Source organism: Neltuma alba, unplaced genomic scaffold, assembly GCF_004799145.2.
Source record: "Neltuma alba isolate B1F8T4 unplaced genomic scaffold, ASM479914v2 tig00013393_pilon, whole genome shotgun sequence".
Classification (NCBI taxonomy): domain Eukaryota; kingdom Viridiplantae; phylum Streptophyta; class Magnoliopsida; order Fabales; family Fabaceae; genus Neltuma; species Neltuma alba.
In genome coordinates, this window is record NW_021637653.1 from 535 (window position 1) to 71,554 (window position 71,020).

The 71,020-nt window shown below is 34.3% G+C and overlaps 10 protein-coding genes, 1 long non-coding RNA gene and 2 pseudogenes across 14 annotated transcripts; 6 read left to right on the forward strand and 7 right to left on the reverse strand.

The window, feature by feature from the left end:
• The first annotated feature begins 4,619 nt into the window (after positions 1–4,619).
• Positions 4,620–5,530, forward strand: LOC114736975 (ethylene-responsive transcription factor 1B-like; annotated as a pseudogene).
• Positions 5,531–15,961: 10,431 nt separating this feature from the next.
• On the reverse strand, positions 15,962–16,285 carry LOC114736970 (proline-rich 33 kDa extensin-related protein-like). Its single transcript, XM_028924852.1, has one exon. It carries the CDS (start codon positions 16,283–16,285, stop codon positions 15,962–15,964), a length of 324 nt encoding a protein of 107 aa, XP_028780685.1.
• Positions 16,286–20,273: 3,988 nt separating this feature from the next.
• On the reverse strand, positions 20,274–21,077 carry LOC114736971 (repetitive proline-rich cell wall protein 2-like). Its single transcript, XM_028924853.1, has one exon. It carries the CDS (start codon positions 21,051–21,053, stop codon positions 20,487–20,489), a length of 567 nt encoding a protein of 188 aa, XP_028780686.1. The 5' UTR covers positions 21,054–21,077; the 3' UTR covers positions 20,274–20,486.
• A 3,041-nt stretch (positions 21,078–24,118) lies between these two features.
• LOC114736972 (repetitive proline-rich cell wall protein 2) lies at positions 24,119–24,639 on the reverse strand (the record flags this gene model as incomplete). Its single annotated transcript, XM_028924854.1, has 1 exon — positions 24,119–24,639. A coding segment is annotated over one exon (303 nt), but the record flags the coding sequence as incomplete, so codon positions are not given.
• A 1-nt stretch (position 24,640) lies between these two features.
• LOC114736973 (repetitive proline-rich cell wall protein 2-like) lies at positions 24,641–25,058 on the reverse strand (the record flags this gene model as incomplete). Its single annotated transcript, XM_028924855.1, has 1 exon — positions 24,641–25,058. A coding segment is annotated over exon 1 (387 nt), but the record flags the coding sequence as incomplete, so codon positions are not given.
• Positions 25,059–31,122: 6,064 nt separating this feature from the next.
• On the reverse strand, positions 31,123–32,570 carry LOC114736963 (early nodulin-75-like). Its single transcript, XM_028924844.1, has one exon. The coding sequence runs from the start codon at positions 32,543–32,545 to the stop codon at positions 31,316–31,318; it is 1,230 nt and encodes a 409-aa protein (XP_028780677.1). The 5' UTR covers positions 32,546–32,570; the 3' UTR covers positions 31,123–31,315.
• Positions 32,571–38,738: 6,168 nt separating this feature from the next.
• Positions 38,739–40,223, reverse strand: LOC114736965 (early nodulin-75-like). 2 transcript variants are annotated; one of them, XM_028924848.1, is made up of 2 exons: positions 39,961–40,223; positions 38,739–39,565 (listed from the first exon to the last, which is right to left on the reverse strand). In XM_028924848.1, exons 1-2 carry the CDS (start codon positions 40,194–40,196, stop codon positions 38,941–38,943), a joined length of 861 nt encoding a protein of 286 aa, XP_028780681.1. In that variant the 5' UTR covers positions 40,197–40,223; the 3' UTR covers positions 38,739–38,940. The 2 variants fall into 2 exon arrangements, with proteins under 2 accessions (XP_028780681.1, XP_028780680.1); XM_028924847.1 differs by having other exon boundaries at positions 38,739–39,562; positions 39,958–40,223.
• Positions 39,094–39,715, forward strand: LOC114736969 (uncharacterized). Its single transcript, XR_003739379.1, has 2 exons — positions 39,094–39,158; positions 39,357–39,715. It is a non-coding gene; the product is annotated as an uncharacterized LOC114736969 (long non-coding RNA).
• Positions 40,224–47,100: 6,877 nt separating the features above from the next.
• LOC114736968 (early nodulin-75-like) lies at positions 47,101–48,090 on the reverse strand. Of its 2 annotated transcripts, none has more exons than XM_028924851.1 (2): positions 47,518–48,090; positions 47,101–47,430 (listed from the first exon to the last, which is right to left on the reverse strand). In XM_028924851.1, the coding sequence occupies exons 1-2, from the start codon at positions 48,063–48,065 to the stop codon at positions 47,373–47,375; spliced, it is 606 nt and encodes a 201-aa protein (XP_028780684.1). In that variant the 5' UTR covers positions 48,066–48,090; the 3' UTR covers positions 47,101–47,372. The 2 variants fall into 2 exon arrangements, with proteins under 2 accessions (XP_028780684.1, XP_028780683.1); XM_028924850.1 differs by having other exon boundaries at positions 47,101–47,426; positions 47,514–48,090.
• A 6,163-nt stretch (positions 48,091–54,253) lies between these two features.
• Positions 54,254–57,496, forward strand: LOC114736964 (serine/threonine-protein phosphatase PP1 isozyme 3). Of its 2 annotated transcripts, XM_028924846.1 has the most exons (4): positions 54,255–54,852; positions 55,843–56,402; positions 56,485–56,703; positions 57,060–57,496. In XM_028924846.1, the coding sequence occupies exons 1-4, from the start codon at positions 54,678–54,680 to the stop codon at positions 57,075–57,077; spliced, it is 972 nt and encodes a 323-aa protein (XP_028780679.1). In that variant the 5' UTR covers positions 54,255–54,677; the 3' UTR covers positions 57,078–57,496. The 2 variants fall into 2 exon arrangements, with proteins under 2 accessions (XP_028780678.1, XP_028780679.1); XM_028924845.1 differs by lacking the exon at positions 57,060–57,496 and having other exon boundaries at positions 54,254–54,852; positions 56,485–56,872.
• Positions 57,497–64,086: 6,590 nt separating this feature from the next.
• On the forward strand, positions 64,087–65,915 carry LOC114736966 (probable inorganic phosphate transporter 1-5). Its single transcript, XM_028924849.1, has one exon. The coding sequence runs from the start codon at positions 64,111–64,113 to the stop codon at positions 64,915–64,917; it is 807 nt and encodes a 268-aa protein (XP_028780682.1). The 5' UTR covers positions 64,087–64,110; the 3' UTR covers positions 64,918–65,915.
• LOC114736974 (inorganic phosphate transporter 1-4-like) lies at positions 65,116–65,730 on the forward strand. The gene has a single exon (XM_028924857.1). The coding sequence runs from the start codon at positions 65,116–65,118 to the stop codon at positions 65,728–65,730; it is 615 nt and encodes a 204-aa protein (XP_028780690.1).
• A 4,874-nt stretch (positions 65,916–70,789) lies between the features above and the next one.
• The window catches only part of LOC114736976 (probable inorganic phosphate transporter 1-3), a 3,080-nt pseudogene continuing 2,849 nt past the window's right edge, over positions 70,790–71,020 (forward strand).

Here is a 71,020-nt window from a genome sequence, read left to right on the forward strand (position 1 = left end):
ACTTCTCAATATTATCCTTAACCGATATTAATAACTACTCCACAGTAAAGTGTGTCTAGAATTGAAACTAAAAGCATGACAACAATTTGGTACTATAACTAAAGAGTGGTTTCTGGTCAAAAATAATTAAAGAGGGGTAATTAAAAAAATGAATTTAGTTATCACATCTTTAACTTATATCTACGATAAATAAGACTTTATTTTTTGGCCAACGATAGAATAAGGCTTTGATTAACTAAAACTTTTTCCTATAACAAGAACCGAAAGGAGTGTGTTTTACCTAGATTGTCCCTCTTCCAAATTTTAGGAGCAGATTTAATTACGAAAAAGTTTATTTATTTACTCATTTCATACTTTAAAATGGGAAGATTTTTTAAAAATAATTACGGAAAAATTAAGGAGAAATTAATAACCAGATCATAAGGATGTGACTTAATTATCCTAAATCTATTGACAAGTAAAGAGTAAATAACGAGAAGTTTCAAAATTGATAGTCATTTGTCATTAGGGCTTTTTTAATAATTAAATTTTTTTTTGAAACTTTTGATAATTCTCCCTAAAATTAATGATCTAGCGAACTCTTTAATTTGATTCAAGTAAAATAATTAATGATAACTCGTATACACCAAACCAGGGGCAGCAATAAAGTCTCGTCACAGGAAAGCAAACTTTTCCAGTGACAACCTCAGCTAATTGCCTAATTACTCTTAATGCTAAAAAGCTCGCACTTCATAGTGGAAAAAGTTACTCATATCATTGAATGAATCACAAGCCTTATACTGTCCTTTGAAAAAGAAAAAAACGTAAATTTGAAGTTGTTTGAAAAAAAAATGGTTAAATTAATTCTGTAAGTGATTTATTGGAGTAGAACTAAGGAAAATAGTCTTAGTAATTGACGAAGGACCGCAAAGCTAAGGTGGCTAAATTTGAAAGGCAATTTTGTGAGAGTAAGATGGTTTAGCAATACCATAAAATAAGAATATGGGTCCCAAAGATGGGATTTCCGGGAAGCTACACAGAAAGGAGAAACTTGAATTTCAAAGATGCCAAAAGGAAAGTCATTATCAGATAAGTAATTAACAGTATCCATCCTTTTGGGAGGACTTTAAAAACCCCTTAGCCAAAAATGCCATCGCAGTTTTCTGATGACCTGTGATCTTCACAGTTCCTTCAAGGGGGCCTGTACCTGGACCATTCAATGCACCATTTTTTCCAAACTCTACCTCTATACATCTCTAGCCTTTTATTTATATATTTAATTCTAGCCATAATCATTATTTCATCCCCTAGGAAATCATCAGATAATTAAAGGGTCATTTTCAATTTTGGTAATTCAGTGCATGGTTTCATCCGTTCGCAGCAATCTATGATTATACTTTAACCCTTTTCACATGCTTCAGGCACATTATCGGTCTCTGTGAAGAGCACTTCAATTAACAGACGCCTATTTTGCTCAGGAACCCTCCTATCTACTTCTTGTTTTGCAATTCGATATATTTATATATATATATATGTATATATTGTCAATCTACTTTGATTACATCAAATCTAAAGAGTGTTTTTCCCCGCTATTGACCGAATAATCTTTATTTCCGCTAGCATGCGGCAGTGAAAAGAAGGAGAATTTGAATTAGAAGTTAAGCGAGAGAGGATTTTTAAATATTTTTTTTATAAAAAATAAGTTATAATCGGACACAGTGTTGTTGAAAATCAATTTTTGTACGTGTCATGCTTAGGCAGGCCATACAGGCCAACCTCTTTTCACTGTTCAAATGATCCTAAAATTCACGTCTTTGTCCATATGAATTGTGGCTAGCAGCAGCACCCACCCTAAGCCTGTCACTTCCATGAGTCCGGACAGCCAAAGTTACATCATTTCTCTATATGTATATCGACAGATTCTAATTAAATATTTTCTCTTTGTCTGGTTACATTAAAATTAAAATTATCTCCGGTTTTTAATGTAAAAATTAATTAATTAATTTAAATAATTAAAAAATTAATTGTTAAATTATTTTTTGTAATAAATATATGTTGTATTTTTATAATATCTTTGCAAATCAAATGTATTGTTAAAATTATTATTATTATAAAAATTATATTAAAAATAGATAATATAAGAGAAAAACTGGAAGTAGTATATATACCCACACACATGATTCTTACACATTTCTTATGCATTCAATTTATCATCTTGCTTCATCTATCTTCACCAAGATGCGACATTAATTTTGGCGCTTTCGTAATCGGTTAAAACAATTATTTAACTGCATGCACTAATAAAAGGGGGGAAAAAAGAAGAAGAATTCAAGATCGCAACAAGCGACAGGTTCTGTGTGTGTTCTTCCAAGTTATAACTACTGTACCGGTAATTGAGTGATGGAAGATGCGATTCTTTGTTTGGAATTTATTTTCAACTTGTTTACATTAATAGTCTCCGAAAAGGGATTAGATCTGGAAAGTGAATATATGAAGAGGTGAAATAATGTTTGAGGGGATCCAACCAATCAACATTTTGAAGGAGGATGAAATAACTGTAGTATATGCTTCCATTATGTTAAGAAAAAAACAGTTTAAACCATGTTCTTTTCACACGATTGAAATCGCATCTGGGAGTGTGATTAAAGTGAGGCCTAAACAGGGAGCATCTAGGAAGGTGTATATTATTTTCTCCGTCTATAATTATTGATCATTCTTGATGCAATGTATTGAAAGGTCAAAGTGAAAATGTACACTCAAAATTATTCACGTCAACCTCTCACAGCTCAGGCTTGGAATGATTTTCATTGAAATGGGTGTAGTATAATTCATAAAGAAAGCACTCTTTAATTACTTCTGATAAAAACGATTAATTCTAAGGGAGATTCTGCATATTTTTAGATTTTTATATATCGGCGATTAAAGAACGCAAACGCCAGCGACAATAATGAATGGTTATTTTTAATATATGATTGTAAATCATAAATCACAACAAATGTGGATCTTAATCAAGATAGAGTAATCCATGTTTTTCGAGTTAAAAGGGGAAATGGTTTGCGGATAAAGAGCAGAAATAGAATGAAGAGTCCAAGTGGGCTGGCCCGCCTGGTCCAATAGAAAAGCCTACTTTCTGTGTGTTGAGGGGAGTGGGTGGGATAAATTATTAATAATTAATGGGATGGCCAGTGAGAAGAGAGATCCCCAAACAAGACAACAAAAATAAAAATAATAGGAGGAAAATGGTGTCATCCAGTGATGTCAGCCTTGACTAGGCCGCCATCCGATTGACCCACGTGTTCCTATTTTCTCCCTCCCCTATCCCCTTCCCTTCCCTTCTTTTCTGTTATTTCCTGCCTCCCTGTTGACCCTTTTCTGTCGATAAACTTGAAATTCAGTTCCATGGAGCTTATTTTATAAGCAGAATCGTGGGTGTAGTGCGGTTTATAATTTCACCCGCCAATAAAAAAAATCTTAAAATGTATCAACTTTCTTTTAAAATATATAATTTTTTTAACTTTGCTCATATTTAATATATATACTTTTTAAAAGAGATAATTACTTACACTATAATAAATGAAAGACACACTGAAAATTTAATAAAATGACTTATAAATAAAATAAATTTTTTTCTCTTTATCTTATAAATAGGATCAGACGAATAAGTAGAATCGTGGGTTAGTGTGGTTTATAATTTAATGTATTAGTGTTTGTCTCTTGTCGAGAAAATTTTACCCTTATATATAAGAAATTTACATTAAAATTTTTTTTCTTTTAATTAAACTTAATACGACATTCTGTCTTTAATATAAGAACTAGTCTTATATTCAATTTAGTTTTGATATAAGAGCTACTTGATTTGATAAATAATGTATAGCACAGCTAATTAAAAGATGCATGTCACTTGCCTTCCCTATCACAAGCTATGGTTGCCCTTGACGTGTTGTGTATTTGTACGCTATAGATGCAATTTTGTATTTAAAGTATTTAAATGATGGCAGTATTGGAGTAAGAGAAAGTCATGACAGATTATGTAGATCCCATGCGGAATTAAAACAATGCATGAAAAGACAATATAGGAACCGGACAAAAGGAATTAGCCAACACAAACCATAATATTCAGAAATTGCAAGCCATTTTTTATTAGATAGATCATATAACATCTGATATGCGATTGAGCTTTTGGTTTGTAATCTTCGTCACCTTAATATTAGATAAATGCAAATGAATAAAAATACATTTATATTACATATATTTAAAATAAAGCATAGAACATGTAGTATGTAATCTATCAATCAACTGTATAACTTCGTTATTTAAACCTTGCGCAACTGAATGAGTGAATGAATATTATTTATACTGAATTTAAATTATATTCACCAAAATAAGAAATTCAATATTCTGTTTATTTTTACATAAATATTTTTTTTGACCAGATTTTTAATTTTTTTACAAAATATTTTACTTTAAGTAAAAACAATTTGTTCCATGTCAAAAGGTAACGGATGAATATCTATCTCGAGCGGCGACTCGACTTTTTACCGTTTCACCCCTACCAAACGGGTATATAAAGCCCCGCCACTTCCATTCCTTCTGATACCATCAGCCAGCCAGCCAGCCAGCCGCTCGCTGCATTACCGAAAAAAGAGCAACCTCCCTACTCACCCTGTTCTTCCCACCTCACTCTCCTCATCATCACCCTCTTCCATGGACTCCTCTTTCTCAATCTTCCACTCCCCAACCTCCGACTTCTCCTCCGACTCCTCCTTCGCGTCCTCGGATTCCTTCTTCTCCTCCAACTTCCATAACTCTTACCTCCCCTTCAACGAGAATGACCCCGACGAGATGCTTCTCTACGGCATGATTTCCAACGCCAACCACAATCACGGCTCCGATGAATCTTTCAGTTCTGTCAAGGAGGAGGAGGTCAGCTCCGATGCCACTGCTTCGGGCGGTGCTGCCACTCCCAAGGAGAAGACATACAGAGGCGTACGGCGGCGCCCTTGGGGGAAATTCGCGGCAGAGATAAGGGATTCCACCAGACACAACGCATAAGGGTGTGGCTGGGGACCTTCGATAGTGCAGAGGAGGCGGCTTTAGCTTACGATCAAGCCGCGTTTTCCATGAGGGGATCGGCGGCGATACTGAACTTCCCCGTGGAGAGGGTGAGGGAGTCTCTAAAAGAGATGAACCACGGATCAGAAGAAGGTTGCTCGCCGGTGGTGGCTCTGAAGAGAAAGCACTCGTTGAGAAGAAAAGTGAATAGTAACAAGAAGAAGAACAAGGTGGATGACAGAGATATGAGAATAGACAATGTGGTGGTGCTGGAAGATCTCGGCTCAGATTACTTGGAACAACTCTTGATGTCCTCGGAGAGTCCTAGACCTTCAGGATCCCATTGCCTCAATGTTCATTAATTCTTTTTTTTTCCCCTCCCTTTCTTTCCCTTCTTGTAATCTTACACAAGTATTCTCTATTATGAGAATGATCGTATTTGGAGATCATTCGAGTATGTATGTTTTCCTCTGTTAATGTAAGGGAAATATTTACTTGCCTTGCCCTTTTCGGGTGTTTGGGGGCGATGTAAAGTTGAGAGGACAAGGGACCGGGAGTCCTGTGAGGCCTGTGCTATGTCTTAATTTAATTCGAGGAGGCTAAGCTATCAGATTAATTTGTCAACGCACATGGTCGAGTCTTGTGCGGGGAAAGGCACGCGTGGAGGCACACCAAGGCTTTACTTACCCGTATTAGCAACCATTCCTTGTCTTCAAGTCCTTTAAATTTTCATGATTTAATATCACTGCGGCAAGCCGATTATTACAAATAATAATCAAAACAGGGGAAAGCAGTTCTAGCTTTGGATGTCATGTGAATAAAAGACAATCTAAAAGTTTGATTAAAGGAAGCAAGATCAGGGCCCATTTTGGCAGCAGTCGTACGTCTAACATGGAATCTGACAAGGGATATGCTCTGTTTTCTGTTTAAAACTGAAAGTGACCATAATTAATCAAAGTCTGTTCATATGGTTTGTGTTCATTACAAGCGGCCGAGCTACTCTGCCTCCATGTAGATTAAGCTAGAAATCTATTATCTGAAGTGTTATCATTCATCATGTAATTACGGGGGAAAAATAGAAAGATGAAAAACTCAGAGTTCCTTTGAGCCAAGATTGTCTTTCTCGTCATAGTATTATGCAATTGAATGTGTTTATGTATGTAAAAGATTCTAACTTTTTAAGCTCAAATTCTCTACTGAGCATAATAATTCATACCCACGTACCGAACGAAAAGGTGATAGCGGGTTGCTATAACAAACTTTACTTGTCCAAGAGGTTAAAAACTAATTATGTTGTACAAGAGAAAAAGACTTTCTCCTCTATATTTGGTTTTTCTTTTTGGGCATAGATATTACATAGGAAAGCACCAGGAAGGAGGGAGGTTAAGTTGGTGGTTTTCTTCGTTTCCTAAATTGCCATGAAAACTATTGGTGCAGACGATATCAGAACATGACAATTTTATTAATGGCGTCCAATATCACCTGTCCAAAAAGAAACTTCTTGTGGAAGGTTTGGTCTAAGTTGAAGCGGTTGGAAACTTGGACCAAAACATCTTTTAATTTGCAGAATTTATGACTTGATCAAGGTATTTATATCTTTTATATATATATATATTTATATTTTCACGTGGGATTTCATTAATAAATTCCTTTTTGATGTTTCTAGTCCTTGTAACTTCTCAATATGGAAGTGGAATTCGACTCTGTTTGGCTCAGAGGAAGCTTCTTGGATCCATCCCAGAAGTGTTGAGAAAGTGGATTTCCTCTCCTTCAAGACTCACTGTGCTTGTCTCGTCTTTCAATATCAAATGGCTTTAGGCATTATAGAACATTAATTTCTCCACACCTCACCCACCCCTCTTCAAAGAGTCACAAACCAAATTTGATTGAGATACGCTGAATTCACTAATATTAAAAAGAAATAGTGCATCCTCTTGCATTTCATATTGATTAGTGGGAAAATTTGGGAAAAATCTCTCATCAAAATTTTACAAGTGAGAATGGCCTCAATCGGAATAATTATACTCTGTACGAATGCATGATATTAATATTTTTCGTGTATAAAAATTTACCACATCATTTTCTTCATTAAAATTTTTAATATAGAACATTTTTTTTTCAATTTTCTCTTGATAAACTAAGTAAAAAAAAAAAAGGGTATGATGGTGTAAGTAGCCATATACGGACAATTTGTGTGTTAGTAGGAATTTACTCTCGTGGTGAATATTCCATTTAGAGAAGAACCGCCAACATATGTGCATATAATTAATATATGAGTGTCACGTGATTGATGGTCTATTAAATTAATGGTCAAGGTCTGGTGGATGAAGGGTCAAGCCAGAGAAAGATGAGTCCAAGCCATGGGATTAACAGACTGATTCAAAGTGAGGCTGGTAATTTTGGGATTAATCTTAGTGGGAAATCGATGGTTTTAGGTTTTAACATTGATTGGATGCCACACTGCCCCAGTTAAGTGAACTTGGCCATCTCGAGAAAAGGATGAATACTATTACTCACATAACTCTCATTATTACAAATAATTTTTTTTAATACTAATCAAACTTTGTTCAGAGAGAGAGAATTAGGTATATGAAGTCTAAGTAAGCTATTCAACTTGACTGAACCGAATATTTAATTTCATGGTTGCTGCGTTCCCTTTCATACTATCTGCTACTGCCAAATCCATCCTCATCCATAAAGCAATGACATAATTAAAAAAAAAGTAAACAATGTAAGTGCACCACCAATTGACCAGATATAATAATCCTCGTTGATTATTGTACCACCGACTCATAAAAAGCGGAAACAATAAAAAGTGAACTTATAGGTTAATTAGTGTATAAGATTATAGACGTTTTAAGTAATATAATTTAGGATTTTGTTGGAGTTAAAATTTGCGATCAATATTAACTTGTATAAATGATTACAGGGTTAGGGGTAATTTTTGCCCTGCAAATAATTGCGAATGAGTTGTGGGTATTTCAAAGTTTAATATAAAAAAACTTGCAAATACCTATAATTACATTAAGCAGGACGGATCAATATTTACAGAATACAAAGGGGAAAGGGCTATTAAGGAGATAATCGATTAACCATTTTTTTATGAGGGTTACATACAAAATATGTCTAAATGTTATAACCTTCACTACATAACAGAATCTATTGGGAGTTTTATATTATTACAAAAGATATAAGTTCATTTATCTTCGAGCAAAAAAAATATGTTCAGTTTGATGATGGAAATTTATTCAATTTGTAAGAAAGCAACTTATGTGCATAAAAATATATCAATTTAAATATCATTGTTAATATAATATAAATATCTCGCTAGTAAGCAGTATATAAATATATATATAAACCCTTTTTGAGGGGGGAGGTATAATATTTTGACTTAAATAATCTTATCACTGGGTTAATCTAAACCTTCTTAATAAAAGAAAATATATTTAATTTAATTTTATTTTATAACTTCAAAATGTGTACGCCTTGGGTTTTGAAGTCCCGCCGAAATGAATAGGACTTCTTAATATAAAGGAGCTTACAAATTGACGTCAGCACAAAAAAAACAGAGGCATATGATGAGTTCAGAACGAACTGGATAAAACGGGCTAAGCATTTCTCCAATGGCAGGCTTCGTTGACGAATCAAGCACGGGAGGGCTGGTGGCTTTCGTCAAAAGTAAGTCTCCTCCAATTAAAGACTTCGTAAGGATATGTATGTACACAGCTCTTGAGGCAACGTGCTTTATTGGATTTTATATATTTGGGATGAGACGACAAGTTTACATATGGTATATTAGGGTTGCATCCATGCCTGCTGTACATTCGTTGCAACTGGTAAATAAAAAAAAAACCACACGAAAAAGGGCTTAATTTCAATTTCGTCACCAAATCAAATTAGGCACTTCCGAGTTTTTGACCGGACCAGGTATTCGATTGCTTCACCGTCTCATTGAACTTATCCTTTTAATATAAAATTAGAGATGTACCTGCGCATGACATGTTCATTCTCACTCTAGTATATACAGGTTATTATACTACTTCTGGTCTTTAATATAAGATCCTGTTTGATTTTTATTTTGATATTAAATATAAGACCCCAATTCATTTTATCTCTCATATTTATACTTTTTTTTTAAAGAGTCATTCTAACAATGATAGTTCTAATCAATACACTTGATTAGTAAGGATATTTTAGAAAAGACAGTACAAATTTATGACAAATAACTAATTCAACTTACTTCTTTAATCTCCTCAAATTAATTAACTGGCTCTTATAATTAAGACCGGAGGTAGTATTATGATTTCTTTCTCTCCTCTTGATCGTACAATAGAGCGAATAAATATTTTGTTGCGCTTTGCACGCATGACACTGACACCTTAACACAATTTTCAGTCCGATTTTAAAGACTACTTCTGATGGAATCACAAATTAAGAAAATAGTTTAAATATTACATTCTTATAAGTAATAAACTTAGCTGGAAGCGGATGCAGAATGTGCCGTCTTTCCGGTCATATAAAGTTGATTTTAGTAAGATGTACTCCCTTTCGTTTTTAATTATCAAGGAACAAAAAAATAAACCGAATACTAAACCGATTGAGACAGTAGTTCAAAATTCAGTTGGTTAGATTGGAGTTAATTTGGAATCAAGTCGGTCATATTAAATTAATAATTTAATTAAAAATAACAAAATATAACATTAATGATTACTAAAACAAAACAAAAGAAAATATTACAATAGTTTGATTGTAATAATAATACATTACAACAACACGAAGAATTTTGATCTATAAGATTCGTCAATAACTAAAATTAATAATAATTGATATCAAAATTACCATTAAAATTTATTTAAATTTATAGTGACTGAGAAAAAATAGAAACAATAGCAACATAATCATTCAAACCGGTTCATCACTAATTTTTACTGGTTTTCATTTGTTTACCGTCGCTTTAATTGGTTCAATACTGATTCAATTTTTAACTGGTTCAATACCCAAACCAAATCAGATGACTGAACGGTTTTCAGGTTGAACCGGCCAGTTTGGTTCTATTTTTATTTTTATTTCTTACTAAATATAGAAACTCATAAGTAGCTTTATTTTGGTACTACTAAATATAAGATTTTAATTTACTTTATATTTTAAATTTAAAGTTTTTAAAATAATTTATATTAATTACATATATGAAGGTGATTTCTATTAAGAGGTAATTCTGATCTAAATGATTAAAAAATATTTTAGAAAAATCAATATACTTTTTTAATAAATAAATAAATGGACTATAATTTTTTTAATATTTACAAATTAGTTATCTAATTTTTATATGGAGAGGCACGAGGGAGTATATTAGCAGAAGAAACTATAAACATGATCGATATAATATTCAGTGTTTTGAAACTATCACTGCTATCAGGCTTCTCACATAAAAAAATATATCTAGCTCGTCATCATCAGAAAAACATCATCTCGAATTCTAACTCCCAAGACAATTTAACAATGATTTAAAAATAGGTGGGACGAAGGAAAGGCAAAAGATTGTTTATTGCGGTCAACTAAATCATCAAGTTTTCTTGAGGTTACCTTTTTTTCCGGATAATTGGAAAATAAAATTGTGTGCGGTTCCACGCAAACCAGATAAGATAAACAAAAAAAAAATCTATAAAATTGATTATATACATAAAAGTCGTGCATGCGTATGAATTTTATTTTTTCTTAAAATTTGAAAGAGAGAAGACGGGTATTAAAAACAGAGAATCACTTGAATTTCGCCATGAGGATGAACTTAATTAAAAGTTTGTTGAGGGAAAAGTGAGGCTTTGAATTGAAGATAAAAAGGCGAAGTTGAACAAGTTTTAGGTCGTATTGAGCACCAGTGGGCACTATCCAGTGGGCCTGCTAAACCAGTTCAACACAGTGATACAGGGTCAGCCCATCCCAATGGTGAGATGGGTCCTTGAAGTCACTGGACGGGTATGGATTTCGGGTTGATCCCGTGGTCGCGCTCACGGACCGTTTGGTTTCGTATAGCCCTCCGCGTTGCGTCTCACGTGCAAACAAGGTGATCTTTCGGACTCGTTTTTTTTTTTTTTCTTTCTCTTTTTTGGCTAAGCACATGTATCTTTCTATTGAACTCAATACTCTTGGTACTTTTCTTCCATTTTACCTCACCAGTTCAATGGTTTTCCTCCAGGGGATAGCTTAGCCTCACCTAACCCAGCCTTAATTTTTCTTGGGTTGGGTTTCATAGGGGCCTATGATAGGGCCAGCTGCATGGATCAAAGGAGACAAACCTGCCTTGGGCATATGATCAAGTTGGAAACTCCATTTCCTTCAGGAATGGGGACTGTATTACGTAGCTCAAGCAATAATGCAATATCCTTGGAACGACTCGGGGAAACAAGAATTTAAGGGTTCGTTTGGTATGAAAGAAAATAAGAGAAGGGGACAGGAGAAAATTTTTTAATAAGCTCAGTTTTAAAAATTAAAAAGGACAGTTAAAGGTTTTTAATTAATTTTTATTACTCTTTTATATTACTTCTTCTTTTTATTAAAATTTCAAAACCCCACGTTTCTGATTTTTTAAATAAAACTCATTAATATTTTCCTTCCTTTTCCTTTCCCTCCATTTCCCTCGTATCAAACGGTACCTAATATATTAGTTTATTTTACCAGTTAGGGCTGTGTGATCCAGATATAGTTTCGGGTCGCAACAAGTCGTAGATTCCTTCGGGTCAACATCAGCTACCGCAGATTTGCTTCTGCTAGCTAAGAACTGCCAGACTTGACGAAAGAAACTGAAATTCAATTAGTTTGCTTTAATTGCAATTTGCCAGCTTCGCCCTGTAACATCTTTCATAATAAAACTGAAATCCTTTAGTTTTCTTTAAACAATCTGAATACTTCCAGTGTAATATCGAAAGGTATTCTTAAAATTAATAAAGTACCAGTCCATACATATGGCTGGCCGGCTTCGTACAAAAGAGTCACATATGTGCGAGAATAACATGAGATCCTTGCACACATCTATGAAACCTTATACATAAAGAGAGCACAATCTATATAACTAATCTCTACGCAAGTATAGAATATATATGTATATATAGATATATATAAGCTGCTTTTATTTTCGGTCGCACATAGATATGAAGGCTTGTTCTTCTTGGTGGAGGAAGAGTAAGGTTTGGCTATGGTTGTGGCTTCCCAAACTTAGGAGGCTTGTGATCACCTTCTCCTTTCTTGGTCTCTGGCTCATATTGCTGTTTGCAGTTGATGAGTGATCGACATGGCTTTTCCAAATGAGGAGGCTTCTTCTCCATAAATGGCTTCTGATCTGCAACACATAGGTTGGTGGCACACAAAAAGCAAAGGAACAACACTACCAGCAAGGATGAGGAGGAAGACATCTTCATTATGGTTTGTCTGATGATTTGCTCTCAACAAACCCAAACAAGGTAGCTAATTAACTTGCTATTTATAATGATCTCAGACCTCTGCTGGCCGTTCATTCCCCATCCGACGGTGGATGCATCCAGAGGTGGTATAAAGATCAAGGCTATTCTGAGAAAAGAGTTACCGTACTTTCGAGTAGTATAGCATGCCTTCTCTATATCTTTTTATGTAGCTACAGTATCATCTCATTGGTCCCAAAAAAAGAGTATCAAGTCATAAGGATAAAAGGTTTTCCATAACTTATGTTCGTTTTAATGGTACGTATATGTATGTGTCAATATTTTGGAGTTATTATTATTTTTTTAAAAAAAAAACTTGACCAATCAATCAATGGTGTTGTCGATTATCCCTTGTCATGAGTAGTAGGGGGTTGGTGAGTCCGTGAGTGAGTCGGTAATAACATCTACAACAGTTCATTGAGTGGGAGTGGAAGAAATTTTATATATCGAATTAATAAGACAGTATCTATATGAAAAAATTATTATTAAATTGTATAAATTTTTTTGCCAACTATTTAAGTGTATAAATTGTATTTTATTAAAACTGGATGAAAAATTATTAAAACTTGATAGCAAATATCTCCAAACTTAATATTTAACAATAGCTTTAATTTATTTAATTCTCTAACAAACGAATTTTTTTCTCAAGTCATCGGGATGTCCTGACTCCTGAGTAATAGCAGGTGAGGGCGATATCATTGCGAAAGGGAAAAAAAAACAAAGTCCACCGCTGAAAAAATCAAAGAAGTTTAGAGTGTACATGTAAACTACACTTTTTTTTTTGAAAAAAAAGCTTTTAATACAGCTGATCATGTAGCCAAATAAAGGTAGGTTCAAGGTGCGAAAAGTGGTGGATTCCGTCAGCGTCAAATGTCAAATAATCGGTTCCTGACCACCGTAGATTTTTCTTCAAAGAACAACTTTCTTTGGCACTCAGTACGGTTCTGAGTTGATAATTGATTTTGATATGTATTGAAATATTTGAATATTTTTTAAAGAATATTATAATTTTAATTCTCATAATTGATTAGGAGAGCCATCCAAACATGCTAAAATGGCCTTGTAACACCTTTCATTATTAAAAAAAAAATCATTTAGTTTTTTTCTTTAAAACAATTTGAATATAATAATTCCCATGTAATATATAGGGAGATTATATTATATTGGTTATATACTACCTCCAGTCCTAATTATAAGAACCAGTTGACTAATTTGAGGAAATTAAGGAAAAAAGCTAAGTTAGTTATTTGTAATAAATAGGTATTGTCTCTCTAAAATATCCTTACTAATCAAGTATATTGGCTAAAACTATAACTATTAGAAGGACTATCTTGAAAAAATTGAGTAAATGTGAGAGACAAAATGGATTGAGGTCTTATATGTAGGACCAACATAAAAGTTAAATGGGGTCTTATTAAGGACTGGAGGTAGTATTATTTTCTATACTAAGATATCATAAAATGTCATAATTCCACGCATTGACACGAACATCCTTGCACGCACTATTACTTGTATATTAAGATAAAGCACAATGCGTGACGAATTTAATTTCTTGGCAAGCACATATATATGTAAGGTGCTTTTATTGATCAGACAGAAAGAAGGTTCTTCATCTTGATGGATGGAAGAAGAGTAAGGTTCGGCTATGGTGGGGGCTTGTAATTAAGCAGCTCCCGTGGTCTTGGTCTCTGGCTCATGGTGCTGCTTACGGTGGAAAGCCTGACATGGCGCTGGCTTTTCCAAACGAGAAGGCTTCTTCTCCAGAAATGATTTATAGTTGGGAACTTTCCATTTATAGCAGCTTAAGACTTGAGACTATTGCGGCCCTTCAACTAGTTTGTTTATTCAATTTTGGTCTCATCATCCAAAATTGAATATTGTGGACTAGCCGCCTATAAAGACCAAAGCTAGTATTTGGATATTAGTTAACTAACTACACTTGACCGTCTAAAGTGAGTATTACTACTCCACAAATAAATGTAATTTGTCATGTATTTAATATGATATTTATATACTGGGGATTCTTCACGAATAAAAGAACTAGTTTGTTATCAGCACATCATCAATGTTAATATACTCCTCCGGTCCTAATTATAAGACCCAATTGACTTATTTGAGGAGATTAAGGAAGTAAGTTAAGTTGGTTATTTATAATAAATAAGTGTTGTCATTCCTAAAATATCATTGCTAATTAAGTATATTGGCTAAAACTATTATTATTAGAAGGATTATCTTGGAAAAAAATGCATAAATATAAGAGACAAAATGGACTGGGTCTTATAATTAGGACCAAATAAAAAATTAAATTGGGCCTTATAATAATGACCGGAGGAGTATAATTATTATAATGACTTGTTGTAATCATAATTTGTTTTGGATAGGTGGGTGTGCCGAACAAGTCAAAGAAGGGAGTACTGACATTGCCGTCTCTTTATTAATTTGGTCTTACTCGGCACCAAATTTTGACTTCTCCGGCGCGATAGGGGACACTTCATCCAATTTGCTGGCTGTCTCTTTCTTTTACCCTTTGATTATATTGGCTCATTCCACAATTATTGATACGTAGCTGCCTTCCATCAACGACTTTTATTTGCAAAGTTCCAAGAGCGTTCTTAAAATTGCCAGTCACATGTGGCTAGTTGGAAACATAAATCTCAATGTATAAATCTTCAGTATTTTGATGTCAAACCGATCCAAAAATTTGTGATAAGTACGTGAATATACAGTAACTACGGGGATATACAGAAACATAAGTCAAGGTTCAACTTTTTATTGAATTACCTGATAAAAATGTAATATGTGAAAAAATTCAGAGAAATCAATCACGTAATATGGATTCAAAAAAAATTATATCAAAATATGAAAGTCTTATCTTGCTTGTAGTCATTAATTTTGTGTTAATGTGCTGTTTAACTATTTCAACTTAATTTATATATAAATAAAAAGCTTTAGAAATGGCAAAAAGAACGCGAGCTTCGTAGCAAGTGTTTTCCAGGAAGGAAAAAAACAAACAAACAACCAACGAAGAAGGAGAAGCAAAACAAACCACATTTGTTAAAGCATTGGCAAGACTGAGTAAAGCCTGCTTAATAAGCCCGATCGAACACGCTGGCCTGTTGTGGGTAAACTGATGGCCCAAGACATCTTATAATTACGTGATTCTGATCATTGATGAGGTTCTGTTTTTGCTGGAAATATAATTATATCTTGGATGTAATTAAGGATCAATGAAAGTGGAGTTAGGGTAAGAGACATGTTACAGTAGATCATCGATATATCACAAAGACATCAGAGAGGAGGACGTGTTTGCATCCATGCCCATACACACTAAAGCACCAAGTCACGGAAAGGTTACAAAAAGAGGGAAAAAAGACACTGGAAGTTGTAATACAACGCTACTAGGTGACAAACAGAGGTCATAGACTTCATGTTCATAACGATACTGAGACACGCTTCAAATCATGGGTCACTCAGATTGCTCATGGAGGGTACTTGGTATAATTGATGAGCATAAGGTGTTTTTTCCCGGACATCTTGTACACGGGCGGCTTTTTGACTGGAGGCCTGTGAGTGGGAGACTTCTCAACTGATGGTTCTTTGGAAGTGGGAGGCTTTTGATGAATATGCGGGTTGTAAAGGATTTTTCCAGATGGAGGCTTATGAATAGGTGGTTTTTGAAGAGGTGGCCTGTGAACGGGCGATTTTTGGAAGGGAGGCATGTGTATAGGTGGCTTGTCGGGAAAGCCAGAGGTGGTGAGAAACAACGCCACTCCACACAGGAACACTAAGGGAATGGGTGACATTGTCAACAAATGATGTAAAACGAAGAGCGCATAAACCTTTGAATTTATAGTACAAGAGAAATGGCGCAGCATCTACAATATTTTGCCCATTGATTGATTGATGTTCTTCACAGATCGCCAGTTATCGCTTTCCTCCAACGAAATGCTGCCTCTTTGTGTTCGGCCTGTAAAATCACAGACGATCTGAATGATTCAGTGGTTTCAAAAATGGGCAACCCTTTCATTTACATTTACTATTGCAATTAGCCACCACCGAAGCAGCTGAAGGGGCACGTAGGAACGCAAGTACCAATAAAGCTAATTGTGACTTTTCAATCACCCAAAAATCGACCATGCTTCGATTTGATTCGTTTTTTTTTTTCCATAGTCACTGCCCTCGTTTTGGGAGTGGTAAATATCACTATATATCACGTATGTATGATTAAACCAGGCCTGTAGATGGCAAGTATTTTCTAGAAAATAAGGGGAAATATAAACAAGGTTCTCAAGGCCTAACGGCAAATGGGTTGTCCACTATTTCTCGGGGGCCAGAGTTGTAAAAGCGTGGTAGACTGAGTAAGGCTTATTTAAAGAGTCAAAACAGGCCCGGCCCGTTCTAAGAATCATCCTGTTCTTTTATAAATTTTTTTTTCCGTTATCTGTCAGGAAAAGTTAGTCCAATTAATAAAGAATTAGTTCATAACATACAAGATCATAAGTTTGAATCTTATTATCAATATGAGGACTTTATCGATAAACAATATGTAAGTACATCTGCAAATACTTTTTAAACTTAAACGTATGACTTTACTTTAATAAACCCAAATATCCAACTCATTTAAATTTTTTATAAAAAAATTCTCCCTTTTGTTATCTATTACCTCCTGTCTTAATTACAATACCTTATTTATAATTATTGTAATTAAGAGCAGAGATAGGATAATTTTTATTTCGATGATACATGATATGAGTGGTGATGGGGAGACGCACGTAGGAAGACCGACAGGAGAGGGCATACAGACACGTCGGGGGATGGCAGTGGCAAAGAAGTCGCAGAATGATTTTTATTTATAAATAATATTATCTGCTCAATTATTCAGCGGCGGCAAAGTTGGACTACACCAAATGCATAATACAGACGCTGATTTTTATTATATATTTTCTTTGGCCTGAATTTTTATTATATTATTTGGAGTACCAGAAGCAACTTGTACTGACTTGCAAACAGACAGTGCCATTTCTTATACACGTGAATGCATTAATTTTTATTTTAAATTAAACATATTTGTCAAATCAATATTTTCTTAAGAATGTTGGCCAAAAACTTTTTTCTTGAAAATAAATTTGCCTTAATAAATTAAAAATCCATTATAATCTAAGAAAGGAAAAATATTTAAAATAATTATTTTCTTTCATTTTTTCATCAAGAGTCTTGCGATGTGCAGTAGAAAGTTTGACATGTTTATATTTGAGGGAGACGAGAATTTTTTAATCATGTGAAGAAAATTTTTTAGAATGAAATAGAAGTTAAGTGTGAGCTTTTTTTTTTTGGGTGGGGAAGCAGTCCGTTAAAATGCTTTTAATTTAATAATATTTTGACCCCGGTATCGGGTTACGACCCGTCTTCAATTTTTTTTCTTCCTCCACCCCCCATAAAAAAAAAACCCTTTCTTTTCCTGGCGAAAACCCAATAAAAATGATATTTCACACTACATCAACAAGTGGTTCTCTCCATTATAAGTTTAGACAGATTATTAAATTTAGCACAGTTATATTTTAAATATATTATACAATTCCTAACTATAAATATACAAAAACCTAAAAATGAAAAAAAAATGTTACACACGCTTATTAATGCATATAAATATATATTCTTAATTGTGATTGTTGGGCGTTGGCTATACATCTACTGAATTTGTCATCAGGTGATGATATATGCACCGAACGCCTTCTTTAATCTTCAATTTAATTTATTGAACGAGATAATCCAATTTTTCGTGCGGACATATATGACCCGGTAATCTTTGTTTATAACAACTTTGTAAGTAGAGGGAAGTAAATTGAGCTCGTGAATAACCAAGTATCGTCCGGAGTTCACTGGTGAATAGCTGGCTTTCGAATTCATTAAGTTCAGAAATGGACCACTTAAAACCCCTTACGAATTTATAGTAACGTTGAATTTTGAGTTATTTTCCGTAGCATCTTGAAGTTGTGGATGTTTCATTTCAAAAGGAAAAGAATTAAGCCATTATATGAATTAAATATACAGTATTAATCCGAGCTTATCCACTACGCATAAATTAACCTATGATGTCTTGCAATCACGATTACTAGAAGTTGGCGAGAATGATCAGTGATTAGATTCTCAGAAAGACATATAGTAAATATATATCCAATGAATTATTTCGTATTTTTTCTTGGTAAAAAAAAAATCATTACAAAATTCAGCTTCCTGTTAAACATTTAGAGAGAGAGACTAGCATAGTATAGCCTGGACGTCTATTGAAATTCTGATCATACTTAATTACAACGACGGAGGAGCCGAGGAGGTATGAGGGCGTTGTCGGACGAGGGATAACGGTGCGTCTATAATATTTTATGAACATTAAAAGTTAAAAATAAAAAACAAGTCCAGGCGGATAGGTGTGTGATCTCGGAATAATATAAACAAAGAAAAGAAATTCAGATATCTAAACTTAACTCGATTATCAATTGTTGACTGGTAGATTTGCCGTTATAATACTAATACTAATTCAGAACTATTCTAAACAAGTTTTTGGCCAATTATAAAGGGAAATAGACTCATTCCCCCAAACATGAAAGCTCGACTCAAGCGTCTCCAATCCATTGCTTGGCTGATCTGAGAAAAAACCCTACGATTCTCAAAGAGCTAAGGTTTTACTATCCCCGGTCTTTAATATAAGAGTTAGTTGACTAATTTTAGTAGGTCAAAGAAACTAGTTAAATTAGTTATTTGTAATAAATAGGTGTTGTCTTTCCTAAAATATCTTTACTAATCAAGTGTATTGGCCAGAACTACTATTATTATAAGGATTACCTTAAAAAAAAAAAGACAAATGTAAGAGACAAATTGGATTGACGGTCTTATATTCAGAACCAAAATAAAAATTAAACAAGCTTTTATATTAAGGATAAGAAGTAGTAACTTTTTAAGAATTACAAAAATAAGTCATCAGCGATATGCTCTTTTTAATTAAATTATTATTCATACTGATGACATTTTTTGTTAAACTGATATTTTGTATTCGTTACTATAGCGTACTACCAGTAGACAAAAGTATCTTCTTTTTTTTTTTACCTCGTACAAAAGTCTCTTTGAAACATCAAAATATTAAGCGCTGATTTTATAAATTTTAAATATTTTTATAAGTTCCTCATAATTTCGTGTATCACTTGGATCGTTTACATTTTTTCAGTCATGTGTGTAGTCTTTATGATTTCTGCTTTAGTAGATGCGGATCTTTTTATTAGATCATCAGTCTGGTAAATATATATAGATACATAATCCTAGTTACCTGGGGTTTCAGAATATTGCACTGCACAAGTATTAATTAGTTTTCTCTCCCTTTGCTGGTCTTGACCAATTATTTGGTGAAATTGGGTGTACCAAAAAATGAATATGTCAATCAATTAATGGTAGAGAGAAAATGCGAAAGAGAAGCGAAAGTGAACTTCTTCTAAAAGCACGTACAACTACAATTTATTGTGTGGGTATTCGTAATCGATCATTTGTCTTCGATTTACCAAAGCTTTCATTGGGTCATAAGTTTACAATACCACTGTTACTTAATCACGCTGCTCACTAAATCGTATATTACCCTCCTAAAAGCGTTACACACTACATGATGGCCGTTTTATCGAATGAGACAATTACGCAATTTCCTTTGTGCATAGCTACAAGTCTAACCCAGTTAATTATTTTTAGTTGGTTACAGTAACTTATAATATTAGTATAGAGAGTTAATGTAACGATCAGTGAAAGAAGAAGTAGGCTAAGAGACATGTTATCATAATAGATCATCGATATTCCGTAAGAGAGTTTGCAGCCATACCCATACATGCATACTAAAGAACCAAAAAAAGAAAAAGAAGAGTTGAAATTCTCATACAACACGAGCTAGGTGACAAACTGAAGTCACAGCCTTTATTTTCATAATAATACCAAAACATGCTTCAAATCAGGGCCCGGGGCTCCTCATCATCAGTTCTCTGTCGTTGACGGAGGGTGCTTAGGATAATGACCATAAGACGGTGACGGGTGGGTTGGTGGTTTTTCCGTAGGTGGCTTGTAAACTGGTGGTTTCTCTACTGGTGGCTTGTAAACAGGAGGCTTCTCAACTGGTGGCTTGTAAACAGGAGGCTTCTCAACTGGTGGCTTATAAGTAGGCGGTTTCTCAGTTGGAGGTTTGTAGGTGGGTGGCTTTTCAACTGGTGATGGCTTGTATGTGGAGGATTTCTCAATTGGTGGTTCGTGAACAGGTGGTTTTTTAATTGGGGGTTTATAGGTGGGAGGCTTCTCAACAGGTGGCTTGTAAACAGGAGGTTTCTCAACTGGAGGCTTATAGGTGGGAGGCTTCTCAACAGGTGGCTTGTAAACAGGAGGTTTCTCAACTGGTGGCTTATACGTAGGTGGTTTGTAAACAGGAGGTTTCTCAACCGGAGGCTTGTATGTAGGTGGTTTCTCAACAGGTGGCTTGTAATCAGCCAAGCCAGAAGTGGTGAGAAATACCACCCCAAAGAGGAACGCTAACAAGTGCTTGGGAGACATTATATTGTTAATTGAGCTAGCTAGCAGTGATGTTGCAAGCTGAAGAGAACATGAGCTTTGAATTTATACTAGAAGGAAGGAGGTGTGTCGGAATTATTTCTGAATATTTTATTAACTAAAATATATTTAACAAAAATAAAAATAAAAAAAGTCAAAGCTGGTAGGCATATCATCCGGAATATCAACATGTATGTGTGAAAATCTGGAAAAGGCCCGTGGCTTGGCCTCAACTTTCTTTTCACCTTGATGAAGACTGTGTCTGCATATTCTTTTCAACTTGATCCGGGTCGGCAGGATATATTTAAATTTGTATATTTCACTATTCTAATTTTTTTAAAAGAAAAAACTGAACGCACACTCACACACATCACTTTCTTATCATATATATTTAAATATATCTCATATAGTCATTTTTCTAAATTTTGGACTAATTATAAGAACTTGATACGTTCATGATAATGCAGGTTAACAAATCAACACTTTCGTCGTTGAAATTTAGCTCATTGATATTCTACACTTAGAATTTCTCATGCTATGAGATAAATAGAATGAATGAAAAAATTTAATGAGCACAACTTAAACAAATTAAAAAAGTGAGGTTAAAAGTTTTTAATTAATTTTTATTACTTTTATCTTACATCTATTTTTTATTAAAATTTTAAAACTCCACTTTTCTAATTTATTTAAATTGAGCTCATTAAAAATTTTCACCTCTTTCTTTTATTTCCCTCATACCAAAAATAGGGTTACAATAAATAATACATGGGCCAGTTTTTTACCCTCGAACATACACATACCTGCATATAATTTTTTTTTTTGGCTTGATTGTGATATATATTAGTACTAATAGTTACATCAATTTGGTTAAAGTTACATCAGAAGAAGAGCGTTGAGTAGAAAATTCTTACCCTGGGAGACTGTTACGTGATATAAAGGCTCAAGACACAGAAATATATGAAGGCGTACAATGCCGGACTGCCGTTCATTATGACTTTAATGCAAGACTGTTGCGTGACTTTTTAAGCACTCAGCTTCTTCCTCTTCCTGTTTCTGCAATTATTCTGAGTGTTACTGTAAAGGGTAGAAACTGAATATATGGTGAATTTGCCCTTCATAATAGTAATTCAATTTAATTTTTTATGCTCAAATATGTAAGACTCCAGCCTCCTCTTGATAAAATTACACAACTTATCCAACAGGTAATTAAACTTTTAATCTATTCATTGATTTTTTAAAAAAAAATTATCACTCCTTTTCACCAAAACTAAAATTACAATTTATCTTCTTGGTGCAATGATGTTTTGGATTTGTTATTCACATTCGCTTAAAACGTATTTTTTATGATATTAAAAACATTTTAAACATGAATTTATAATTTTATAATATTGAAAACGAGAATACATCTCATTGTCTTGACATGATATATTTTTATATATTTAAATATACGCATATATAATAATATTTGAAATTTCTGGTCAGGATTGTTTGTTTTTCAATAGCTAAACTTAGTTGAATTATAAAAAGTATGTATATTTTAATTTTCATGCCTTAAAACACTAAAACATGAATTAAATAATGCCCTATACTTTTCCTTAAAAACAAACAAACAAAAAGTACGGGAGGAAGACATGAATTCACACTGCAATTCTGCATTAATTCGTTTTCTTATCAACTATTAATTTTGACAAATTATTGGGTGGAATGGATCTATCAAAATAAATACTACGTACGCAAATCGATTATGTGCGAAATCAAAAGAACTCTTGGCCTGAAAAAGAGAGAGAAGAAAAAGAATGTAAAACAACTTCATAAAAAGAGCGAACATCGCGCCAATTCAACAATCTACTAAAGTTTTCTTCTTCTTTTTTAATACCCTTAAATGAGTCTAGTATACTCATATTATATTAAATACTTTTATGGCTGATGAAGAGTGTAATTTTTCACATTTTTATTTTTTAATTATGCAACTTCTGGTCTTTGAACCTATAATTAAAGTATAGTTAACTATCACAAAGTACCCTTGGTAAAAGATGGGGGGAAACCCTGGTTAAAAAAAAAAAAAACACTATCCCGCAAATACTAAGAAATGTGCTTAAAAAGTAGTTTAACTCCTTATTTTGTTCTGAATTTAATTTATTTTCAAATTATTTCCTTAATTAAGTAGTTTAAAACATAAATCTAATTATCTCTGATTTCTTCCCTAAGCTATCTTATCTAATGAATAGTACTCCTCTAGTTTTAAATGCAAAACTCATTTTATGATATAATTTACACTACAAAATGAATCTAACATTAAGGATCGAATGAGTATATGTTTACTGAAAAATATTAAATTATCCAAATTTCTACAATATAACTTGTCTTTTGAATCATAAGAACTCCCCATAAAAGTAACTCTTACGGAATATAGAAGGGAGTGTATATTAAACTATATTAGTAAACATGGAGATGGATTGACTTTGTCAATATACAAACAATTAAAATCAAACAAACAAAAAAAGAGCTTACTTAGTTATTATCGTAGTTCTTTTGCCATGGACAATGGCACACTGCTTCGTTTTTGGTCCCCCACGTCCACGATCAATCGTGCTGCAGACAAAGCCTATGACCTTTTTCTTCCCCCTCTTTATTTTTTTGGTTTATTTTGAAAAGTGAAAGCTTAATATTTAATTTATCTTCTTTCCATATCTTTTTATTTACGTGAAAACCTTGGTGTTTATTTTACATTTAATTGCACGTTAATAATTAATATTATAACATTAAATTTTAGTGAGCTTAATTCAATATTCTGAAATATTGTATTATTTAGAAATTAAATAAATGTGGCCAATTTTTTTAATTTAATTTTAAGAAAATTTTAATCATCTCAATATAAATTTGGTTTGATAAATTAATGGATTTAAGGGCTGTCATATACAACAAATGACATAAATTAGGAAAATTTAATCAATCAGCTGGCATTTGTAAATTTTGCGTAACCTGAATGTTAACTGACGAGCATGAATGAAATTTTTTTGCTCTAAATCATAGATAATAAAATATATAGTGATAAATACAAGTGGAAAGGAGACCAGGCCAAATCAGACAACTTTATTATAAATAATCAATATTTCATTTGGGAGACTACAATTCGTCTGTAGCCATAATAGCCATGCACGATACACACCGCAAAGCCAGAGGTATTACGAAAAAGATAAAATACTAAACAACAATTGGTGACAAACTGAGAGAAAACATGCTTTTATTTTATGAGTAACAAGATAGGCTAAAAATCATGGGATACTCAGTTTTTGGTTGTAGATGGAGGATAGTGACCATAAGGTGGTGGTTGATAGCTCGGTGGCTTCTCCACAGGGGGCTTATAAACGGGTGGCTTCTCAACAGGTGGCTTGTAAACGGGTGGCTTCTCCACCGGAGGCTTGTAAACGGGTGGCTTCTCCACCGGAGGCTTGTAAACGGGTGGCTTCTCAACAGGTGGCTTGTAAACGGGTGGCTTCTCCACCGGAGGCTTGTAAACAGGTGGCTTCTCGACGGGAGGCTTGTAAACAGGAGGCTTCTCGACGGGTGGTTTGTAAACAGGAGGTTTCTCCACGGGGCTTGTAAACGGGTGGCTTCTCAACCGGAGGCTTGTAAACGGGTGGTTTCTCAACGGGTGGCTTGTAAACGGGTGGTTTCTCAATGGGTGGCTTGTAAACAGGGGGTTTTTCCACGGGAGGCTTGTAAACTGGTGGCTTCTGAATTGGAGGCTTGTAAACTGGTGGCTTGTAAACAGGTGGTTTCTCAACAGGAGGCTTATAGGTAGGGGGCTTTTCTACCGGAGGTTTATAGACAGGGGGCTTCTCAATTGGTGGAGGGTTGTACACAGGAGGCTTTTCCGGTGGCTTATAGGTTGGAGGCTGATAGTAATTCGCGAAGGTTGAAGTGGTGAGAAACACCACTCCAATGAGAAACGCTAGCAAGTGCTTAGACGACATTGTCGAGCTGGGTTTTGTGTTGGATGGTGCAAATGAGGGAGCATGGACTCCAATTTAAAGTAGACGAGGGAGTGGAGTCGGTGGAGAGATGCTGTGGATCCAATTTAATTTAATATTTAAATTTAATTAATAAAATAATAATAATAAATAAGTCAAGGTTGGTAGGTGTGAACTTGATGAATATCCCCATGCATGTAGGTGGAAAATTGGAAATCCTAGTTTTTGCTTCAAGTTTTTTATCTTATCATTAATATGGACAGTAGATTGAGATATATGAAATTGTTTTATATCTAATTTAGTTCATAGTGATGAAAATATTTTAAATAAATTACTCAAATTCAGGCATTTATTACTTACGCCTCTTTATTAATAATATTAATCCTAGTTATATAAGAGAATATAAGAATAATTTGTGCCTGCACCGGCTCGGTTTGTGGCTGATTGCAGGGTTTATGTAATATAGTAGTGCTTACTAGCTGGGATTTGTTTAGTGAAAATGACTTATTTTTTTGTCAAAAGCAACTTGCCCGGCTGCAAACCATATTAAATAACTAAATAAATATACTAAAAGTAATATTGGAAATAATAGTTGAACAGCATCATCGACTCTCTCCATCCGTCACTCTCGAATGCACCACTTGATTTTAACACTTGCCTCTAAAATTGCGTTGCAAGTTGGGATCATTTTGTTTCAAGGGTGGTTCAGATTTTCAAAATCATTTATTGAGTTACTATATATCCGGTACTAAATATAAAAGTTAATTGATTAATTGAGAAGGCTAAAAAAATAAGTTGAGTTAATTATTTATAATAAACAGGTATTATCTTTCTTAAAATATCCGTGCTAATGAAGTATATTAGCTAGAACTATCATTGTTACAACGACTATCTTAAAAAAAACACAAATTTAAGAGATAAAGTAAATCAGAATCTTATTTTTATAATTAAAATAAGATTTTATATTAAAGAGTAGAGGGAGTATTATTGAACAGACTCAGACGACGATGATTCCTCGAATAATCTCAGACACACACATCCACACATCCACACATCCACGCAATCGAAACCACATTCTGATCGTACGTAGAAGGTGAAGACGACGACGTACAGATGGTCAAAAGGTAGCGTTCTAGATCCCTACCGCCCATGCGTTGAAAAAGTCAAGGGATGACAAAAATTAGGGGAAATTACAATCAAATTTCAGAAAAAGAATTTAATTATTCTAAAGCCTGTTGATAATAACTGGTGACAAGTTACAGTATAAAAATGATAATTGGTGTATACCGCTCATTTTTTATTAGGATTTTAAGATAATTGAATTTTTTTAAAGATCTGATTGCAATTTCCCCCAAAATAATAAAAATAGAAGGATTAGATTTTTCTCCTTGTGGGGGCGGATCAGATCTGTACGTGATAGGTGGGGGGATAAGATAGGGTTTGACAAATGAGCACGTCCCCATGACTATTTGACCATTGGGAATAATTGTAGCCCTATTTAATTCCAGCTTGCGTTATCTTTTGAGATAAGCGAGTATTACAAGTTATCAATATTATATATGCTTGAGCAGTGGAAGGAGTGTCGGTGATTTTTCAATTGGTGTTGTTTAATTTTTAACGACTCGTTTTCTCATTATTATATGTTAATCTTTACTGTCTTGTCATGACTCTATTCTTTACCTACTCTATAATATTTGATGCCATGACAAAATACTGCTAAATATCGCACTCTACTTTCCCCCCTTAAAGCATAACTTCCGTTCAATGTTATCATGTTGGACTTTTATACTCTCTCTATGTATATATATAGATAAAATAAAATGTTATTTTTCTGACTAAAAGATAACATGACTCTAAATTGGGATTTTAAAAAAAATACTCTCTCTAATTCAAAATATAAGTTAAAGTATTTTAGAGAAGTTTTATTTTTTTATAAGATAATGTCCATTTTTGTCTAAGCATTTAATGCATTCTTTTAATTTTATCCCCCACATGTTCTCTTTTTTCTTTGAATTATTTATTGCATTTTTTATTTATTTTCTTCATTAATAAGGACATATTTAAAAAATATATGTCTTACATATTTATTATTTTAAACTGGTTTTAACTAATTTTTTAATAAATATAAATGATGAAGTATATATTTAAAATTTAAATAATATTCCTATAAATTGATTTTGTTACCCCATTAGGAAACTAAAATTTGTTGATCCAAAACAAGTGATATACGGAAGCTGTTAACTTCTACCACGTGGCCACGCAGGCGATGAGATTAGAGGTCGCATGTGCTGCCATATGCTTTGGGGGGTTTGGTTTGGACTCGGCGAAAAAAGTGCTTTTCACTTGCAAAATTTTTTATATGTTTATTTCGTATATTATAACTTTTTTTAAAAATGATGGTTTTCTTTTCACTCAAATATTTCCTTTAGAGTAAACTAGCTCAAAACATAATATAACAAGAATGTGTGTGGTTAAAATTTTTGTTAATATCTCGAATGCGAATTTGCATTATTAACGAAATAAATGCCCCAATTTTGCGCTCCTTATATAAATATATGACTCGATTATCTCCTATATCCCATGTTAATTTTTTGTCCCATGATATTCATATTTATTAAGATATTTTTATCTCTGCAAATTAAATTCTGATCACTAAATCGTGGAGGTAATTTTGAAAAGGTGTAATAAATTTTGTAAATAATTAAATCAATTATTTTTTGATTTTATGAATTAGTTAAAAGGATTATATATTTATGATTATTGTTGTCAAACTTCCAAGTTAATTTTAATTCCAAAGAACTCAGTTCGCTAGCGGAAGTTGGGGAACAATATGAATGTAAAATCGAAGTGACTCGCCTCTAGCTCATGCACACTCGCTGAAATCGGGTTCACGCGTGGACTGAAGAGCGAGCTCGCCATTCGGATAAAACAATAAAAAAAAATTATTTAGATAAAAACTAAATTATAATTTTATAAATATTTTTTTGCGAACCAAGCACCTCCTGAATTGAATTCGAATTAATCCCTAATCCTTCGGAAGCAGCCCCGCAACTCCTGACAAATATATAAAGGAATATTTATATGTTAATAATTTTGTAGTCTAATAACATGAATATTTTCTTATAAATAGTCGGTTTCAAATTTGACCAGCTTATAATTAATCCGTTAATGTCTGTCATTCTCGTTAAAAGTAAAATGTTTATACGCACACATCCAAAAGCGAAAGGCGTTCGCCAAAACGTTAAACGATTCAAATAATAAACACAATTCCTGCTATCTGAATTTAATGCAAGATCTTAAAGAAAAGGTTATAGCCAAATATAATTATGATATATGTATTTAATTTAATAAACAAATAAATGCACAGTTCAATATAAAAACAAAAATCTCTATCTCAACTATAGTTGTGTCTATGTATATAATATTAAATTTATATATTAAATACAACCAATTATAAATCATAAATAATTTATTAATAAAGGCTGGTCAAAAGAATAAATTATTACCATAGTGTAATTTAAATTATATTTAGATACTCGTATTTTAATTGCACAGTACACTCTGAACGCCTTCTTACATATTTTAAATATTTTTGCAATTTAAGAACTGGGCTTAAACTGTTGCGATGATTCACATTTGAATTTGATCATTTTGATTTGAGAACCGAGGCTATAAAGTTTTTTTTTTGGGCCAACGAAGTAGTATAAAGTTTTATTACCGCCATGCTTAAAAATTTGTGCCTCCAAGCTCCATAAATTACAAGACGAACAAATTCTGGGCCTTCAAATCAAATCAAGTAACACCAAATACTTTCCTAAATTACGAGTTTGGCACTCTTTATGAATATGAGACGAGCGGGAGTTTCTTCCGCCGCGTGAGAAATTGAAAGAAAATAAAAGAAAAGGTTAAAGCCATACAAGTATGAATACGTGTGGGCGAGTCCATAAATATGGTGAACGAGGGTGAGTTTCTTCTGCTGCCCGAGAATAATATAATATTCCCAAATTAATTAATTGGGCCCTATGAGCATCAGAGGCAGTACAGGGTTAAAGCCATTAGAAGCATCTACTATACCATGGAGTCGCTGGATTGCTTGTTTGACTGTGCCACCTCAAAATTATTAGCTAGGGCATGTGCTGGGTGGCAGCTGAATGTCAATACTTGGTAACGAAAGCCAGAAAGTAATTAGGAGTTGGATCAATTATAAGCAAGGCCTAACAAAAAAAGCAGTGACTTTCAATGCTCAACTAATTTTGGGGCCCATCATGCATCTGTCCTTTTCAGAGTTTTCCCAATCACCTTAATTTCCTCGTCACCATACAAGCTTCGTCTCATCGCGTTTATCTTCTGCACCTAATTTGTCCTTTCATTATCAATTTTTGGCGTTATCTTTTCTCGAACAAATCTGGGTTAGTAAGATCACAAACCAACGGCCCAGCACGCTCTTTCCCGGTGGCCATGTTTTCAAGCTATAATCATTGATCTTTTCTTCATTTTTACTTTTTGTATTAAAAAAAAGGGTAACTAATAGTTTTCTGCCAAATATTTTTTAGCCACGATTTTAACCAGAAGTATGCTGACACTTAAGAGTGATAGGTATCGTGTTTCTCTTAGTTTTAAGAACGAATGTTTCTACTTTCTCTTTCGTTCAGCCATCTCTCACTCTAATGACTTTCCACGTATCTACCTGTTTTCTGACCATGCAAAGGAAATATCAATGGGATCTTGAAGACCATGTAGATATACAGATAATCAGCAGCATATTTGATGAAATTAAACCCAAATTAAAAAAAAATACCACAGCACCGAAAATTTTTCCGATTTTTGTTAGTGTTGAAAAATTAAATAATGGAATCACAATGATGAAGATTCTAGATTTCTAGGTGGATCTCTACTTTCCGACCAAGAACAAAATAAAATGCCAAAAAAAAAAATTGATTACCGGTGCTGACTATTTACTGGATGCCCTCATAAAGCACTTCAATTTTAATCTCAAAATCCCTAGAGCTGATGTTGGTATCTTCTGCAATCATTCTCATGTCGTGTTTTAAATTTTAGATCACACACTGGTAATCTCTTGGTCTGATAATGCGAAAGCTCACTCGTAATATTAACTGATGCTTCTCGGTCACTGCTCGTTCTTCCCTTCTTTTTCAAGACCCCGCGATTGATTGTCCACATGACTTTTGGGTATTCTTTCGGGGAAAATCAACATAATGAGAGTGAATAATTACAACGTGATTTAGGCCCAAAGTTTGAAAGATATTGGGCTTTACCCGGTTAAATGGGCCCAGCCTTTAAATGGGCCTCATCAATGGAGATGGCTTTCCCCGTGCCGGCGCGCGCACGTGACTGTCAAGTCCTGAATTTCCATATTTCACATTTTTATTATCGATTGCAAAATTCTCATAACTTTCCCGGACCTTGCCCTTTTTCAGACGGAGACAAGCCCTGCTCATATGGCCTGCTCTTTACTACTGATCTTAGCAGATTCCATTTTTTAATTCATATATTCATATGATTAAAAAGAGAGACAGAAAATTACAAATATATTATTTATATCTCATCGATCATTGGCTTATTATTTAATTTCTTTTTATTTCTAATTAAATTACGCACACGGTATGGTGCATTTACATTTATAAATATAGAAGATCTATCTCAACTTATTATCCTGCTCACTTGTGGATTAAACTGGCTAAAATCCAACCCAACTTTTATAAGAATGCTAAGAAATTCCTTTGGTACAACTTTCCATTGAAAAAATGTATTATCCAAACCATCATTTATAAAAAGAATTTTTTTGTTACTCCGTTCCTAAATATTGGAAATTCTCTGAAGTGGTTACTTTAATTAATTAGAAGAAATAACCTTTTCTGGCATATGGATATTGCTCTTTATCAACTTAAATTTGTCTCTCCCTACTGATATTAATTTAAACATACATCAAATCCACCAACCATGTTATCATTTTTCATCCAAATGAAAAAATGGCCATGTGTCGTACTCCTTGTATCTCAAGAAAAGAAAAACATGCACTTATTTTATTTTTCCGCTAACGTATCCACCGTTTGAAACGCATGCAACATAGAAATGCCTTTAAACAAGAAACTCAGGAAAACATCTTTATTTAATTTGAAGCGGTCGTTCATATTGTACATACAGTTGTAGGGATAAACATGATATAGTACAACGCAGCAACTACGTACATATAACCTCACCAGACATGAAATTAAAACAAAGCATCACATTCGAAAGCTCTTATTTATAGAAAACAAAATGATGACGGTGTCACGGGGCACGCTTTGACGGAGGGTGCTTAGGATAATGGCCATAGGGCGGCTGTGAGTAAGTCGGAGGCTTTTCAATGGGAGGATGTTGATAGAATGGCGGCTTGTGAATGGGTGGTGGCTCATAAATTGGTGGATTCTTATATGGAGGAGGCTCATAAAATGGTGGCTTCTCAATTGGTGGTTTGTAAGTAGGTGGCGGTTCATAGATAGGTGGTTTTTCAAATGGTGGTTTATTAATGGGTGGTGGCTTTTCATAAGGAGGAGGCTCATGCATGGGTGGATTTTCAATTGGTGGCTTGTAATGACCAGGAGGTGGCTTCTCATGAGGAGGCTTGTGAATGGGCGGAGGCTTCTCATAAGTTGGAGGTTTTTCATGTGGAGGAGGCTCATAAACAGGTGGTTTTTCAATTGGTGGTTTGTGAATAGGTGGAGGCTTCTCATGAGGAGGCTTGTGAAAAGGTGGAGGCTTTTGATGAGGAGGTGGTTCGTAAGTTGGTGGATTCTCATGAGGAGGAGGCTCATAAGTTGGTGGATTCTCATGTGAAGGAGGCTCATGCATTGGTGGCTTGTGATGAACAGGCGGTGGTTTCTCATGAGGAGGCATGTGAATGGGTGGTGGCTTCTCATAAGGAGGAGGCTCATGCATTGGTGGTTTTTCAACTGGTGGTGGCTTGTGATGAACAGGCGGCGGCTTCTCATGAGGAGGCTTGTGATGAGTAGGAGGTGGCTTCTCATGCGGAGGAGGCTCATAAACGGGTGGTTTTTCAGTTGGTGGTTTGCGAACAGGTGGAGGCTTCTCATGAGGAGGTGGTTCGTAAACTGGTGGATTCTCATGTGGAGGAGGCTCGTAAGTTGGTGGTTTTTCAACTGGTGGCGTGTGAACATGAGGTGGTGGCTTCTCTACCGGAGGAGGCTCATAGACGGGCGGCTTCTCAAATGGTGGCTTATGAATTGGCGGTGGCTCCTCAAAAGGAGGATGTCCATAAAATGGAGGCTTCTCGAAGGGAGGATGAGGCTCATAGATTGGTGGCTTTTCAAATGGGGGCCGATAAGTCGGAGGTGGCTCATAGATGGGAGGTGTGTAAACTGGTGGCGGCTTCTCAAAGGGTGGATGCCCGTAAATTGGTGGCTTCCCAAGGGGTGGAGGCTCATAGTAGTAGTTTGCAGAGGCTGAAGTGGTGAGTGACACCACCCCGAGCAGAAGGAGTAACAAGTGCAGGCACGACATTGAGTACAACGTTGGGTTATGCTGCAAACTCCATACAACGTCGGGATCTATTTATAGTGACCATCACGCCACATCTGTCGGCGAGAGGGCTGGCTATCTCACATATTTTATTCTTCACTGACATTGCAAAGCCGAATAAGTCAGTCACATTTGGTGGGATTTGAGATATTTCACGACATTCTGATCTAGTCATGGCCACAATCAGCCAGTGTTAAGATTGCAACTTGGGGTAAAATTAGTGATTTACATGTTTAACAAAACCCGATTTGATTCGATGATTCATGTGTTTTTTTCAAAGCCTATGCAGGAAAGTGCTTTAGGTTCCTACATAGATATCTGTCAATTATTGCTGTGAAACAGGTGGTTTCTTCTTCACTCTTAATTAAACGAGAACAAGAAATCCATATCTTGAAGAAGTAAATATGTGACACTGCAAGAGTTACTTGAAAACTGAGCTGGATCGATCTGTATATGTATAGAGGAGCATAGTCTGATTTTACGTTGGACCCAGATTGAGCAACATCATTAATATAACTGTCAAAATCGTACAAGCAAAGACCAAGTGCGGTGTTTCTTAACAAGATATAGATATACGAAACGCCTTGTGCGTCCAACTGAATGTATTTTAAGTCATATTTTCCCCTGTGGGTATCATATATGCAATGTTCTTTTTTTTTTTCTCCCCAACATATTGATTTTGTGGTACACGATAGGTACATGTATACGTAAACCCTTTTGACAGTTAACGATTGAGACTGTCTGTTTTATATTATTGTCCTTCTTTTTTTTCTTTTTCTTTTTTACCACCGTTGAATTTTATGACTGTCTTTTGGTCCACCCTAGGCTGCTACGTGATTCAATGTAGGGATCTCTAAGGGGGTGTTTTGGATCCCTCAAAAACATTTTTAAAAAAATGTCTTTATACAAATTGAAACAAAACTCTTTTCATGTATTTATTTTGACTTTCATAAAATTATTTCTGAAAAATTGATCTAAAACTAAATCAAAATATCTAGGATATATTTAGGTATTGAGGTTAGGGGTGGAAACAGGCCAGGCCAGGCTAGGTCTTACCCTTAACAGGCCTGGCCTATGGTGAGGCCTGTTGGCCTGAGCCTGGTCTGCGGCCTATAAAATGCCTTTTAATCAATCTGAGCCATGCCTGTTTTTTTAACAAATTTTAAATACATATAAGTCAATTCAAAATTACAATAATTCAACCCAATTTATCTAAAATACAAACAGTAAATATGAAATTATTAAATTAACACAATTTGTAAAACATGTCCCCTGAGGCCCAAAAAAAATCAAATATGAAAAATTATTAGAAAACATAATTTCACTCTAGTGTAAAAATATCACTTTATCCCATCTCTAGTATAAAAATTAGTTGATAACTAGATCTAGTTTAAAATATGAAACATCCTTAATCCCTTTTATATTTTAAATTTATCATTTGTTCAAACTAATTTACTAACAAAATGATATTTGATCCTGTTATTACACATGGTTGTTTAAAAAAAAATGTTACATTTATTATTATTTATTTATTTAAATTAATTAAGTAATTATTATAATAAGAATTAGATTGACCACACATATGTACGATTTAAAACATAATAGGTCAATTATATATATATATATATATATATTAATAAGATATAAAAAGCATGGATCAAATAAATGAATGATACTTTTTTTTTTTAATGCACTTATGTTTTCTTTTTCTGTTCAAATATGTGTCATTATACATACATCAATTCTTTTTATTATAGAGAATGGAAATGAAACGAAGCATGCAATAAGCTCTGGATAACACGTTTATGTTGGTAGAGTTTTCTTAATTAACCAATCAGAATAACAAATTTCCTCTTATCTATTTACAATTCTAACCTAAAAAAAAAAAGATAACAGGCTCAGGCCGCCTGACAGACCTAACAGGCTTACTATCAGGCTTGAGCCTGGCCTGATAAAGTAAACAAGCCTTTTTACAGGCCTGAGCTTGTTCTGATATCTAAATAGGTCAGGTCAGACCAGGCTATTTACAGGCCAGGCCACAGGCCGCCTGGCCTAATTCCACCCCTAATTGAGGTCTTAAATTGAGTATTGGCTTGTGCATGTTTTTGAATTTTGTTTTGAAGGCATTGAACATTTAATGATGATGATGATGATGATATGTTAAGCCGATTGTGTTAGCTGGCCCAAAAAACAAAAATAATACCGTCAACACATAATTATTGCATAAAAATTTTAGGAGACGGCCTAATGTCAGATCGATGTAATCACTTGTTTATTTATTTAGATAAGAAACATTTACAGTAAGGGATCTGAATAATTTAACATTTTGGGTAGAGGTGTACTTTTTTTAAAATGTATTTTTTAATATCCGATACTATCATATTAAATTCGAACATCATATTCATATAGGTCAGAATAAAAATAATTATTCCAAAAACCTTTTTTTGTCATTCGCACAAAATTTTTTTAAAATTATTATTATTATTGTTATTGTTGTTATTATTATTATTATATGTTTCCTTGACCCTTGATACAAGACTTTACAATTGTCTTGTTGCGAAAAATAATGAAAAAGAAAAGCCACGAATCAGATGGTGGTAGCAGTTGGACTTACAGTAGTGACTCTCTCGCAGCGAAACTTCCTAAAGCAGCAAAAAGCCATTGTTCTTTTTCTCAATGAGAAGTTTATTCTTTTGGAAATTTAGTATTAAAATTATGGAAATTTGTTGCGTAACCGCATATAATGCCGCGTGTTTAATTTAATTTGTTTATTAATTATCATAAGCGATGAGGCCCCTAATCACGCTAATTACGGGAACCCTCATCTTTTGCTCTGCGTGGGTCTTATCATCAATATATAGTACACAATAATACAAAAGCATGACATAAGGGGTCCCTCCATGTATCTCTTTCCTTTTTTTTTTCCTCACTTTCTTGCGATGATTAAACTTCCTGTGGTTGAAAATTAAAACAGAGACTAACAGCTGGACTGATCTTAATTGATTTCTTAAACAGAGTTGGTGATATTGATAGAGACCTTAACACAAATAGATCTTGCTTTAAGTCTAATAATAATGCGATGGCAATTAGTCAGTGCTTTCATCAATACCATTTTTCGCAAACCTTAATCATATCCACACCCTGCTGGCTCCGTCTCTTCAGACTGTAAGTTATGCGATTACATTGAAAGATTCGGGCTCTTTTAGTAATTTCTTACTTTATTACGAAATTCACCTAACACTAACAAATGGGAATATTTTAGACAACTACCTCTTCAGTCTTTTTCGTCAAACACATCATTCTTGACAGGCACTGCTACCTAACTTTCTTTCCCTAATCATGGGGTTTGAGAGCCGCACACATATAGCTCGCACACATTCAATAATATTTATATGGATGCATGCATATTCAACGACTGAGATCTATTTTCAGTAAGGGATATAACTAGTTGTTATTGATTAATTATCAAAGTATCATATAAAAAATATTTATTGAAAAATAATTATAACTGAGACTTCCAAGATATTTCTAATTTAGCTTTCCACAATTTTCAATTTAGCCTTAAAAAAATTTCTTCTTTATTGGTTTTCTATTTTAAAATGTCGATAAAAGGCCAAGACCTTTAATTGATATTTTGCGTGTTTGACAAGACAAATTCCTTGGTTAAAGGTCTATTTGGTTATGAAAACCCTCCTCTTTACTCATTTGGTTAAAAAGGGGGAAATGGGAGGTAAAGTTTTAATAAACCTTCTAAAACTATGGGAAATTTGGAAGGGGAATATCCAATGCTTGATAATAAAAATCAGTTTTCATATAATTTAGTGATAAGGCTTTATTTTTAAATATTATAATAAAACTATTTAAATTGATATTATAACATGCGGTAAAATTTATCAAGTAATTCAAAAAAAAATACAGCAGTAAAAATTTTGAATAATAATAAAGAAGATCCAAGATTCAAACAATTATGATAAAACAAGCAAATGACATTAATTTGCTTGGAAAGTGAGATAAAAGCTTGTTGACATTTTTCAAACAAGAGAAAACGTTGAATTTTGTCTCAAGTTGAACAAGGGAAAAAATAAAATGCACTCTAATTTCCTTTTCATTATAAGCTAAGCTCTCTCGTTTCTTGCCGTCCTCTTTCTGATGATGCTCCTTTGAACCTAACAATGCGTGAGGAAAAACTCCGGGCAAGAAGCAAACCATGGTAAGCCAAAACTGAGGATCAAATCTAGGGATGGCTACCCGATAAGTAAATCATGAGAAAGTTAAAAAGTTATAATAATGGGTTAAAAAAAGAATTACAAATAAATGCCCCACTAAGTTTTGCAAATCAAATAGGGTCGCACAAATCAATTTAAAACCTCCGTGTGAAATTCTAATTTGTTTAGACCTACTAACCCCATACTATATATATTTCCTTTCGTTTCACTTCATTTTCATTAACCATTATTTATTTTTCATGGCGCCCCATGTTTCTTTTTTCGGCACATCGAATATTCTCCCGCTTAAATCGTTCTGGTAACAGAATATAGCCTCTCTTCTTCTTCTTTTTTCCTTGCCAGAAAAAGAATATAGCCTTCTTGATACAGATAGTTAACTACTATCTCTTTCCGTCCTAATTATAAGACATTCTTATAAATAAAATTTTATAATTAGGTGTATCCTTAGTTTAAAAAATCATAAGACTGGCGCTCTTTTAGGCCCATATATGGGCCGATTTATCGGACCACTTTTATTGAATGCGGTATTAAGGGCCCGGCTTATTGAATTGCCTTTTTTTTTGGGTGTTTGCTGTGTGGTTCCTAAAAAAGAATAGCGGGAGTATTGGTGGCTTATGATAATATTTATTTATATGTAAGTTAATTTTGTTCATATATATTTTTATTTTTAATATTATAATAATATTTTATACTCCTCCGATCCTTAATATAAGACCCATTCAACCATTTGATTAGATTAAGGATGTTAGGTAAGTTAGTTAATTATAAGAAATGTGACATATTTTTCCTAAAACACCATAATCATCTTTCTTAATACCACCTCTCCCTCTTCTACTTGATTATGGTGAGAGAGTATTCATAGGGGTAATTTAGAGAAACTTGATAAATATAATAAATGGATCTTATATTTAGGACCAAAACCAACTCAACAATTAGATCATATATTAAAGACCGGAGGAGTAATATATTATGGCATTAACCAAATGGCAGAGATATTAACTGCAGGGAAGTAGAGACTAGAGCGTTAGACATTCCTCTTTCTCTTACAAATCAGTTCATGGTGTGTTTGGTATGAGAAAAATAGAGGAAAAATGAGGGAAATTTTTTTAATTAACTCGATTTAAAAAAATGGAGAAGTTGAGTTAAAAATTTTTAATTAATTTTTATTACTCTTTTATTTTACATATTTTATTATTAAAATTTTAAAATCTTACTTCTCCAATTTTTTAAATTAAACTCATTAAAAAAATTTCTCTTTCTATATGCTTCCATTTTCCTCATGCGGCGGCACGGTGTATTTCCTTCTGTTTTACTTGCTTTTTTTAAAATAAAAAAAAATTGAACAAAGGGGGACAAATCCCAACTAGATCATCACTCGACGATAGCTACCCAGACCCAACAAATCTTCCTGTAAATTATGTAGTAACCCAGCAGTGGTGTGTTCCAAATCCTCTTTTTCATTTGTTGTTTCTCACTCATCTCAGTGTTTTGCTTCCTTTTTTATTACCCATTATTTATATCTCATAGCGTTCCATGTTTCTTGTTTGGGCGCATGGCGTTTGGTAAAACGATTCGGCCTTGCCAATTCGGTTCAGTTATGTCGATGTATGAAGAGTAGCGCCTTTAATGGTCAAATGAAACTAGCTCGTTACTTGACCAAAAAGAGGCCAACAAAAGGTTCTTGATTATATGGAATAGATGGGCCAAATTATTGGGCCGTTTTTACTGAATACAGTACTAATTAAATGGCCTGTCTTATGTACTGACAAAGGAGTTTGCTCGTTTTTGGTACTCCTGTAGCTGGGAAGTTAAAATCATTACTCTTATGCATGCAATGAGATACGACTACAGTACTTAGCCAAAAGGGAAAGTTTGTGATTTGATTTTTTTTTTTGAGCCAGAAGTATGAAACAGATATATAAGGCAGAGAAGCAAGACAAATATGAAAGTAATAAAATAGAGCACCACTGAATATAATACATAACAAGCGCCGATAACAAGTGCCTTTCCAATCACATGGACTACAAAACCACAGCGAATCACAGTAGAGAGTAACATACATATAACTAGAAATTGTAAGCAAAGCATGATAAACACAACATGCCATTATTCTAGTCTTAAAATATTACATGGTACTAATCTTCTATATGCTCAGTTCATTGGAGGTTTATGGGGAGGCCTACGAGGCAATTCGGGCTTCATTTTTCTTGGCAACTTTTTAGCATTTTCCCAAGTAGGAGGGTGCTTGTGATGAGGATCCTGTGGCGGCTTCTCTCTCTCAATTTTTGGTTTTGGCTCGGGGAATGGCCTCTCCTCTTCTAAACGGTGTCCAGGGTGATTAGAGTTGTGTGGTGGCTCATTCTCTGGAGGTGGTTTCTCGCCCTTTGGTTTTGGCTCGAGGAATGGCCTCTCCTCTTCTAAACGGTGTCCGGGGTGATCAGGGTCGTGTGGTGGCTCATTCTCTGGAGGTGGTTTCTCATCCTTTGGTTTTGGCTCGGGGAATGGCCTCTCCTCTTCTAAACGGTGTCCAGGGTGATCAGGGTCGTGTGGTGGCTCATTCTCTGGAGGTGGTTTCTCGCCTTTTGGTTTCGGTTTGGGGAATGGCCTCTCCTCTTCTAAACGGTGTCCGGGGTGATCAGGGTTGTGTGGTGGCTCATTCTCTGGAGGTGGTTTCTCGCCTTTTGGTTTTGGTTCAGGAAATGGCCTCTCCTCTTCTAAACGGTGTCCGGGGTGATCAGGGTCGTGTGGTGGCTCATTCTCTAGAGGTGGTTTCTCATCCTTTGGTTTTGGCTCGGGGAATGGCCTCTCCTCTTCTAAACGGTGTCCGGGTGATCAGGGTCGTGTGGTGGCTCATTCTCTGGAGGTGGTTTCTCATCCTTTGGTTTTGGCTCGGGGAATGGCCTCTCCTCTTCTAAACGGTGTCCAGGGTGATCAGGGTCATGTGGTGGCTCATTCTCTGGAGGTGGTTTCTCGCCTTTTGGTTTTGGTTTGGGGAATGGCCTTTCCTCAGATAAACGGTGTCCAGGATGATCAGGGTTATGTGGGGGCTCATTCTCTGGAGGTGGTTTCTTACCTTTTGGTTTTGGTTCGGGAAATGGCCTTTCTTCTTCTAAACGATGTCCAAGGTGATCAAGGTCATGCGGTGGTTCATTCTTTGGAGGGGGTTTATCACCTTTGGGTTTTGGTTCGGGCATTGGCCTATCTTCCGGAAGTGGCTTCTCTCCTTTTGGAGGTTCATCTATTGGTTTAGGTGGTTTGTCACCTGGAAATGGCTTTCCCTGTGGAGGTTCACCAACAGGCTTAGGTGGTTTGTGTTGAGGGAAAGGCTCATGATGGAAATCCGCAGTGAGTGGACTGATGAGAAGCACCAGTCCTAAGAAGAACACAAGCAGAATACTAGAAGCCATATTATGGTGATGAAAGCTAGATGGGTCGAGTGTGAGGAGTAGAAGATGCGAGTGCTCCTTTTATAGTATAAGATCCTGGGATGCAACGTCACTCATCATGTCACCAGACACCGACTGTCAACGGTTTCACACTCGATGGGTCTTCTATGATTTCCTCTCCAGTTGAAAACGTTGACGCAACGTGCTCGCATGATAACTCAATTTTTGTTGAATTGTATGTCTTTCAAATATTTGTGGGCCCGCCAGCTTGTTCACTTCAAATCCATCTGCTTTACTCCAAAGGCTGGTCTTACTGTCCTCCCAACGTCTCTCACAAACAAAAGTCATTAATTTTCCATTGAAGCTCCAAACTGATTCCGTTTCTAGTTGAGTGAAAAATATTGACAATTGTTACCCCATTCCATCTGTCGTTCTGAATATAGATGATATATAAGTTTGAAAATTTTCTTAATATCCATACATTATTATGAATTTATTCTAATTTACAGATCGTTAATGTTGTGGAAAAATATTCATGGGATCTGAATAGAAAGGAGACACATGGAGAGCCCGGTTTATGGAGACATTATTAATGCTGTAATAATCAATGTGAGGGGGACAGATTAGGGGCAGTAGTGAAGAAGAAGGAGGATGTTCACACTTCAAACGTTGGCTTTCTCCATTTCCCACGTAGGGCGGTGACTTTTTTTCCCCGCGCTTTCAGTAAAGCTTCGTGTGGTCCTCGCTCCTATCCCTTTCGCTATACACGCTATACACGCATACACACGTGTGTGTCTTCCTCTGATTCTTAATGTATGATATAATTATTGAGTTGATTTTAGTTCTAAATGTAAGACTCAGTTTTCATATTTATTAATTTTTTTCTAAATTACTTTTATTGATGTTCTTTCAATCATAATCAAATAGAAGAGGGAGATAAGGTATTAAAGAAGATGATTATGGTGTTTTAGGAAAAATATGTCATGTTTCTTACAACTAACTAACTTACCTAATTTTTTTTAATCTAATCAAATAAGTTAAATAAATCTCACATTAGGAATGGAGAATTATACACACACTTCTCTAGCCTTATTTTTATACAAGAGTATGATCATCACAACCTTTACTCTCAGGTCCTCAAACACTTGTAATTTAACGCTATATTTCATTTACTTAATTGTTTTTAAAATTGCATCCATATATCAGCTCACATTTTAAATTGGGTGTTTTCGTATTAACTTCGGTCATTAACCATATGAATACGATGTGCCATTAGTTGACTTAAATTGAAGCGTCCTGCCTGTGGTGAGCATTGTTCCAGGAATAACAAGAAGCATACTATGTTTGGTAGATATCATATGACGACATTTGAAGATCTGCTCAACCACCAGTCCAAAGCGCAGCTCGGCATATTCATTTTTCCGTCTCCTTGCTGACTTCTTTTTGTCGGGCACTTTTGGATGGCTCAATCCAACAAGTAATATCCCTTTTGCTAAAGAAAATTAGGGGGTGTTTAGATGAAACCAAACCATGATTTGGAGAATAGCTTCTGAAGGATAAGTTTTGGGGAGAATAGATTTTGTGATGAATAAATTTTGTGAAAAATTGATTCTGAGAAGTAGAAGTATTTGGATAGTTATTACTAAAAACACTTTTTACATGTGCAAATTGCTAAAAAAGACATAAGTTAATATGATAATTATATGAGGGATAAATTTTATAATATATTTTGATTTAAAGAAATAAAATTGTTAATAAACTAAATTGAAAGTAAACTTGATAGACAAAAAAATTGTATTAATCAAATGAGAATTCATATTTATATTTTTTTGGGTATAATTCATATTTATTTCATTAAGTATACTTTTTAAAATTGTTTTTGGGTGCAATTCATATTTATTTCTACTTTCTAATTCTAATTATAATCCGCTCTAGTTCTAGCCCAAAAGTTTAAAAAAAAAAAAACCCCTCTAGTTCTCTGGATATGTTATAACTCAGTGCAAACTCCAATTGTGGCCAACTGTTTCATTCTCTGTGCATTACTGTGAAATGGATCAGGGCACTTTTGTTGCTTGAAACCAGAAAGCCAAACCCAAGTCTAAGCTGCATTCCACCGTCGTCATGCATGATGACGATGACGATGATGGCAACCTGACTGGGCAAACTGAACGGCAGAGATTGGAAACCGAGGATGGATGGATTGAACAACCCAACGCTTGATCTGGTTTTGGCGAGCCAAGAAACACACAACCAGCCCTTGTTTTCACTAGCCCAAGACGATCTCACCGGTGTAGAATTTCATAGCAGCGACGGCGAAGGAAGGGCAAAGAGGCAAGCTGAAAGTGTCGACCAGTGATTATATTCACTCCAGTGAAAGTGTCGGTTGGCGAAGGAAGAAACGATGCTTTTGGTCAATTAGACCGTTGCCTCATCTGACACTCCCAATTCACCCCCAGAAGCGACTCTTTTCTGCTTCTAAGCAAACCATGGTTTTACCTGAAACCATGGTTTCAAAATATTTGAGGCTATTTGGATGGCATTTTATCCAAATCATGGTTTTGCCTTCCAAACCATGGTTTTGGATATCATCCAAACAGGCCCTTAATCTTAAATGTAGTCCATCCTCAAGACTTTATTTTCGCACCAAATATAAGATATTAACAAGTACTCAATTCTAATATAAATCATTTTAACTACTTTATTATAATTAATAAATGATAATTGATTCATTAAATCCGTCTCAAATTAATTTTTTTCAATATATATCATATTTGTTATGATTAATTAATTTATACAACTCTTTTAATATATCTAAATTAGTTAACCAGCTCTTTTAATGAAGATTAAATGGAGCGAACAACTTATTTAGTTAATTCGTAACATATGTAAATTAGTTATCTAATTTTTAGATTCAGAACTGAATCTAAAAATTTTAAAAGTTTTCTCAATGAGGATCTTGATATTTCGTTTGGGTTCTTTTTAATATATTTAATTTGATTGTTTGTACTTAATTTTTTAATATGTTTAATTTGTTCGTTTGGAGTCGGTGCGTGACGTCTTTTTGTTATGTTTCTGCCGTTGGGCTTATGACTTGGTTGCCGTATGCTCTTTTTAACGTTACGATGTGAATGATGCTGATCTGTTAGTGTACGCGCGTTATTACTTTGGACTAAAATACAAATCTACTTTCCAACCAAAAAAAAAAAAACAAATCTGCTCATGAAATATTTCATCATGGAAGTCTAATATCATAAATTGTTTTAAATGTAAAAATATGCATACAGTTTTTAAAATGATATAAAAATTATGACCATTAAGTCAACTAATATTAACTGTTTAACAAATATATAAGTAAAAAAAAAGTACAAAAATATGCATAAAATTTTCAAATAGATACAAAAATGCTGCAATCACTGAAAACTACATGTGTATTTTTGCACCATTTCAAAAAATTTATATGTATTTTTGTACTATTTTTTTAGTTGATATTTTTGTTAAACGGTTAACGTTAATGTCCCTAGTATTTTTGTACTGTTTTAAAAAAATTTAAAAAATGATTAAAAAAAGACCACTGAAATAGAAAAATTACAAATAAAGACACATGACAACAATAGTATGGGTTTTGATAATAATTTTTACAAACTGGTCCTTGTGTGCAATTTTTTTATATTTCAGTGGTCTTTTTTTTTGTTGCTATTTTTTCAAAATTTTATGTATATTTTTACACATAAACAAAATTTATAGTGGTTGGTGCCTCTGGCAGAATATTTTATTGGTAGATTTGTAGTTTAGCCTAATTTCCTTAGACTTATTCAGAGGGACGCGGTTAGAGTGAGTGTCCTATTTTCAGTCAACAAAACAAAAAAGAGAGTAAGTGTCCTATTTATTGAAAGTTCATTAGGTTTTTAAGTTTTTGTATAGATAAAAGGAAATGTGATTATTCACAATACCTTCTTCTCTTGTAAATTAGGTACCACGGTACTCAAATTTTTTTTAAGTGGTTTTTCTGCTCTTTCTTCTTACATCTTTTTCCTATTAAAATTTGATAATCTCATTTATTTATTAAAATTGAACTCATTAACATGTTCTCCTACATTTCGTTCCCCCTCAAATCAAATAAATAATTGATAAAATCTAGTCATTGTTGAGAGAGCTGCGCACTAAATTTGGAGCATTAATTTGCCGCAGAAGAAATCTGTGCAAAGAACTTTGAATGCGATGAAACCATACCTTCACATTTATCTTGCTTCTTGCTGATCCCCTGGTTTTGAAAGTGTTGTAGACAGATAAAAAGTGACTTTTCCCATTGAATTTCATATAAGATTTTATTTTTGACTTGTTAATTTTATAAAGTAATTGTTTGATTATCCAGCTCTCATCCTATTAGTTTAAGCGGGCATATTGAGTTTAATTCTTTAAAATAAAAGTTATTAGCATAAAAAAAATCATCATTTGAGAACAATAATATTAAGAAAACTTAAGTACCATGTCCAAAACATTTGTCATCAAATCTTCATCAAAATAAACCTTCACGCAATATTTTATTTTTTTCAAAAAAGGTTATGTTAAAATTCGGATGACGATCTTGTAAGCTGTAACAGGCAAAAAATAAAATTTACGTAAAATTTTTTTAGGAATATAAATTTGAAGATGGTGACGCATCAAAATTTTATCTGATTTATGAAAGGATTTTAAAATAAAAAACAAATTAGCAACGGGGGCTGGCATTACAAATGGACCCTCCCCAAATGTTATTTTCTGTACGGAATGCAGTCAACATCTCAGCGGTCCAGAAACTTGGTGCTTGGGCCCTGGCGTCTGGCGACACCGCCACTTTGTTTTTTTTTTTTTGAGTGGCTTTTCTATCGTACAAGTTCCATGTCACTCCTCATCAAATCCATTACCATCAACGCATCCCGCATGCGTGATTGGCTAAAGTAAAACTCCTTTCCCCCCAAGCAACGGGAGCTAGGTCTAACAGGAAGGGTTAATCTTTTACAACGTGGTGAATTAAGATTTGAATTCTTACTGGGAGAAGTGCTTATATTTAATGCCCGACAATACCTCGAATAGGATTGTCTCCAATATGAAGATACCAATGCTTTAACAAAAAAAAACCTACTTCCCCTGCATTTTTTTAATTAAAAAAAATTAAAGAAAGTTTCCTTATAATTACACCCTGATTTTATTTTTCTCATACATCTAGCATACTATTTTTTTCAGTGGTGTAATTTTTTTTTTCAGTTTTTGATGTGATTTTTATGTAAAAGTTGTCAATAATTTAATTAGAAGAACTAAAATTACTAATTTCAATTGTTAATATGAATAAGAAAATGGAACAATTTTAAATAAATAGAGAAAAAGTGGGATTGCATCAAATTTTAAAGAGAGTTTAGATGCATTCAACAGCTCGAATTATTTACTTAGATGCATTTAATACTTTGAAATATTTTGTGTTGCATCTAACATTCTGAAATATTTTTTTGTTTTGGTACTTGATGTATCAGAAAATATTTTTTGATTCTAAACGTGTATTTAAACAATATTTTAGAGTGCTGGATGTACCACAAAATACTTTAAAGTGCTAGATATATCACAAAATATTTTAGAGTGTTGGACGTACCTGAAAAAATATTTCAGGATACTGAACACACCACAAAATATTTTAGATATAATGAGCTTATGGTGCTCATCAATACATTGTTTTTACCCGATAATTTATATCCTCTTTAACCAGCCATATCTTCTTTTGGCCAGCCGTCTCTATATGCATATCTAGAATCTTAATTTAGAAGAAATATTATTTATTATAATAAAATGATACGTCATCCAATAATATGTTTCTTACCTTTTCTTTTGCCAACAACAATATTTTCCTGCCATCTATGATCCAAGACACTTTACAAAATTTAATCAAATGTTTATCTTTACGCTTATTTAATAGAACGTGCCCGTGCTACAGATAATGAGATCATGCTTAATCCAGGACTCGTCTAATTTGATTTGAGACATCTAAATCCCAACGGACCTATTTTCCCCTCGCTAGCCCATCAAGGACGAATCTCACAGATTCAGATTTTAGACATAAATTAAACACACACAACCTGAGGGCGTATACTTAATGCGGGGCCCCGGCGGCCCATTTCTGTAATGGATATTTTTTTAGACAAAGGATAGTCGGCAAAGGATGAGTATTAGATCTTTATTAAGCTGTGACCTGAGAACTTCAATAAATTATAATTATAATCGTCAATCGTCACAGTGTCCCTTTCTCCCCTCAACCCCACCGCAAGAGAAAAGAGTCAAAAACGCGACAAAGTCCTCATCTTTAATTTGTCCAGCATTTATCTGCAAAGTCCTCATCTTTAATTTGTCCAGCATTTATCTGCGCTTTTGTTGGAATTATACAAAAGTATACGTACGCGCGACTGTGAGTTCGGAGTATGAGTGTGTGTGTGTGTGTATCCAAGTACTTGCAATTTGTACGTATTGGCTACCATATACATGATCTAGTTAATATAGACATATATATATGTAGCATACATGTTACTTTTCCGGCCAGGGCTAGGAGATACACACACATATATATGTGAAGCGAAGTTTTCCTTTGTTTTAGTAAATGCGTTACAGTCAATCCATATCGTTATATTGGGGCCGAACCAGATAATTAACACAAATAATTTGTAATCATGCAGTGGCTGCGTTTACATGTTCAATTACCACCACCCGGCGGCCGGACGTCAGAACTCGGGTGATCAAGATGTGTTCACTAATTATTTATTAGATTAATTATGTTTATAATTACCATCATGCATGATCTGTCCATCAGATTTAAAGTAAAGCCCTTATCCCGCGAACACGCACACGTACACACATATAGTGAGAGAACACACGCATGAGTTACCTAGAGGGACTTGAATCCTTCTACTCACAAACACAAACACATATTTTACTTTAACAAGAGCAGAACCAAACGTGAATTCCCATCACCGAGCTATATATTACAAAACAGCATGAACAAGTCTTACGCAGGCGCATGCGCACAAAGCAAGTAGCTAAAAGCATGCAAGCACGCACATATAGCAAACAGTACGTACTTGATAATTACATGAAAAGGACATTAGACATGAGCCAAGAGTACTCTTATTTCTGCACATATATGTGCTTCATGCATATAGAGTTTGTGGTGATCATAACCTAATTGGCAGTGGGTGGCCTGTATTTCGGCGGTGGCTTGCGCATCGGTGGGCCATGCCCTCGCATCGGTGGCTTGTGATATCCCTGAGGAAGGCCGTCCACCTGAGTTTCAGCCTCATTCTCTACCGTGCTTGGTGGTTTATGCTTCGGTGGCCCACGCATCGGCGGCTTGTGATATCCCTGAGGAAGGCCGTCCACCTGAGTTTCAGCCTCATTCTCTACCGTGCTTGGTGGTTTATGCTTCGGTGGCCCACGCATCGGCGGCTTGTGATATCCCTGAGGAAGGCCGTCCACCTGAGTTTCAGCCTCATTCTCTACCGTGCTTGGTGGTTTATGCTTCGGTGGCCCACGCATCGGCGGCTTGTGATATCCCTGAGGAAGGCCGTCCACCTGAGTTTCAGCCTCATTCTCTACCGTGCTTGGTGGTTTATGCTTCGGTGGACCACGCATCGGCGGCTTGTGATATCCCTGAGGAAGGCCGTCCACCTGAGTTTCAGCCTCAGTATCTACCGTGCTCGGAGGCTTGTATGGAGAAGGCGGCTTGTGTGGCGGCGGCTTTGGCTTGTATGGAGAGCGTGGCGGCTTATAAGCGTCAGGCTGGACATCGGCGATAGAGATTGGAGTGACAAACACAATGGCAACGAAGAACGCAAGTAACAAGTTGAGGAGCATCTTGTTTAGATGTCGATCCATTTTGGTGATGCTGCACAAAACTCGGTGGGGAGTGGCGGCCTTTTATAATGGTCACAAACCCTATTTCGCTGTTACACATGTCATCAACCACTGTTTACTAATTCGTCTTCTTTTGATTATATCAATAAACGCGAGGGAGACTAGGTTTGTTCATGAGTCAAGCATGCTGGGGCCCTTGTCTGGAGCCATTTAGCTCAATTATTTGACTGTTTGCCTCAACCCGGTTGGCACTGGCACCTTTGGTTAGGTGAGGAAAATGTTATAATGGATTTCTCAGTCACATATTTAATTAGTGCGATGTGATGCTGGTTTTAATTACATATAAACACGCAGCCTCATTCATTTATTCTCCAGATCGCTTAATACACATGGTCATTCACTAACATTATTATTTATTTATTTTAACACATCAAAACACTCAATAATTGAAGTGTTTGAAGAATTAAAAATGTCGTTACTATGGAGTATCATTGAATAAAATGCTGGAGATATGCATGGCACATGAATCCTAAATGCACGTCGTGTGTGTGTGTGTGAGAGAGAGAGATAAGCTATAACCATGTTACTATTATTTAATTTCCTGTTTAAATATTTTCTTGTATCATATAGATACTTTGTATCAGGGTCTTCTGGTTTTTTAGATCGACGATTTATTAAATTTTCGTTTTTGCATCAATTTTTTTTTTAAAAGTAATATAGAAACAAAGTTTAGATTTCATTACCATCACAAATTAACACAAATTTAGGCAGCAACAATCACAAAATTGAACTTGCAAACAGAAAGCAAATGATTTTTCAATTTGATTTTATCTAGAGTGCGATTTTTTTACATTAGCTTCAAGAATTTGTTGGAGAGAAAATGGGTGAGGCGGCTAGTGGAAGTAGATCAAAAGATCTTCAACAGATCATTGATTGGGACAAGAGGTATCAGACAACACGAAGGATAATTTAGAAAATTGATACTGCGCTCAATTTTTAATATAAGACATAGTTGTTTGAGAAGATTAAAGAAATTAGTTAAGTTAGTTATTTGTAGCAAATAGATGTTGTCTTTCCTAGAATACTCTTAATAATCATGTGTGTTTGAATTCTCTATTGACAGTAACTCCTTAATATATACAACTACTATAAAAATTATTTAAGGGTAAAATAAATAAATATTAGAGATAAGGTAGATTGAAGTTTTATATTTAGGATTGAATTAAAAGTCAAACTAACTCTTATATTAGGAACCAGCGGTAAAAACATATAAGGAAATTGGTGAATCAAGAAAATTAATTGAAATTTTATATGCATAGGAGAAAATACTGTAAAAAACGCCAAAAATATGAGCGGAAGGAATATTAAGGAGATTGGAGACGATGACAGCTGAAGCTCGCATGCTAGATAATAAATATGAATGAATTATGTGCTCCGAAAATTTTCGTTGTTTAAAACAGACTGTAAATATCGTCAAAATTAAAGTCTAGTTTAATTTTATAAATATTCTTAGCTTATTTTTCATGTATTTTTTTCCATCCGTAAAAAATCATTTTTGTAAGTGCAATGCGATGTATTTTGGATGGAATATTATGATAGCTCCATAACAATATATATACAAATGGTAATTGCGCTCCTTCTTTTTGAAGGGGAAAAAAAGCTTAATTAAGCCAATTGAATTCACATATACTCCTTTAATCCTATTTATAAGATAAAGAGAGAAGATATTTTTTTTAATTCTATTTATAAGCCATTGAGAAAAGTTTTTTATATGGATATACTATTTTACTTTTTATTTATTATTATGTTGAGATTGTTTACATAAGGTATAATATATATTAAATAGTAATAAAGTTGAAAATTTGTTAAATTTTAAATGAAAGTTAATGAAATTTAAAGTTCTCATTGGTTTATGTGAAACATATTAGAATTGATTTATAAATAAGACCAGAAGAATAGTATTTAGTAAGCACACAATGTATAATTAAAGAGAGAAATTGAAAAAAAAAAACTAAATAATACTATTTCCGGTCCTAATTATAAAATCATGTTTATAATCTATAAATGAGGTCTTATAATTAAGATAGGAGGTAATATTAGAGTTCCAAGATTACCAAAATATGATGTAATGATGAGTGAGCAAGGTGGTTTTTACCTCTTCCAAGTGCTATTAATTTTTGTTGCTAATCATGGATAATATCTCCTGCCTTCATTTTGAGATTTCCAAATTAGGTCCAACCGCATTTATAAAGTTTCAACGAAATCAGAAGACTAATTAATTGCTCTACGAAATTTGTATAAAACTAAATCACAAATTCAATCGTCTTCTTTGTATGATGAGCTGAGGGTCAAAAAGGTACGATGAAGAACTTCAAGCGCGAGGAGAAATTGACAGACCAGCCTGTATTATGCGTCTATTTTTTGTACATCTTGAACTATTACAATGAATAGTCTAAAATCATTACTTTCGTTTGTTTTCCTGAGGAATCAACGGTTGCTGAATTGCGCGGACAAGAGAAACGAATGAAAATTTAAAGCCAGAACCAAAAAAAAAAAAAAAAAGCTTAATAATCCATTTTTATTATCTCTGTGTTATACTATGGTAGTATATGGGTGGTTAGAAACCATGTATGGTTGGCCTATCCGATACGTGTGACTTAAAATGTATACAGTGAAAAGATTGATAATTCTAATTCGTCCGAACCATGGAGCTTCGAAACACTTATGTTCAGATGATAATAAGATATTTTAATGTAAGGACGTTTGCCAATGGAAGTTCATGGAACTGTTGCTGGGGTGTGTGTGTGTCTGTGTGTGTGTTTGGTGTGTTAAACTTCTTTCTGATACTCTATTTCGCTGTTGCTTTTTTTTTTTTTTTTGGGGAGAACGATAGGCAATAACTTCAAAATTTTGTTAAAAATTGAAGTGTGAATATCAATGCAGATATGTGCCATGTGAGGGCGTGGATTTGTTTGGTGGCGGGGCCCTGGTCGCGAATTGGTGGACACTTTCTAGAATCACACTCCCATTATTTCTGCTTTTCATCCTCTCCTTTATTTACTGCGTTTTCCACTATGTCACCAAACTTTGACGATGCCATCCACATTCCAAAGCAATAAGTAATTTTATGCCAAACTCCTAACCCATCCTCCTCTAATCAAGAGGCAGCTCAGCCTGCCAGTCAAATTGATGTTAAGTGACTAATTATGCTCTCAAGTTTACTCTCTGTTCTTGGCATGTAGCTTTCCATTATATACTGACTATTTGCTGATTTGTAAATTTATTTTAAAATATTAACTGCACAGAAATGTTTATTGTCAATTTGTCGGGTAAAGTTCTTGTACACAATGAGGAGCTTGAAGGAGGGGGCCTATGGGCATTCAAACTCTTCTTTGGGTTCCATACTGTTAATCCCATGTCTGACCACCAAATCACACAATTTCATCCCAAAACACAGCATTAAGCAGTAATTATAAATTACGCTATTTGGTGGCCGAGCATTAAGGAGCCTCCCAGTGTTCTGCTTAGCTCAGAAACGTTGTTTTCATGTTTGCCAAATATTATGAATTAAGAACTTTAATTTAATTTATTTTTAACATGGGCCGGAATATGTGATTTGAAAAGATTAATAAGGGACCAGCAGAGTGGTTCGCCTCCTGGATAAAATCGGCCGACATTGACAGAGTGGGCCGACAAAATTTTGTTATTGGACATTTGAACGAGTAGTCTTGTTTGGTGAGTATGAATTTTTCTCCCTAAGGAAAATAAGAGATTGAAAAGGTTAGTGCTGGAAAGTAAATTGGAGTTTATTTTTCAAAACACCTAAATCAAAATATATTTTTATTTAAAAATTTACATTCTTATGGCTCGAAATTAAAATGTGCCTCATGATACCGTTTTTGGGATGAGAAAATGAACCACGATAGTGCGCAATCTTTTATTTTGATTACGACGTGAAATTTTAAACCTTTATGACACCGTCACATGCTCACATGTCGACCAAAAGAAAATCCGAAGGAAAATTTTATTTTTGTTTTGTCGTACAATCCAACCCCCACCTAATTTTTCAAAGGACGGGAGCTCCTATTATTTTCGCTCATTGAAGTCGGTGTATATTATTATTCATCATAATATAAAAGATTTTGTGGCGAAATTAATTAATGTAGAATCAAATATTTTAAAACCGGCTATAGTCTTTCTGTAATAATAAATGGAAGAATGTAAAAAAAAAAAAAACCAATATGCATGAAGCGAAAAATCGAAATGAAAACGCGGCTCTGCAGACGCAACATGGTTTGGTTTTCAGTTAATGTAAAGATTAATAAGGTTGGAGATTGCTTTTAAGTTTTTATAACAATATAAACTAAGTTTGGTTCGATGGAAATATTTTTAATGAAATGGAGCTGGAAATAGAGGTCAGCATGTAATGGAATCTTGCAACTGCAAACATGCTTTGTAGATGGAAAATGGAATAAGCATACTTTTTATTAGATGTTTGATAGAATAATTAAATATAGAATAGGAATAAGAATAAAAATAAGCAACAGATCCTACTATTTTTTTTTAAAACTTAATATCAAATAATTATTCCGGCAAAATACGTCATTTTACCCATTTTTTAACATTAACAACACACTGGCATTTACTGAGAAGCATTTCGTATCTGTCGAACGTGGGTGTTGATTATTTTTTCCTCTTCTCATTTCCTTCTCACTTTTTCATTCCTACCAGTGGCAGCCACGGTGTTATGCATATAAAGTGAAAAGCAAATAATTGTCCAACAATATATTTTTTTTAGAAAAATATTAATTAAAATTTTTTTAGAACTTAACGTTTGAATCATATTATAAACATATATTCATTTGGTTCTAAATATAAGATATTTTTTTGTAATATAAATTATACTATAAAAAAGGTATTATATTTAGGACCGGAAGAGTAGAATAGTTTGAAAATATAAAAGTCAAATGAAATTGCACACAAACCATGGTAAAATATGAGAATATTAAATAAAAAAAAATTGCCTGGAATTAAGAGGAGTTGTGAGCTTGATGAGTCACGACTCATGAATAAAGAGTTCCGTGTAGATTTAAGTTATAAATAAAATTGCTTAAAATCGCCTTGAACTTTTAATAATTTGTATACTTCTAAATTTTGATAAGAATCTCTTCAACCTTTAAATTCGTGTACAATTAATTAGTCTATTATTATGTTAGGAGGGTACAATAGTGTAATATTGACCATATATATTATTTTTCCCCTGCATATGATCCTCTTAAATTTTGACTAATTTATAAATAATCCTTTAGATTTTTTGTTACACTTTATCATGAAACAACGGATGAATTAACGTAAAGTACGCGAATTTAAACGTTTAAGAGCTTTTTGTTAAAATGTAAAAAGAAGGCTCTTCTTGGTTGAAGGCAAATGAAAGTTAAGGCCCAAAAAAACAAAGACAAATGAAGGGAGATGGGCTTGTGAGAGAAATTCAATGTTTGCATGGTTTGGAATGCTAATGTATGTCAACGTGCACCTCGTTATCTAGAATAAAAAGTCAAAAATGTCCTTGTTATATTACCTGCTCATTCATGAGTGAGGGATAATTTAATATTTTCATTTTAAATTATGCCCTCACTGATTCCTTCAAACTTTAGATGCGAGCTATTCCATGATAAGGATATTTACCATGTTTCCAAACAAATCAAATGGCCAATTCTCTCTTCCATTCCCATTCCCTCTTCCCATGGTTGCTACCAAATGTGGCGTAGGATCCGGCCGTCACTACCTTCAGGCCAGACGAGGGGGAAAAATGAAAAAAAGAAAACAGAGAAAGAAATTTGAAGTATCTGCTTCTTATTTCTCTAAGTTTACATTTAAGGGCAATTTATTTTAGTTACAACTTCCTTTCTTTTATTATCTTTATTCGTTTTACCCCTTTTTTTGGGGTTGTCATACTCCAAATTCTATTTTACTTTCTAATGTTTCAGACGCATCGCAGAGTCACGAGAGGAACAAATTCCCTGTTTTCTCTTTTGGACATGCAGGTCAATCCCCCGTTGTCATAAGTGGTTCTAGATTTCTAGTTAATTTAGAAGGACCGCAGAAATCAGAATAGGATATATACCATACATTTATTTATTTTAGGTTCTCAAAACCTTGTCAATTCAAAGGTCACCTTTGTCCGTTAGCTATTGCCGACGAGTTCTTAAACCAAACGTCTTATTCTGCAATGCAAAGCCACCCCCTTTTCCGAAGCGCGTTATCTTCCTGTCCACTTTAATTTCACTCTCCCACTTTGATTCTTTTTAGTTTTTCTGCTCCTTCTCTGCATAATCTCACTGTTTCTTCCTTTGAACTTCATACCCTCTCCTCCAAAGCGAATATATTCTTCGCTTTCCTATTCAGTGGTCACCATTCGTTTCTTATTCTTTCTCCTCCCTCTAAACTAAAATTTTCCCCTATTTGATTTAAAGTTCTCTCTTTTGTTGTCAAAGGGATGATAATATTCAAGAACCACCGAGATCAAAGCGGTGTTCTTTATTCTTCTTAGCCTTTTCTCCCTTCCCTTTTGTTGTTCTTTGCTTGCTTAACTCGCCGTTTGAAATTAAGAGGGAAGAAGTCCAAGCCTTGAGTATGAACCGTGGGGTTCTTGATTCTGTGATAAATAGGCTACTTGAAGTCAGAGGGAGACCTGGGAAGCTGGTGAATCTCTCGGAAACAGAAATCAGGCAGCTCTGTTTTGTCTCGAGGGATATCTTCTTGAGGCAGCCCAATCTGTTGGAACTTGAAGCTCCAATTAAGATCTGCGGTATGTATTCATGACCATCATGTTTGTTTTCTCTATCGCTTCCTAGTTTATTGTTCAGTTTAATTGTCTGTGGATGCGATTCTGTGTGGTTTCTGGTGAGTTACTGAGTTGACTTTTAAATTTATGTTCTTTAAATGGATTTCCAGACAACCAAAAAACGGGGCCCAAAGTTGCTTTGTATTGGAGAAGAGAAACTTATTATTTACGGTGATTAAATTTGTAAGCGTTGGTGAAACTTTGTTCTAGGTTGGTCTTGAGTGAGTGTACTTAAATTACATTTCAATATGAGCTTCTCTGGTAATTGCATCATATTATTGACTAAACATAATTCTTGGAATGGGATGCTGCTGTAATTTTATATGTAGAGTAACATCTTTATTCTAATTGGTGCATTGATTGTGTGAGCTGGAATCTGTACTATGAGGTTTCATTTGGGGCCGAGAGTAGTCGAGTACTTAGATGTCATTCTTTATATCTTCGGCATGTGATTCTCCAATTTAGGGGGGGACCTAGCTTGTACCAAATAGCGTCCCCTCCCCCCAAAACAACAGAAATAATTATTAGCCTTATCTTATTAAGTGGGGTTAGTTATATTGATCGCACCACCTTATTGTGCTATATCAACAACCAACTTTTTAGATAAGTTGTTAGTCCTGCCAAAACAAAACAAAAAATATTTTGCTTCATATGTAATGCATGTAGATTATACATGCAGATTAGATTATATTTTGATAAAATTCTAACTTGCCCCCCTTAAAATTTTTATTTTTACCTTTCACCCCTGTTAATATTTTGTAGTTCCGTCCCTGCTCCAATTAAAACATGACAAGTGCATAATTAATAATAATATGACAATTGGACAGTTTGATTAGGTGGATGTTATTGCTGTATCCTTTTAGGGCTAAAATCTTGTATTACTAGTCCTTAAAGATTGTGTTTTGGGTTACCCAAGTACAGAGCCAATATCTTGAATCATTTCACTGTTACCAGGAGACATTCATGGTCAATATCCTGACCTGCTGAGACTTCTTGAGCATGGCGGATCACCCCCTCGGTCCAATTACTTGTTCTTAGGGGATTATGTGGATCGCGGCAAGCAGAGTCTGGAGACAATTTGTCTTCTTCTTGCCTATAAAATAAAGTACCCCGATAACTTCTTCCTTCTGAGGGGCAATCATGAATGTGCTTCTATCAACCGTGTCTATGGATTCTATGACGAATGTAAGCAAAGATACAACGTCAAGCTCTGGAAAGTATTCACAGAATGTTTCAACTGCTTGCCCGTGGCAGCTCTTATAGATGAAAAAATACTGTGCATGCACGGTGGACTCTCCCCTGATTTGTACAACTTAAATCAGATCAGGGCTTTACCTCGTCCATGTCAAGTTCCAGAAAGCGGTCTGCTGTGTGATCTCCTTTGGTCTGATCCTTGTAAAGGCATTTATGGGTGGGGAGCGAATGAACGTGGCGTTTCGTATACTTTTGGTGCTGACAGGGTGACAGAATTTCTGCGAAAGAATGATCTGGACTTAATCTGTAGAGCTCATCAGGTTTTATGTTCTTTCTATCTTGAATATGAAACTGTGATTGGGATTTGATTGTGTAGATTTGTGATTATGCATAGTGTTGCAGGTTGTGGAAGATGGATATGAATTCTTTGCTAATAGACAGCTTGTGACTGTATTCTCAGCACCAAATTACTGTGGAGAGTTTGACAATGCCGGTGCCATGATGAGTGTGGATGAGACACTTACGTGCTCTTTTCAGATTTTAAGGCCTATGGAGAAAAAACCCAAGTTTAGCTTCGGAGGCACTGCTACAGTCAGGCCTAGTGCTCCCACTAAAATAAAGGTCCTTCCATTTCTTGAATCTTGAACTTGAATTAATGCTTTGTTTGAAAAATGCGAGACATAATTGTTAAGATGGTACTATTCATTCATGAGCCATTAAAAGTTTATCTTGTGATATTGATGAACAGGAAATAATTAAAACGATTTCTGAGCGTCAATAGTTTGTGGTATTTAGTGTGTGAGAGCTCATATTCAGTCTCACCGCAGAGTAAAATAACGCTTTAATAGGATGGATGCATTTATCGTACTTTCCATGATACTCGTATGTTGATATTAATCTTGCCAGTGTTGTTTGTCTGAATAATGTTGGGCAACATTTGAACAAAGCAGTAACAAGTGTGGTTAATTTAATTGCAGGCATTTCTTGGTGTCTAGTATGAACTAATAATGGAGGTGTGTTAGATGAGAAATAAAAGGAGCCTGAGAAATGCAGTGAGTGTTGGCTTCCCAGTGAAGAAACAACATAATTAGCAATGCCAAGAACTGAGAGCATTGTTTGATAAACTGATAACTGATGAATGGCTCTGACAGGCACGGTTGTGCTGCATACAACCTTTGATAGGAAGATTCAGGTTTCAATTTTTTAGTTTTTGTTTTTTTTTGTCTTTTTAATTTTCCTATGTTTTTTTCGGCCTCTTTGGTGTGAGAGGCTGTTATCTTATTTTTAATCTTAAAAATCACGCTCTGTATTGTAATGGCAGAAATGCCAGGTTAACTGAACATCATTTGGAAGTCAGAGACACTGACCACTGTAAATTCTGATGGTGAAGGGTGCTAAGCTTCTTGCTCATCTTGTCTGGTGTAGGCCCTTGCGATTTGCAAATGTCATATTTTTCTGAATATATATATATATATATATATATATATATATTTGCGGCTCTCCGTTTTGAACTGTGAAAATCAAATTTATGAGCTGCAGCACAGAGTTTAATAGCAAATTTGTTATTTTTTAAAAAAAATGCTTATTTGTTTGCTTGTTTTATGTATCTCTGGTTTTCGGGACTCCTGATGTTTGGTTGGGGAAAAAAAAAAGTAAAAAAAAATAATTAAAAAAAAAAAAAAAGCATTTGACCATGGCTTAAGAATGGGGTCTAACAGCACCTCGCCGTCGCGCGTGTGTGTGTGTAATAGAAATAAAATAAAATAGGGGGAAAGATAATATTATCTGAACGATTCATTCTGACAACAACAAATAGGAGCAAGTATTTTCCCGAGATCCGAACATTATAACTCAATGGATAAACCGATGAAGGAACACACTCGAATCAAGGGATGGTTTCTTACTTATAAGTTTATAAATAAAATAATATTTAAAATATCCCATATTAATGTTTTCATGAGCATATTATTAAAATAATTTAATAGTTACTCTTCGGTGACTACCATTTGGCGGACGATTCTGTTAACGACAGCAGTCTCCTTGGAACTCCAGAGTAATAAACCAAATTTGGAGAATTTATTTATAATTAACTTTCTCCTCCAAGACATATTTATTTCTTTTTTTTTTTTTGGTACATAAGACATATTTATTTCTGTTGGACTGGTTTGTACCCAATCAAAAAAGGATGGGCTGATTGCAACATATTTGGGCCACCTAGACATGGAACTTGGAATACTTCCGTACCACCAGTTTCAAACTATCAGTAGGCTTTCATCTTGGACCAGAGGCTCTATACATAAATGGGCTAAAGACCCATTTAGAGGCCCATTCATGCAAGCCACGTATCATCGGGGAATTTCAACTCATTTAAAAAAACAACGTCCTGATTGACTTTTTTGGACAATCAATCACATCGAGCATCAGGCACCAGGCAATAAAAGTGTTGATTTTTAATTTATGACATAAAATAACGTCAGATTGATTTAACGAATTCTTGCATTTTACTAATAAAAACTCTTGCACTGTAAAGCGACACTACAGTGTCTGACCATTTTATTATATATAGCTATTTGATATTTAATATTATCATGATTGATGACAAATTTCGAGATATTAAACAAATTAATTAAATTGGTTAATTTTAACCGCATTTGATTATTGAAGAGCAGATCATGAAATTTCATCAGATTATAATTGCGATCTGTGTTTTAAAGCCTCCTGTATTTATCTTTCAGTACCTCTATGTCACAATAATTTGGTCACATAAGAGATGCTAGTTACAAATTTCGGACGCATATTTTTTGTTCTCGGCGAAGGCAAACAAATTGCACAAATTTTTTTTTTTTGGCCAGAGAACAAATATACCCTTAAATCATTGATGTGTTATTTATAAATTATGAATAATATAACTTAATTCAAACTTTGTATGGCCCACATTCTAATTCTTTTTAATGTTATAGGAAAGTCAAATTCATTTGTAATGAAACGTTAAGATGACGATGGATGCATTATTTGAATGCTTCATTAACTGAATGTCAACGCATATAATATGTGCAACATGATTTTAGTCTCTAAGTATTTTTAAATGGTTTATTAAGCTACTAGTAAAAATTAATATCAAAATATTTACAAATACCAATAGATGATAATGGCATCTAAAATGTTTAATTTGTACTAGCTTTGTTGTCATAATCTGTATTCTACTTTTTTCAACCACTACTCTATAATCACATTGTTCTCTAACACATACTTATTAAGAGAAATAGTCAGATAATTAAAATTTTATTTTTTTCTAAACTCTGCTCTTATTTAAATGCATGGAAAATACACTATACTCATCAAGGGAGTTGAGTAATTTGAATATATACTCTATATATTGAGTATTTTTGGAAGAAAATTATTAATTGCTCTTATATTTTGCAAGATGCCTTGTATAGTGAAATACGGAACTTTTTCAAATATATATTCTTTGTTTCAAATAGAGAGAGTATGTATACAACACAAAGTCTAAACAAGTTTTTTTCTTTTTTTTGGGGCCAAAGTCCAGACAAGTATGAGCAAAAGGACTTATAGAATCTGGAAAACAAAAAGTGACATATAATTCAGTACTTAATATAAGATTTATTTAATTAATTTAAATAGATTAAGGAATTCAACTAAATTAATTAATTATAAAAAATGTGATGTATGATCTTCTTAAAATATTCTTGCATAATTTTGGACTATATATCAATTTATAAGTTTGATAAATTAGTTGAAGAAAAAATAATAAATATAAGAGATAAAATTATATGAAAAGTTGGAAATCAACTCATTAATTAACTCATATACTCCATCCGGTTCTTATCATAAGTTTTAAATAACTAATTTACAGATAACAGATAACTATTTAAAATTACTTAAAAGTAATAAATAGGTTATGAATATATCTTTATTTTCAAATATACTATTATAATGAATAAAAAATGAAAGAGAATGTAGCAGAAATTTTGATAAGAGAGAGCATCACAAAAAAAGAGAATAAATAATTATGAGAAAAATTAAAAAAATGTTAAAATAAACTTAAATTAAAGTTTATAAAATAGACTATATCTATTTTCAAAATTGAAGCTTACAGATAAGACACGATGGAGTATTGTTTAAGACCGAAAAAGTAAGTTTCGCATGCCATGAAAGTCAGATTCATTTGTTTGTAGGACCACACGGGGATTATGATGGTTACGTAGTATTATCTATTATGTAATTAAATGCTCATCCGAAGATATTTACTTGATAAAAGTATTGATTATAAAGTAATTGTAGTCTGGTTTTCACAATAAATACAGAGAATAATCCACTAATTGTCAGCGTTATTACTTGGCGACTTAATTTGTGCGTGCGTGCGTGTTTTAAATTTGCATTTGGAGACCAGGCCCATGGTTAGTCTCACGATTGAAGTCATGATTACCTTAGTGCTCACTGCTCAGTCCCACGTGAATAGCAGAGACACTCCCAGTCGATGCTTGCCGCACGATCTAATATGTTAAATATTATCCGTCCAATTATCCGTGCTCCAAACGGGAGGATGAAACGACCAAGTGGCGCAATCTTAATTTAACAGGGAAATAAAAAAAAACTTTAATATTATTAAGAGGCGTTGATTAATAAATTTAATTTTTTTGAGGAGCAATATGGCTTTGATGATTTTAAAAGTTATGAGAGGGGGAAAGTGACAAGCAGATAGAAAATGATGAGGGAAACCGCGTCTGTGGATCATGTTTTCTTTCTTTTTTTTTCCTTTTTGGTGAAAATGAGTGAGGGTCAAGATCCTAAGGATCATGATTATTAATTGTTACTCACTCCTATCAGGAATATAAAATCCATATCCGTGACGTGTTTTATTGAGTGAGAAGATAGCATACATCTTTAGATATATATATTAGTTTTGGAAAACGATGTGAGGAAAAAAAAATTGGTTCAGCGTAAAGAAAACCAATATTTGATTACCATGTCTCATGTCTGGGGGGTTATATATAATCATTTCAAAACGAGACGAGAGCTCAAAAGCATATGCCGTAGGATATGCTAAACGCCACGTGTTTCGGTGGTCCCCGTGCCCATTTGCTTGCGTTCTGACCATGAAACCTGTTCGTTTCTTATTGCCTCGTCTGCCTTTTCATCTCCCAGTTTGGTGCTGCATCGGAGCAAAATGCCAAATTTGGAAATATAATATAATAATATTATTATTTCTTTCTGAACAAATATAATATAAATGTCACGCATTGGGGCAAAGCGTATGACTAGGTCTTGAAACATGATCGAAAATTAAGGTCACATTTAAAATTATTTATAAATATTTTTTATATAAATCGAGATAAAACTACTCTAATATATTTATTTTGTATCTCATAAATTATTATTAAAAGACTATTTATAAACTCCCTCCTTCACCAAAAAAAAATATTTATAAACTATTTTAAAGAGACTGAACCCCTGACAATGGCATGCTAACCCACGACAGTGCCGTTTCAGTGTGCCACTGTTTTGAGTGGGCCTTTAACGGGTAAACTGTTGAGTCTATTTATAAGACATTTATAAATTATAAATCATATGTTTTGTTTCATATTAAAAACCATTTAAAAAGTCACACATCCTATCTTCTTTGTTAATTTCATCACTAGCATACTTTTAGTACGTAGTCGCTAATACGAAATCAGACCCGTACTCTTGAACGAGGATAGAGAAAGTAGAATGAGCATATATATATATATATATATTGAGTTGACTTTTTAAATTGAGTTTGGAGTTGACTTTAACTTCCGGGTAAAATTTTTTACTCCTCTGGTCCTTAATATAAGACCCAATTATTGAGTTAGTTTTGGTTTTAAATATAAAACACATTTCTCATATTAATCAATTTTCTCTAAATTATTCCTATGGATACTCCCTCAACCATAATCAAGTAGAAGAGGGAGAGGGGTATTAAGAAAGATGATTATGGTGTTTTAGGAAAAATGTATCACTTTTCTCATAATTAACTAACTTACCTAACTTCCTTAATATAATCAAATTAGTTAAATGGTCATATATTAAGGACCGGAGGAGTATAAAAACTTGTTTGACTTTTATTTAGGTCTTAAATATAAAATCTCAATCCACTATGTCTTTCATATTTATCTAATTTTTTTTAAAGTAGTTTTTGTAATAATGGTAGTTGTAACTGATACACTTGATTAACAAGAATATTTTTAAAAAAAACCTATTTATTATAAATAACTAACTTAACTATTTTTTAATCTCCTCAAATTAATCAACTAACTCTTATATGAAGGATCAGAGGTAGTATATATTAGCCTAATAAGTCCCAAACACCTTAAAAAATAAAAGAAAAACCCGTTTGCCTTGGATATCAATTTGATTTTTTATACTCCTTCTGAATTTAAATATAAGATTCATTTTACAGTACAAAATATATCCATAAGACTCATTCCTCCTCACCTCAGTGCTATTGCTGTACTTGTGGTAGACTCGCATCCGGATGTCGTTATATAATTTCAAAAAAATAATTATTTAACAGTTTCAAACACCATAGGGTAATTTTTTTTTAAGAAATAGAGGAGCACAGAAAATATGACTATATGTAAAACATGTAATTTTTCTCTCTATTTATTGTTTGTTATATTTCTTTGAACATATTGGATGCATCTAACGGAATCAGTTTGTTGAAAATGTAGGAGTTATGCGCAGATTATTGGTATTCCCACTTGGTGGGTTTCTGCGTGTTGGAACACATAACATAGAAAAGTAGATAATTTGAGGCTAAATTTGTGATGGAAATTTTTTTGCCACAAATCTAGTGGCAAATTCATCTTTAAATCCCTGTGACAAATTGTACGTGTTTCGGATTTTGCAACAAAATTTTCCGCAGATCTATTTCATGAGTCATGATCCGTCACAAAAGGTTTATTTCATATTCAACGGCTACAAAAGAATTTATTATGGCATAAAACGAGTTACATGAAAGGGACCAGAGCTACTGGGACTTCAATTGACTAACCCAACAATTGCCAAACAGATCATAGGCCCAGTCCCCACCGTAAGTAATACTCCTTCTATCCTTAATATAAGACCTATTTAACTAATTTGATTAAATTAAAAAAGTTAAGTAAGTTAGTTAGTTATAAAAAATATGACATATTTTTTCTAAAAGACCATAATCATCTTTCTTAATATCATCCTTCATTTTTCTACCTAATTATGGTTGAGGAAATATCTATAGAGATGATTTAGAAAAAATTGATAAATATGAGAAATAGATATTATATTTAGAACTAAAATCAACTCAATAATTAGGTCATATATTAAGGATGAAAGGAGTACAAAGTTAAAAAAACCATAACAGAACAAACAGCAGCGAGGTTGAAGATGAAAGAGTCATGCACGAGTACTACTGTATGTGAACTAAAACTTGAGTGATTGTTTGAAATATCACATAAGGTGATGAAACTTGAAATCCAGACTAAACGTTGACAAGGCTGCCTTAAAATATATAGCCAAACCAGTAAAAATCATTTTTCATTTCATTTATTTATTTTTTAATTCCATTTTTTGTTCAGGTGACAAACGGGCACTCAAAGCTTCAATCTTCCACCACAGCGATCCCCTCAATAAGCTTATACTTTCTACATTCATCACTCACACTCCCTACGAATTAAAGAGAAGTGGTTATTATCGACTCCGTGCAAGAAAATGAAACAGATTTTAAATTTTACCCATATTTAAACACCTGTTGGTTAAGTTAGAATAATATATTCTGAAATGAATAGAGTAATCTCAAGGTTGGCATGGTTGAATGCATCTGTTGCATCATCCTCAGGTAAGGGTCACTCTTTGCTGGAACTCTTCCAAACCTCCCTAAACATTTTTCGTGTAACTAACAGAATAGTCCGCAAGCCATTTATGAAAAATGCTAGCTTATCTATCATATCGTTTGCAACTCTTATTATTGGTTCTTGTACTGGAGACCTTTAAGTTTGAGTTGTCTTACTGATGGCTGGTGAGCAACAAGGAGTGCTAACTGCGCTTGATTTGGCAAAGACCCAATGGTACCACTTTACGACGATTGTGATTGCCGGGATGGGCTTCTTCACGGATGCATATGATCTTTTCTGCATCTCCCTCATCACTAAGCTGCTTGGACGAATATACTACACTGATATTACAAAACCAAAGCCAGGGACTTTGCCACCCAGTGTCTCAGCTTCTGTGACTGGTGTTGCACTATGTGGCACATTGGCTGGCCAGCTATTCTTCGGTTGGCTCGGCGACAAAACGGGCAGAAAGAAGGTCTATGGTCTCACTCTCATTCTCATGGTCGTCTGCTCTATCGGCTCGGGCCTTTCTTTCGGCTCCAGTGCAAACGGTGTTATGATCGCACTTTGTTTCTTCCGATTTTGGCTTGGTTTTGGAATTGGTGGGGACTATCCTCTTTCAGCCACAATCATGTCCGAATATGCCAACAAGAAGACCCGTGGGGCTTTTATAGCTGCAGTCTTTGCCATGCAAGGTTTTGGGATCTTGGCTGGAGGTATTGTCGCTTTGATTGTCTCAGCCGGATTTGACCGCAAGTACAAGCTTCCTACCTACGAGGAAGACCCAGCAGGATCCATGGTACCTGAACTCGACTACGTTTGGCGTATAGTTCTAATGGTTGGCGCTTTACCTGCTGCCCTTACCTACTACTGGCGAATGAAAATGCCGGAGACAGCTCGTTACACTGCTCTCGTCGCCAACAATGTGAAACAAGCAGCCAAAGATATGTCAAAAGTTTTGCAAGTCGAACTTGAGGTTGACTAGGAGAAGGTCACTAGGCATGCGGCTGAGAATGAATCCAATAAATTCGGCTTGTTCAGCAAGGAATTTCTCAAGCGCCATGGGCTGCATTTGCTGGGAACCACTAGTACATGGTTCTTATTGGATATCGCCTTCTACAGTCAGAACCTTTTCCAGAAGGACATTTTCTCTGCAATCGGATGGATCCCTCCTGCAAAAGAAATGAACGCGATTCATGAAGTTTACAAGATTTCAAGAGCTCAGACACTCATAGCTCTGTGCAGTACCGTGCCGGGGTACTGGTTCACAGTGGCATTAATTGATTACATGGGTCGGTTCGCAATCCAATTGATGGGTTTCTTCTTTATGACAGTCTTCATGTTGGCCCTGGGCATACCATACCATCACTGGACCTTAAAGCCCAACCGAATCGGGTTCGTTGTGATGTACTCCCTCACCTTCTTCTTCGCCAACTTTGGTCCAAATGCCACCACATTCGTTGTGCCAGCAGAGATTTTCCCAGCAAGGCTAAGGTCTACGTGTCATGGAATCTCAGCTGCTGCTGGAAAAGCGGGAGCGATTGTGGGTGCTTTTGGGTTCTTATATGCTGCACAGAGCAGAGATCCTAAAAAGACTGATGAAGGGTACCCTCCAGGAATTGGGATTCGATACTCTTTGATAACGCTTGCTGTGATCAACTTCGTTGGGATGTTGTTCACCTTTTTGGTGCCAGAATCAAAAGGTAAATCACTGGAGGAGTTGGGTAGGGAGAATGATGGCGAAGGAGGTGCAGAGGGAATTGAGCATGCAGGTTCTGGCAGGACAGTTCCAGTTTGATTTGTATGATTTTGTTTGTTTTCTTTAAGAGCTTCAAATTATTATGGTATATAGTTCGTACGTGAAAATTTAAGTTTCAGTACTGGATTGGCTAGCTAATGTGTGTGATGGATGAATAATGATGTATGCAGATATTGCATATTTGCTCTGAGATGCTTCAAATCTCCAGGCATTTACGCTGTGTATATGCCCATGTTTGCCACTTTTTTCTCAATATATATATACTTCTCCGGTCCTTAATATAGGATCCAATTGTTGAGTTGGTTTTGATCCTAAATATAAGGTCAATTTATCATATTTATCAATTTTCTCTAAATTACCCATATAGATACTCTCTCAACCATAATTAAGTAGAAGAGGGAGATGTGATATTAAAAAAGATGATTATGGTGTTTTAGGAAAAATGTGTCACATTTCTTATAATAAACTAATTTAACTAACTTCCTTAATCTAATCAAATTAGTTAAATGGGTCTTATATTAAGAACCAGAGGAGTATTTGTATATCACTTTGGGTGCTACTCAATTATATTGAATAAAGATTTGTCGCATATAGTTGCTTGATTCTTGTTTCTCTTGATTTTTTTTTTCCCACGACGGGCAACTTTAACATATACACATCCAAACTCACGCACTCATATGATGGCAAGAGTAGAACCCTCAACCTTATATTATATTATTCCGGTCCTAAATATAAGATCTATTTTATAGTGTAATTTATACTGTAAAATGGATCTTATATTTAGAATCAGAAGAATATTTCTCTTTATTGGATCTTGCTGCCTTTTGTGAATTAAGTCTTTAACTTGATCTGGTGGATTAAAGAAGTTAATTGAAGGTGACTAAATCTTTTTAAAAAATCTTAATTACTTAGCAAATGAGATGAGAAATTTTGGGTATTTCATCAATTTTTTTAAACTCAAAACACATAGTTTTATTTAAGGATAATTTTGCCATTCTACTAATTTCAATAGGTCTAATTCAGTAATACCAATTAAACTTTGCTGATGATTTCCTTTCTCGACGTCACCCCAGATGTTTTTACACTTTCTAGACACCACAAGAGATCATCTTTTTCTTATCTGTGCGCGTTCCATCTTAATTTCAGTTTGATTTGACCTTCAAAGAGTTCAGTATATTGTGCTCACCTTTTATTCAATTGTTTAAAAAAAAAAGAAAGCAATCCATGTACTGCGATGATGAGCTAGTAAGATCCATGGATGATTTTTTTTTTTTAAAGAAATAAAGTTGATTGCTTAATTCCATCGCTTTGTTTATCCAATTACCAAAGCATATATAGCGCATGAGCAGTCGACAACTTGGAGGCGGAGCGTCCATCTGCAGAAGAGAAAGACAAAAGGGGCCTGAGTTGAATGTAAGCATGAAACGGTTTTGTCCTTCGGATTCTTTTGGCAGGTTGTGGACTTTTCTGCTGTTCAGGTGAAGCTAATTTAGCTTTTGGAAGTGAGGCCGGAGCTCTCCAGATTTCGCTGTAACTTGGAAAAAGTGCAGATGGAGTGGGATTGTCTGCAGCTGGTACCGGCAGTTAATGGAAAGGCTTCGTGTCCTGAGTGGCAAGTAAATAATTTGGTTAATGATTTACAAGTTTTGTTTAAGTCTAATGCTGACTTTTCTTTAGATCACACTCCTACATCTTGTAATTTGGTGGCTGATTGGCTTGCCAAATCTTGTTGCAAGGGGATGAGCTCTTTTGGTTGGGGCATTTGCCCTCCATCCCCTCTTTTTGATCTTCTTTGTTCTGACAAGACAGCTTGTAAACGAGGTATTGGCTGAGACGTTTTGTAATGAATAATGAATGATAGTTTTTCTTTGTGCAACACAATAAAAAAATTGAGGGGCAAATCTGAAAGGTAAAGGAGAGGGAAGATTGGAGAAAGACAGCAAACCGGTAACAAATGGGGCAACTTGGGGGACTTGGGCGCGGGTCAGAGGAAATGCCCGTGATGGCTGACGACACTGCTGACGAGTGATGATACAGCGACAGTCCTGGCCGTTACGCATCTGGATGTGCTAACTAAGCTTAGTGTGTGGCATTATTAATCATTGTTTTGTTTCTCTTTTTCTTATTAATTTACTCACTAATCATTATTAATATTAACAGTAATATTTTCTCCCTCTCTTAATATCAGAATTAGTTGAAGGATTGAATTTAGTATTTTTCATTTTTCAAACTAATTTATGTAATTTATAAACTAAAATATAATATAATCACGGTACATCATTGTATTGCTAATTTATTTAATTTCTTAATCTACTCACATCAGTTAAATAACTATTACATTAAATATGGAGGGAGAATATTATACCAAAATGCAAATAAAATAAACATGGTCTTCCGTAAACTAACATTACTCTATATATATATATATATATATATATATATATATATGGCGCCAACAAAAATTGGTTGCTAAAGGATCATGATGATGCGAGTCGAAACAGTATACATGCAATATTTGAAAATAAAAGTACCCCTCGTTATGAAATCGTTGACTTCTTTTAGCTGCGATTCCAAAATTCTCAACGATATAGTTTAAAGGAAATTTTTTTAAAAAAAAACGGGTCGGCAAGAATAAAAATTTATCAACATCGATGACAACTTATGAAAAATGCAATTTATTTCAAATTCTGTAAGATTTTTTTTTCCGCTAGGCTCAAATATTCTTATATTAGAGGTCTGTTTAAAATATTATCAGATATTAAATATAAAAAGAATAATGTAAGTGGTATTAATTAAAAAGAAGTGAGCCATCATCGTAAGCACCGAGCGTCCATAAACCAGATGCTGTAACTTGACTGGTTCATCTGCAGAGGAACAGCCTAGCGTGTGAATGCGCACAATCAAGCCGACCTGTCGTGCATATTTCATGTACTGCTTCGCTGTCAGTACTAAGGGCCTATTTATTGAATTAAATTAAAATTAATATTGCGTATTGGCGCTACCGACTAAAAATTCCATATGGGAAAATGGCATCACAACCCAAAAAATTACTATCTTTCATCCTATAGAAGCAACACAAGAAATTTATTTTAATTTTAAATATAGGATGTTAATTTTTTTAAAAAAAATTTACAAATTTTTTCAACGTATTCCCTGCTTGGTAAAAGATTTTTATTAAGGTAAAGAATTTTTATATTAAGAGTAGTTATAAACTTATAATCCACATGATTAAAATAAATATTTAAAAAACCCAAATTTATTATAAATAACTAAACTAATTATTTATTTAATAGCATTAAATTAATTAACCAACTCTTATATTAAAAAAATAAAGAGAGCATGATATTTTATTATTGCTATTTCTTTAAATGTTAATAGAGCGTGAACAATGATCAGCGGGATAAGTTTATCATGCATGCATGTTGGGTTGAATAATATAAGTTTATTTACTCGGATTTCTGGTGATCTAGATTCCCCATAAACTATGGGTTATTACAGAGGTTATTGAATTGAATTGGCTCAAAATGTTGGCGGGAAGCAGGAAGAAATAAAAATAATCTTTAATATAAGACCTATTTAACTAATTTAATTATATTAAGAAAGTTAGATAAGTTAATTAATTATAAAAAAATATAGCATATTTTTTCTAAAACACTATAATCATTTTTCTTAATGTCCTCCTTTCCTCTTTTATTTGATTATGGTTACAGGAGTATCTATAAAAGTAATTTAGAAAAAATTGATAAAAATAAGAAATAGGTATTATAGTTAGGACTAAATCAACTCAATAATTAGATCATAACCAAAGAAGTAGAATATAATAAAATATTTCGCAGCCATTCAAGATTTGAAATTGGAAAAACTCTGAGAAGAATGATGTGGAGGGTGAGATGCTGATGTGGTAACAGATGTCAGTCGCGGGGTCCGTCAATTTATTCCCCTCAAGCACAAAAACCATTCTATTTGTGAGTTAAAAATTGCCACATGCAAAAACCATTTTTATAATAGCCAAATTGGTAGGGAAAAATTCGCTCTTCTTTTTCGTTTATTTTCCCAGAAAAAAGGATCACCCTTCTATAAAACAATAATCTGGGTTCCACTTCAATTTTGTATAATCTGTTTGGATTAAAATTTTGAACATTCTTATAACTCAAATTAAGGTTTCTCGAAGATATATTCCATTATTCTGATTATATTTCAAAAATTTTCGCGTCACGTGCCTTAGAAGGCAATGTTTCAGTTAATAATATATAGACCCGTTACGTATTTAATAAACTTACATTTAATTTTTTTTATAGTCACAACTCAGAAGTCTCATATAAATATATATATATATATATAACATAAAAAATTCAGGCGTTTTTCTTTGATTTAATTTTGAGGTGCGGGGTACGTAAATAAACAGACTTCGATGAAATTCTTATATATGATATGATGGTGGTGGTGGTGGTGAATCATGTACTGGGAAATAATCCCTATGATCTTCATAAGAGAATTCTTAGGAAGTTCACGATCTTGATCTTATTTCCGAGAGAATCCGGCTATATATCTATTAGCATCTTCCATTTTTCCTATTAACAAACGAGAACACTTTCTGGAATGAAGCTAGTTTTATCATGGAACATTACCTAATTTTTTTTGTGCCAAAGCAATTTAATCAACTCAAATAATATGCATTTATAATATTATTATTGTATTCAATTTTTATGACGATCGAGTTATTCAATATTCTTTGGCAGAAAACTGTTATTCAATATTCATCTCATATAAGAATATTATGAAAACAACCGGAGGTGGCACAACAACTAAAAATCGAAAGATAAATCAGGCCGTTAACTTACACATATTCGGTCGATATAATTAGAGAGAGAGAGAGAAGGACGTTGACCCAAATGAATGAGGGCATATACCCCTAGATACCGCTGACACATGAGTCCCCCTTTGCCCTATATATACTCCTTCCCCTTCCTCTCTTTCCTTTCATCCCTCCTCGTCTTCCGCAACCTCCAACACCAGGTCCTCTCTCTCTTTCTCACTGCGTTTTTTGTTTTGCTATACAATATATGATGATCATGTGATAACAGGAACCTTAAAAGAGGATTCTTTTCTCGAAGTGGAAGTGGGAAGATGGCCGCACTTCTTAAGCTTTCAATTTTCTGGGTTCTCATAGATCACTGTTACATTCATTAGTTAGTGGGTCCCACTACTCATATCTTTTGAACCTGATTTCATGGTTTAGTCTCTGAAGTCCTTGCTCATCTTTATTTGATTTTCAGTTCCGCCTATTTTAGCTGGCAGTTTTGGGTAATGAATCGATTCCAGAGGTTTT

Excerpts from the sequence above, each read along its gene's own strand:
- LOC114736963 (XM_028924844.1), bottom strand. The coding sequence starts at position 32,545 with ATGTCGTGCCTGCACTTGTTACTCCTTCTGCTCGGGGTGGTGTCACTC.
- LOC114736964 (XM_028924845.1), top strand. The coding sequence starts at position 54,678 with ATGAACCGTGGGGTTCTTGATTCTGTGATAAATAGGCTACTTGAAGTC. Across the intron at positions 54,853-55,842 it reads AGCTCCAATTAAGATCTGCG|GAGACATTCATGGTCAATAT; the intron begins GTATGTATTCAT and ends CACTGTTACCAG. Across the intron at positions 56,403-56,484 it reads TAATCTGTAGAGCTCATCAG|GTTGTGGAAGATGGATATGA; the intron begins GTTTTATGTTCT and ends ATAGTGTTGCAG.
- LOC114736970 (XM_028924852.1), bottom strand. The coding sequence starts at position 16,285 with ATGTCACCCATTCCCTTAGTGTTCCTGTGTGGAGTGGCGTTGTTTCTC.
- LOC114736968 (XM_028924851.1), bottom strand. The coding sequence starts at position 48,065 with ATGGATCGACATCTAAACAAGATGCTCCTCAACTTGTTACTTGCGTTC. Across the intron at positions 47,431-47,517 it reads CCGATGCGTGGGCCACCGAA|GCATGGCCCACCGATGCGCA; the intron begins GCATAAACCACC and ends ACCGATGCGAGG.
- LOC114736965 (XM_028924848.1), bottom strand. The coding sequence starts at position 40,196 with ATGGCTTCTAGTATTCTGCTTGTGTTCTTCTTAGGACTGGTGCTTCTC. Across the intron at positions 39,566-39,960 it reads CCCGAACCAAAACCCAAAGG|TGAGAAACCACCTCTAGAGA; the intron begins TGATAAACCCCC and ends AAAACCAAAGGA.
- LOC114736971 (XM_028924853.1), bottom strand. The coding sequence starts at position 21,053 with ATGTCTCCCAAGCACTTGTTAGCGTTCCTCTTTGGGGTGGTATTTCTC.
- LOC114736966 (XM_028924849.1), top strand. The coding sequence starts at position 64,111 with ATGGCTGGTGAGCAACAAGGAGTGCTAACTGCGCTTGATTTGGCAAAG.
- LOC114736974 (XM_028924857.1), top strand. The coding sequence starts at position 65,116 with ATGAACGCGATTCATGAAGTTTACAAGATTTCAAGAGCTCAGACACTC.